This window comes from Cryptomeria japonica, chromosome 1 (assembly GCF_030272615.1).
Source record: "Cryptomeria japonica chromosome 1, Sugi_1.0, whole genome shotgun sequence".
Lineage (NCBI taxonomy): Eukaryota > Viridiplantae > Streptophyta > Pinopsida > Cupressales > Cupressaceae > Cryptomeria > Cryptomeria japonica.
In genome coordinates this window covers 540,176,744-540,248,832 of record NC_081405.1, presented here as the reverse complement: position 1 = coordinate 540,248,832, position 72,089 = coordinate 540,176,744, and the positions used below count along the sequence as shown (strand labels likewise).

At 35.3% G+C, this 72,089-nt stretch overlaps 1 protein-coding gene across 1 annotated transcript; it reads left to right on the top strand.

Annotated features, from left to right (window-relative positions):
• The first annotated feature begins 32,756 nt into the window (after window positions 1-32,756).
• On the top strand, window positions 32,757-49,197 carry LOC131044924 (KH domain-containing protein At5g56140). Its single transcript, XM_057978404.2, has 7 exons — window positions 32,757-33,042; window positions 35,609-35,694; window positions 46,311-46,453; window positions 47,844-47,963; window positions 48,076-48,192; window positions 48,293-48,436; window positions 48,569-49,197. The coding sequence occupies exons 1-7, from the start codon at window positions 32,945-32,947 to the stop codon at window positions 48,719-48,721; spliced, it is 861 nt and encodes a 286-aa protein (XP_057834387.1). The 5' UTR covers window positions 32,757-32,944; the 3' UTR covers window positions 48,722-49,197.
• The last annotated feature ends 22,892 nt before the right edge of the window (window positions 49,198-72,089 follow it).

Here is a 72,089-nt window from a genome sequence, read left to right as displayed (position 1 = left end):
GATAATATTTCCTATTTATTATTTGGACCACTATTTTGGAGTCTCTTTATCTCTCCTATTTGCTAAAACCCGTGAGATATGCCAACTTAATTCCAGCTAATAGAGGTACATGTTTAGCTACATTATTGGTTTTCTACTATGGTGTTTTAAACTAACCACCAACAAATCTTCACATGAGTTGCAATTAATAAATTCATCCCAAATACCCCCTCAAGTTACCTTTAAACACACCATCAAAACTTATTTTTCAATTTCATATGACAGTCTTCATTTGGCCTCTCTATTGTGTTTAATAGTTATTGACTTGTGAATAGGAAATATTTTTTTACCAAGACTTAGATAAAATACACGATTACAATAAATGTAAATTTTAATTACTCTTAGGAACATCAAAATTTCATAAATAGATATTTATGTATAAATGACATTGTTGTTGAATGATTTATTCTCTCTATGTTTATTTCTTGTTATTTAATTTTATCCTCTAATTTAACTTACTAGAAAATGAAATAGCTATGAGTCTTAAAAAAATACATTTGGGTTTTTTGAATGGAGACAAAAGTTGTGCTTCAACAACCTATTCATGTGATTAGTTACATGTATAATTTAGACTGAGAGTTAGTTTTAGAATATCGGAATTCAATTGATGGAAAGAAATATAGTAGAAGAATTGTAATATGCAATTTCATATATCCCTGTAAAATTGGCATAGATTATATTATTTATGTCTATTTTTGTTATATTTTGGGTAAGATGTTACATCATTGTCAAAGTGTAAAACATTTGGACCTCGTGTTTGGTTTTAAATTAAGTCCGCATAAGAAAGAGATGACAATATTTGTAGGATTTCCCATTTCATAAACACTTTCATCTACATATAAAACTAAATATAATATTTTTTTTAATATTTCTTGACACATTTACCTCACCATAATTGGGTCACACATTATTCCAAATCCATGAAATTTAGATAATCTTTTAACCACAATACCAGACTTGATACTATTTGAAACAAATATATAATATAGGTTACTAAACATGATGTCTTTATCTTGGTGATAAACACAAGAATTCATTCCACATATAATAATGCATTCCCACTCCTATGAAAATAACATAATTACATAATACGACTTAGACAAGGTACAACAATGATAAATTATATTCATATTAAAAATTTAATTATAGAATAAAAAATATCTAGTAATGTTGAATTACCCAATTCAACCCATGTGCATACATTGTTCTTAATATACACACTTAACTAGTAAAAACACCATAAAAGGAAGAGTGCTTATATTTTACCCAATTATTTGATGACTTCACATCCTCCATGGACTCCTACGCCTTTGTTATTGTCGGTCCAATGTCTAACTATGAAAGGGGGCTTAACAAACTCACTCATAAATATGTAGTTACATGTTTTATTATATAATATATGAAATTTAATTCTTATAAATGATGCAATACAATGAAAGGGATGCAATTTTGAAGGTAAAAAAATCAACAATCCACAAGATAAGTGCAATCATTTCTTGTTCTTTTGTACATTATGAGATATCCAATGTGTCTGGGGAAATTTATATGCTACCTTCTACATCTCTATTGTGCTTATATTACTCTATGTAATATGTAATATTTGACTATGAAGGTAGCCACCCAAGATCTAGAGGCCTAATGGAAAGCAAAATAACGAGAAAGAATCAATACGTCAAGAATAAACTATATTATTATCAAGAATGCAATTGCATAGATGAAAGTACATAGGAGATCCTTTGGTTAAATAGGCCAAGGTGAAACATAGGAGGCATAATATTATGACAAGTGTCATGACATGATATGAAAAGTGATAACTTATAACCCACCTAAGGTGGAAAAGTGATAACATGATAAAATCACAAAAGGTGGAAATTCTACATAAGGTGGGGAGTGATAAAATGATAAGTTCACTAAAGGTGGAAATGTCCTATGTGGTCCCTAAGTAAACTTATGTAAAAGGTGTAATTGGAACCTAGGTGAAGAACTAACAAGGTACAACACCTTAATTAAACCAACAGCTCCCCTTAAGTGCAACTTAGGGAGAATTTACACAAAGACAAATAATTCAAGATGGGTCCTAACAACTAGGCCATGTTTGGTACCCATGTATAGATATAATGGAATCTCTCACAAATGGAGAAAAAGGAGAAAACCTAGTGGGAAAAAATTCCTCCCCAAAAGAGACATGAAAACACAAAATACTCTCAAAGAAGAATGAAAGAGACAAAACCCCATGTGAGGGAAAAGTCTCCCCATAAGAGAGAAGAAGAGAGATGAAGTAGTCCCCTCCCTCAATGTAGAATGTACACCATTTATAAAATCTCCAAGCAAGATGTGGAAGATGGTCCACAATCATCAAACAACATTCCCCCCCTCCAGAAGAAACAAAACCAAAGGTGTATCAATGAAGTCTTCCCATTATTGAAAGGAATACGTAGGAAGAAAACTCAAGATGTCTAGAATCTCTAAAAACTAATCAAGTGTCCTCATGTTGATACTGAAAGTAGCCTACTCTAAATCAAGTGCAGTAGGCCACACTGTTGAAAAGGGCAATTCAAGATCTAGTGAAGATGAATGTAGAACATGATCCAAAGAATCAAGTCTCTCCTCTAAACATAAGTGGACTTCCTCCAAATATTTTACATAAGTATCCACACTCATATCAAATTGTGAAGAATGATCATGTAGAAAATGAACAAGAGGGTCAGGTATTCCCTTAAAAAAATTAAAGAAGGGTCATCTCCATCAAAGAGAAGATGAATTATCATCAACGGTGTCTCCCAAATCTACAAGATGGAACTCCACAAACAACCCTATAGTGTATGTCAAGTAGTCATCCCAAGGCACTATATCTAGAAGACAATGCATGTCTTGTTGGACTGAATCACAAGAAGCCAAAATTGTAGCAACATAAGCCTCATTAGGAGCAATAGTAGATGTGATCTTAATAAGAGGAAAATAAATGAAAGGCTCAAGAACTCAAGTGATCATATGTGAGAATACTTGATTTCTAGCTAATGTAGTGGTATTGTCCTGATGATGGGTGGATTTTAGATCAACTATCTTTCCAAATGATCCAAGTATGATGACCTTTTATTTTTAATTGGACATGTTTAATTCTTTGGCACAAAAATTAAGAAAAAATGACTAATTGGAACTCAATTAGCTTGGATTTGAGAATAAATCAATATTTTGAAGAGGGTTAAATATTGCGATGATGAAAAATATTAGGGCTTCATCCAATGATGTAATAAAATAACTAATATTTTGCGTAGAGACCACCACATTAAAGTGGGGTGAACCCACTAGATCTAGCCTCAAATCAACAAGGATATGGCTAAGAATTTCTATTGGATTCACTGGATTAAGGATTGATACCCTCTTTTGAGTTGAATTGTGAAAATTTTGAAATTAGGGTAAATGTGCTAACATTGAAGTAAAAATGCATAAATAGTGAGCTACAATCATTGGATCGAGCCACAAACCAAGATTTGAGAAATATGAAAGTACTTGGATTTGTTTCCAAAAGGTTGTCCTGATTTTATAGGACCAGAATGCCTATCGCTCTGGTCCTTGGCACTTTTTTCTGTCTAAAGGGGAACCTATTCGTCTCTATGAATAAAGACAATCCTAAAAATCATAGCTATGTACCTATTCCTATGCACAAGAGAGAAGGGAAAATGGTTGAGATTAGCGGTTTACCTTAGGTCAAACCTCAGTTTTGGAATTAACCATGAAATAGATATAGAAATGTAATTGGATTGTTGTAATGAAAATGATTTCCTTTTGAGTGAAATGCTAAGTAATGTCTAAAACACTAACGTTATACCTTTTTATGGAGTTTTGCTTGTCTCCACGAGGAATTAGGGTTTCATGAAGTCTTCATGAACATAGAACATGAATGTCAACTCTAATGCTTGAATCTTGACCTTACTTCAGTTCCAATGCTTGAAAGAAGACTAATTGCTTGCTCACCTGAATTTGAATGAATGCTTGCTTGATTGATTGATCTCATGTATTCATGTATATCCAAATTGAGAGTGATAGGCCTCCTTGTATACATGCTAGTTGGAAAACAAATTAATTTTCCAACACGATCCAACACAAGATCTAAGTTCCTACTCAAATTGAATGATTGTTAAGGGGCCCAAAATAGGTCCTGATTGGGAGGACCAGAGCATTGGGCACTCTGGTCCCAACCAATTAGGGACATGGTAAATGGGCTAAGAAAGTGTGCATGTTGAAAAAAATGAGTTATTTGCATGGTGTGAGCAGAATCGAGGCTCCGATCGGGCCTCGGGACACAAACACCAAAGTGAGGGCCCAAAAGAAGACAAAATTGTAAGGGAGTACAATTTAGGATGCTACATTTAGCCCCCACTTTAGTGGGAGTATGAGACTAAGAATACTCTTGGTAAAGTACAAAGGTTTACATTGAAAACTTTCATCAAGACATCAAAGAGACAAGACACGCTAAGCCCCTAGTGGACTTTAGGATCTTACTACTTCAACATCAAAATAAAAGGGACATTATAAGAGAAGAAAGAGAGAGAGAGAGAATATGGTGGACTTGAAAAGTACTTGGAGGGGAAGTGAATCAATGATACCAAAAATAAAACTACTTCAAACACTAACTGGTAGATGGACTTAACAAGACTTTTAAACACAATGCATGTAATCCAAAATGATATAACAACATCCACAATAAGTAAAACATCCACCATAACATAAGCGTTTGTACGTGGAAAACCCAAATAGGAAAAAACCATGGTGAGATGGGACTCACAAGTTAACTATCTGCAGTAATAGATAACTGACCAGTTAGGGTCTACAAAGTGCTCTACTAGGAGCGAATCTTGTTAGAGATCCCAAAGCTTGATTAGAAGCTTATACCTCGTGAAAGGTAGTACCCTGTTAGGAGTAACCTCGGTGGAGGATTTCTGAATCCAAACTAATGGATCACCCTGTTAGAGGATTTGAACATTGAAGCTTGTTAGAGCTTACCCGGTTAGGGGATTTGAATTCTACTGTGATTGTTAGAAAACAACAGGATTGGTTTGATCTATCTGAGTAGCACAATACTTGCTTGATCAGATCCTTCTAAACATATTCAACACTACTCTTTTGCATACTTTGCAACTTAACTCTTTTGTCTTTCACACACAACACATCACTTTCACTCATATGAAATAATTCATTGTGATGTCAATATATAAACATTTAGATTTCATGTCAGCCCAAAGAAATCATAACATAATTTCCTAAGTGCAGTGTATCTGGTCAAGTGATCACAACTCATCACAAAAATACCACCAAAAATTGTCGGTGGGATAACTCATCACACAATCAACGAATACTGGTTGGAAAAATCAATACCAATTGGAGTTAAACATATGAACCGTTATCCTTGAATCTCCTGATATAATCTCTTCTTGATCTTCATGTTGATGTTGATTAATGTGTATCCACTGGTTGTTTTCTATGCATATACCGGTTAGAGATAAACCTCTTAGTATAACCTATAGCATACCAGTTGTAGTGTAAACAACTTGAAGTTGTATACACCTAAAAATGGTCCAAAGATAATTAATTAAATAAGCAATTATTTAATTAATCCCCCTTCCTAATTTAATTGAATTCATTAGGCAGTTTGATTAAATTCTCCCTTTCATCTACTTATTAATAAATCTAAGGATTTATTCATTAAGTTCATTCCATGGTCTCCTTTGATTAATTAATTCAAATTAATTAATCTCCCCCCCCCCATTTCAATCAATTCTTCTAATCCCCTATATAATTAAAACAAATCAATTTATGAGTTGTTGAAAATTAATTAGTCTTTTCCTATTATTTGAATTTTTTAAATTTAAATTACCCACGTGCCTCCTAACTTCTAACCACCTAACCTAACCATCCCTCTAACCCAACCCATTCCACCTAACCTTGGGTTTAACCAACCCTATCCTATCTTGCACATTCTAACCTCCTTATCCTAACCTCCTATGGTGTGGATATTCTCTCCCTAAGACACATGACACTTTGGCCACATGTCTCCTCTCTTGGACACTTGCCCTTTTATGAGCAAGGCTCCTTGAAACTTGTCACCACAGAGATGACAAGTGTCCCTTCCTCCAACCTCTTCTCCAACCTCCTCCAATTTTACCCTTGATATCTTCAGACTCAATCTTGACCATTGATTCCTGCCACCTCACCCCTGGCCTTGGAAATCTTATAAATATCCCCCATTTTGGAGCACAAAGGATCCCATCTCATTATCAATTTAGGCATTGTTACTATAGGCATATTCATTTGAGCATTATTATTATAGGTAATTGCACCTTAGATTTAGTTTAATTTGATCATTTTCTAGTATAATTGTTGGATCATGTAGCTTAATCAATCTCTTTTCTAGCTTAATTGCATCATCATCATAGCTTAATCATGCATATTATTAGCTTGATTATTCTCTTGGATCAATCTAGCTTAATCAATCTCATATTTGCATATCATTATCATTTCGAATCCTCCATCTAGGTGTAGCCAAGTCACTGGGATTGCTTATCCAAATCTGAGAGAAAATCCACACTCGCATCTCTTAGGAGGAGATAGGTCACTTTGTCATGGTTCATCTTTCATTTGCTTTAGGTGTATATAGAAGTTATACCGGTAGACAATATAAACATATGTGTGTGTATGTGTTTCATCAATGACAACATATGATGAATTCATTACAATCATCATCGAGCCAACATAATTATGATTACTAGCCTAGTAAGGTTCGCTTGCTATGAGTCATGAAAAAGAAAAATACCAAAATTACAAAGAATATGGTTCAATTTGCAAAGTAACTTGAGTATCAAGATATGTGATAGTGTGTGCAAAAAGTGAAACATTGAGTGAAGTGTATGGCCCCATGTTAAAGCGATTGCATATGCCTCAACATGAGCAAATTCTTTAAGGTATCATAAATGCATCCAAAGGACAACTACATTACCACAATGATATGCCCCCAAGAAAGGACAAATCAAAGGATGATGGTCACAAAACACATAACACATAAATGTTCTACTAACTTTGGGGTTAGTATTCTCTTATGATAAATAATGTATATTGAAATGTATTTTCATTGCATTGACCTAGTCCCCCAAAGGAAGTAGAACCACAATGGAAGAAGGGAACGTGTGTCTTTTGAGTCAACATGGAAGAGGCCAAAAGAGATCTCAATGCTTTGCATTGTCCTTGAGTAGACAACACCAGGGGCAACCAATAGAAGAATTGAGAAACAAATAGAGGAATGTTACGAACGAGAGAGAGAGAGAGAGAGAGAGAGAGAGAGAGAGAGAGAGGGGGGGGGGGGGGGGAATCACCCACCTCCCAATCTTGTTGAACATTGTTTTGGGAAGGTGGACAATATTCAAGAGGAGCAACTTTGAGCATAGTAGATGAAGCTACTGCAAGCTCCAAACAAGGACCATGCTCTAATGATGAGTCCCTTTGTCTGCTATTAGAAGTTAGGATTAATGCTTTTGAAAATTGTTTAGATAAGTCATTGTCAACCTCAACAAGCTCATATTCATCATTATAGTCATTAGAATCAACATTGTTAGCATGAACGTCATTTTCATCCATTTCTTCATCAAGATTAATAAAAATAGGATCTTTAACATGAATAGAACATGAACCATCATCTTTCTTAAGCATTTTTAATCTTAGTGATTTAGGTTGAACTTCCTCCCTAGGGTTAGGCAAAGGCTGTACAAATGTGATCATGTCAACATTTGGGATCTTAGAGGAAGAAATAGGTTGAGAAGCAAGTTCACGAGCCTTAGCACGATGTCTCCATCGATGTTCTCTTGCACAATGATTTCTTTTAGTTTTAGTCAAGGGTTGTGAAGGTTTAGGATCAATAGCCATAGGCTTCTTCTCTTCCTTCAAAGGAGGGGGAATATGATAAGGTCCACTAGGTTGAAAGATAGGAGATGTTGGATGCTTTCCTTTGTAAGATGTAGGAGGCGAGATTGCAACATATAAAGAAGGAACAAAAGGAGCGGGAAGAAGATTGGGTCTATCACAAGGAGGAGGAATAGGTCTAGGATATCTAGGGTTACTCAAAGATAAGGTCATCTCATTCTTCCACTTTTGATAAGATTGAAAAAGATCATCACTTTGAGGCTTAAGAGGTCCAAATTGTTTAGGCCAAAAGTAATCAAGGTTGATGTTTCCATGCCTCACCATGGGTTAATAGATGTTATGATTGACAGTTGCAATTTTGTCACTGTGAGGAAAGTTAAGACATTTATGAATAGTAGAAGGAATCACTTTTATGGAAGAGAGCCAAGGATGTCCCAATGTCACACGAAAAATGATTTGATGTAGGAATGATAGCAAAAATGACATCTAAGCACTTAGTAACAACCTCAACAGTAAGAGTAGTTGAACTAATAAATTAGGGCAAGAGAAACCATCATACACCTTAACCACTACATCAAATTTATCACATGTTACTTGATGCAATTGTAAAGTATAAAGATATTCTTCAGTTATCATATTCACCATACATGTTGGATCAATGAGCACTCCTCATGACAATTTGTCTTTGATCTTCACAGTGGCACACCCCACTATGAGGCCAAGAGAACTTAAACAACAAAACAATAAAAATGCGAATTTTTTTTTTGAAGGATAACATTACATATGCAAGAGAGATACATCCATCAAGATAAAAAAAATTGATACACAATTAACAACTTGCAATTGACCTCAAGGCCCCATAATGATGTAACTCATGGTTGAACATCATCTAATAAACCCAACAAAGAATTGCTAAACAAATTAAAACACTGATCATAAGTACAAGATACACATTTCATTGCTAAAGATTATACATATGAACATAAAATACTATACAATGGATCCTCGAGATACAAATCTCTAAGAGTCCCATGATGGGATGAATACATAAATTTGGTGCAATAATAACAATCTTCAATTTGTCATGAGCCTCCTCGAACATGCAGTTGAAGGAGCCAAAACCCAATGGGTGTGAATAGCACTCCACCCAACCGTGTGGTACCAATAGGTCCACCCCTCGTGCTAGGAGGTATCAGCCAGACCCACAAGGCGGAAGCAAAACATACAAGGGTACCAATCAAGAACCACAATAGAATCCACAAAACTATACTCACAAGAGAATCAAGCATACAAATTACACAAAAGACTCACAACAGTAACATCACTGGAGTCAAAAAAGATGATAACCAACTTTCAGAGGCCCAAATTAATCCATAGAAGGATAAACCAACATAAGTCAACCAACCACTTTTGGATTTCCAAAAACAATCCACGAAAGGAATCAAAAGATGCAAGTTACCACTAGGAAGCAATAGGGAAGAGTATCATCACTAGGTTGTCATGAGTTACCCCGGTGACCTCTCCCGACCCTCGACCCCCATACATACACTAGTGGACCACACCAACCTTTCAAAGGGACAAGATTGGTGGAAGCCATTCCAAGCCCTTCTCTACTTATCTCATCCCTGAGCGTAAGAGAGGCAACAAGAATTAATCTTTACTAATGTTATCTAGCTACCCACCCAAGTTCATTATTTATGTTTTTACTTCATTACAAAACTCCCATTGAGTTACCCTAGCGACCACTTTGGGTCCCGACCCCCAATGAAAGTCACTCCCCCTTGACTTGCACCTAGGAATAAACAAATATAAATCACAAGGCCATGACACCCAAAACACAAGGTGACAAGGATTTCAACCATAGCAAGGCTCAGTCCACTTACTAAAAAATATATTCAAAAGAAGCAACAACAATAGGCTAGGAATGACCATCTAGCACACAAAAATCCACTGATCCAAAATATCAGGAGAAGCAGTATTACAATGTCCAGCAAAGAAGGCTAAACTACCAAGAAAGTCATATAAGATGCCAATCTCATGACATTCAAGGATAACGAAAAAACTTGCACAAGAGGAACTCCAACACTGTCCTAGCCTTTGGAAGTGAAAAGTATTTAAACAACAAACCCGAGCACCCACAATGATAGGCAAAGAACAAACCAAAACCATGGTCCCATTAACCAAACAAAAGGAGTATGAAGTACCATAATACCAAGGAGCTTCAAACAACATCTATACTTCATTAATTTAAACTTAATTCTAAGTTTTCAATATCCCAAAATCAAAACGTTAAGAATTCATTCATTCATCTACGTCAACATATTACATTAATACAAATATATATATGCATATTCACAATTATCAATTTAGAAAATAAGGACTTATACTGAGCAACGAAACACCAAGACATGATATACAAGAATAAACACACACACACACACACACACACACATATCGGGATACAAAATTCTATAACATCAATATCATATCCAAAATTAAAATTTGAAGATCCAGAAAACCCCAAATTTCCCCTCATAAACAAACAAACCCATTTCGTTTTCCCATTTCCATAAAAGCAAACAAATTGATTTTTATTTACTAACAACGAAATTTAACATGCAAAAGTTGAAAGGAATCAAAACCCACCTTTTAACGCTATTAGGGAAGGAGAACAAAGAGAGAAGTGATTGTAGAGTATCAGTCTAATGAGCTCCAATCCAGTATATTCAAACAAAATCCTCCAAATTTGTTTTCCCTAGACCATAATTTTTTTCTCCCAATTTCCTTGAAAACCCCCATAACCAAAGAAGTGCAATTTGCAAGATGAAAGAAATTCACAACAAAACTCCCCCTCACCAAAAAGCCCCCAATAATCATAAAATACCCCATTCAATAGTAACTCCCAACACATCATTTGCATGCCAAGATTCCCCACATTTAATTCCACAAATTAATTTATTTTGTAACCCCCACATGCACATGCAAGAAATTAATTAAAATAATATTATTTTTCCTATTTGAATTAATTTCCAAAGGCACAAAATAACTCAAAAGACTAATTTCCCTCTTCAATAGTTATTTTCTAAACAATAAGTAATAATTGTATTTTAATAACTAATAACACGAGTAATGAAAAAACTAAATTAAATATTTAAATTTTTTTATTTAATTAATCCTTCTAAATTAGATAATTAATTTAAGCCTATAGCTTCTCAATTAAATGAGTAAAATAAGGCAATTATAATAAATTTATTAATTAAATAATCATAACTGGTCTTTTTGTATCTGGACTTAATGTCCTGGGCAAGGCCAAAGGTTTTCTCCTCTCCACTCTTTCCTATTGGTGCTCGCACTGAGCAAAGAATGTAATGTAATGTTGTGAATTTTTAATCAAATAGAATTTTATGACTTTGGCCTTTTACCGATAAAAAATATATTAATAAATTAATCTTAAAACACATAAATAGAAGTTATTATTAATTCCCTTAATAAATACTCTTTTCAAATGAATAAAATTAATTTAAATCCTTAAGTTCCACAATTTCAACTTATTAATAATCAAACAACGACACCCAAATCTCATTAAAATATAATACTAATCTTTTTCACAACATATTAGATAATTATCATACTACACACATGAGCAACAAAATACAACAAATCAACACACGGAGGACTAACCGAGCTAACGACTAACATGACTAGACAAACACTTTACAAGGATACCTGACATGGAACTTGTTCCATAGGAACGGTGATACCACAACGTCTGATTGATATCTCCCTTTTTCCACTTTACCATTGGGTTATAGAGTACGCTCAGACCTGAAGATTCAGGTGGAGTCGATGCTCGGTACCTGCAGTGCTACATCACAAAGAAACATACATACATCTAACATATACAGAAACATCAGTGGAGGAGAATCATGACAGTCTGTGTCCCTCTGAAGTGGGTGACGGAAGATCATCTCCTCGCACCCCATACAGACTCATACCCATACAAGAAGACAAACACAAGAAATATTTCATACATGAAGAAGATATGTCAGTCCAAGGTTAGTACTTAATCATATAATCTAACATCTAAGCATCCATAGAGATAAAATGCATAACCAACAACATATCCTAGAATCACGATAAAAGTCATTACATTAAAGAGTATCACCTAGTCTCATAAACAACAAGAGAAGTCAACCAAAGTCAAACTAGGTTAAATAGAGTTTGATTGAGGGAGGGGCATTACACGCAGTGATATATGGTGGTCCATTAGGTGCATCAATAGTCTCACTCTAGGATCAACGATAATGCATAGGTCCTTAGGAGGTGTAGGTTTATCAATAAGATTCACCACATTGTTAGACTCAAGGCCAAGATCATTGGGAGAAAAATCAAGATGCTTCGACTCAACCACATTAGTAGAATGGGAAGGCAAAGGATCAGTAAAGATTTAAACATTTTGATTAAGAGGAGCTATAGATTTGTTTCATTTGTCATTCACACCAGCTATGGATATGGTATTCTTACCAATAAAGTCTTGAATTCTACTCCTTAAGGAATAACACTTTTCAGTGTCATGATCAGGTTGATGAAGATATTGGCAAAAGGCTTTGGGATCATGATAAGGAGGCAAATGTTTGGAAGTATCAATTGGTTTGATGGGAGGAAGTTTCAACACCTTTTTATTCAACAATTGTGTCATAATTCTATACAAAGACTCAAAAAGAGGTGCAAAATCTTTTCTAAAGTATTTGGATAAAGGAGGCACACTTGATGTTGCAGTTGCTACTTGGGTATTGATATTTTCATTGAACTTGATGTATCCCTTATTCATTTTAAACTTCACAAAATATTGTTGAGCACTTTCATTCTTATCAACCAGATCCATTGAAGGAGATGATTCAAATTGACTCACTTGAAGTTGATAATTATGAAGCACTGTGCACGACTACATAAAGGAAGTAAACTTAGAAAAGAGAAACTTATCCCTAATGTCTTTTTGTAAATTAGAAATAAAAATTCATTGCACATCTTGATCAGGCATAGGATAAGCAATTTGAGAATACAAATGTTTGTATCTACTAATAAAATCAATCACTTTTTCTTTAACACCTTGCTTGCAATGAATTAAATCAATCAAAGTAATCTTAGGACCGATATTATTGTGAAATCTTTGAATACAAGCATTAGTTAATTATTGAAATGATGTGATAAAACAAGGAGGCAAATAACAATACCATTGAAAAGCTTTGTACATAAAAGTTTGAGTAAACAATTTAGCCAAAAGTCTTTGATCATGAGCAGAATCACTACACAAAGTTTGAAATGTTTTCAGATGAATTAAGGGATCACCTTTTCCATTATAAAGCTCCAAACGAGGGATTTCCACATGTTTAGGAGGGTCAACAAGAACAATGTCATCGGATAATGGGCTCACTACATCAAATGTGGACACATTAAACGAATTGGGTAATGGAAGCTAGTTGTTGTTGCAAGGATGAAACAGTTTGGGCTAGGTTGTTGATGGTTGCTTCAATGGATGGATTGAAATTGGACATATAGGATTGGGATGAAGGAGTAACATTATTGTATGTAGGTTGAGGTTGAGAGTAAAGAGGTGGAACACTATTATATGTAGGTATGGGAGATGATTGGGTCATAAATGGAAGACTCATGGAGGGATGTATAAAATAATTTTGATTAACAAAATTTCCCCCTTGACTAACATGAGTAGGATTAACATTTTGTGTGGAAGTAGTCATGATAGAAGATTTGAAGGGAAGCACACTAGGCAAGGATGTAGGCATAGGAATAGAATGATTGACTTGATGAAGTGCTTGAGTGTAACCAAGGACTTCGACAAAACTTTTTATAGGTATGATATTAGTGTAAACAACATGAGCAAGACCATGCAACAAATCAACACCAATTTTATCACTTTGAGCCATTCTTTTTAATCCTTCAATCGATGTGATTGCCTCACTTTCCAGGTATCGTTGACTCATCCATTGTTGAAGATTTTCAAATTCATTGTCAATCTTTTCCAATTGATCAACAAAAACCCTAGCTAGTGACTCATCCACATCATGAGAATCAGGAAAATAATAAGGATAAATGATATCATTTGTTGGATTAGAGGAACTGCCAACATTCTCGTGAAATAAGTTATCCAAATTAGGCTCCATATCCTTAGTAATTAAACCTTTGGATGCCTTAATTCTACAACTTCCTCTCACGAGAATATTGTAAGTAGGACTAATGGTAGTAAAAATCATGCACAAAGGAGGGAAATTTGAATTTGAAATTTAAAAATATGATTAAACAATGCAAAATTTTATAAAAAATGATTGATTAACCAATTAATCAAGCAATTTGATTTGTGAATTTGAAAGATAAATGCATCTAGATCATAGCATAGCATATCATAAAAACCAGATCCTAAAATTAATTTAAAAATTTATGCAACCCACATGTAAAATTTAGAATTATAAATTAGGATTTTTGTAAATTCAACCACTAAATTTAAGTAATTCATTTTGAAAATGAGATCTAGAGGGAAAATTTGAATTTTAAATTGAATGAATAATTAGATCTAAAATAATTAATCCAAATTTGATAACCGAGAAACTCAATTTTAGAATTTAAAATTAGGGTTTTTGTGTATTTAACCTCTAAATTTTATAAATTGAATTGAAAAATAAACTTGTAAATGTAAATTTGAATTTGAAATGCATAAAAACTTAGATTTGCAAACATAAATTAGAAAATGAAAGTGTAAGGAGTCAGGTTCATCAAAATGTGATGGCGAAAAATATTAGGGTTTCACCCAATGATATAGTAAAACTACTAATATTTCGCTTAGAGACCACCACATTAAAGAGGGGTGAACCCACTAGATCTAGCCTCAAATCAACAAGGATAGAGATGATAATTTATATTTGATTCACTGAATAAAGGATTGATACCCTCTTTTAAATTGAATTGTGAAAATATTGAAATTAGGGTAAAGGTGTTGAAATTGAAGTAAAAATGCATAACTAGTGAGCTACAATTGTCAAATCAAGCCACAAATGTGGATTTGAGTAATATGAGAGTGCTAAGATCTGTTCCCAGAAGGTCATCTTTATTTTTTGGGATCATAATTCCCATTGCTCTGGTTCTCTACACTTTTCGACGTCCAAAGGGAAACCTATTTGTCTTTATGAATAAAGCCAATCCTAAAAATTGCAGCTCCGTAACCATTCATATTCATAATAGATAAGGTAAAATGGTTGGGACTAGGGGTTTGCCTTAGGTCAAAGCCCGATTTTTGAATTAACCATGAAATAGAAATGAAATGTGATTTAATTGTTGTAATAAAAATGATTTCCTTTTGAGGGGAATGCTTAATAATGTCTGAAACACTAATGTTATACCTTTTTATGCAGTTTTGTTTGTCTCCACAAGGAATTAGGGTTTCATGAAGTCTTTGTGAATATAGAACATGAATGTCAACTCCAATGCTTGAATCTTGACCTTACTTCTACTCCAATGCTTGAAAGAAGACTAATTGCTTGCTGATTTGAATTTGAATGAATGCTTGCTTAATTGATTGATCTCAAGTATTTGTGTATATCCAAAATGAGAGGGGTAGACCTTCTTTTATACATGCTAGTCGAAAAACAAATTAATTTTCCAACATGAGTTGACACGAGATCTAGGTTCCTGCTCAAATTGAATGATCATTAAGGGGCCCCAAAATAGGTCATGATTGGGAGGACCAATGCGCCAACGCCTTGGTCTTGACCAATCAAGGACATAGGAAATGGGGTAAGAAAGTGTGCATGTTAGAAAAAAATGAGTTGTTTCCATGGTGTGAGCAAAATCAGGGCTCTGATTAGGCCTTGAGACACAAATGCCAAGGTGAGGGCCCAAATGAGGACAAAATTGTAAGGGACTAGAATTTAGGACGCTAGAAATATATGTTGTAGAAATTTGATATATGAATAGAAACTAATAATTTAAGAGATGATAAATGTCTAATGAGGTGTTATGCTTTTTTTCTTAGAGTCAATTTAGAAATTTAGGGTAATGTGGATGCCAACTCAATCAAAATCACGCACCAAGACTGAGTACTTAGGACTACTATAGACAGCGTAGCTTGAAATGCATGGTAAAAATGTAAGGTGTACAATATTTCATTATTGTGAAGAGGAATGCAACACTTTAATTCACATATTTAGGCCACTTTTACATGCATACATGTAGAGGAGAATGCCACATATTTCATTATTTAATAGATTTTCATGACATGAAAAAATAGTACAAGAAACATTTAATAAAATAAATAAATTCATTTAACTACCTATGAATTTTTTTAATCATATAATTTTTTTGCACTTGTATTAATTCTACAATAGTCGTAATCATAAAGTAAAAAAAAAAATGGTATTATATGTTTAAAAATATTTACCAACAAAAAAAAGGTAAAAAGAAAATCAAAACGGATGCTAGTAGTCCCAAAAGCAAGGACCTTAAGAAGAGAACTGGTAAGAATTCTACAATGGCTAGAAAGTTATATCATCTTGTTGCTTATCAACCAAGACCAGATTCTGACAATTCTTCAATCAAGGTCAATCTCATGGATTCGATTGACATCGAGGATGATTTATATGTGTCCTCAGGCATCGATAACTCACTTAAAAAATTTAATGATGACTCGTAAAATAATAGACACTCCTTTATTCATAGTAGAATGAGTACTAAGAATAACTCATTTGCCATTGTTAAGGAGAGGGATATGAGGATCAAATAAAATAGGTCCAATATTAAGGCGAAGCACCGACTTTAGAAGCATGATAAGGAGGATAAACATGCCCCATATAAAAGGGACGATAATGAAACCACTGATGCAGATAAACACAATAGAAGTAACATGTTTGGTAGATAGTAGGAGCAACATATTTGGTAAAATGAACAACAAATATTATGCCTAAATTATATATTATTTCAACCACAAATCGATAAATATTCTACAAAAAAAAAAAAAAAAGGTCTCACGAAAAAGGAATTCTAAGAGCTAGAGTGTTCAATTACCAATGTCATACATTTGAGAAAACAATGCTTAGATTACAATACCTTGAGTGCAAAGATCCTTGAAGAGGGGTTGTATAGGGTCAAATAAAAAAATAAGGACATTATCATTTGTGAGTCTAGTCGTGATACTAATTCCTTCAAAGGATGTTATGCATAAAATTTTAAAAGAATGGGAAGAAACTCTTATTCTTCATCTGGGTTTGAGTTGTTCTCACTTTAGTTAGCTCACATGTTCATGGCGTTGCTGGCTAGTGTTGGTTTTGTGTGTTGTGTTGCACGGTAATTTATGTGATATTAATGTTTTTTGTAGTTTTATTGTTTGTCTATTTAATGGATACTTTTTTTGGAATCCTTGTTGTGTTTTTTTTTGCCTCAATTATATGGCTCCTTATAAGGGTGAGATGCCCTATTTTCCCCTTTACTTAATCAAAAACAAAAGGAGAGACACAAAAGAAGAGAGAATTCCATAGCAACAATTTTTTGATAAACAAGACCTAAAAAGGGGGGTTTCAAAATGGGCCTAACCATTTTACAGGTTATGAAGATAATAGTAAATCATGTTGGAAAAATAACATCAAAAGTGCAATAAAACTACCAAAAAAGACATAGACATGGGCATAGGAAACAAGTCCGCATGAAAGTTTCAATAAAACAAAATAAGAAACCTAGAAACTATAGTTGATTAAGGGCCATCACGACTTCCCATTCTTCCGAAGGAAATTCAAGATGCTCATCAACAAAATCAAAGTGCTCCATTGTAATAGTTCTTATGTCTTTAGTCCTTTGTCTTTCAATACAAGTACCTTAGTGCCAACCTTCGTTATAGAGGAGTGGGATTTCAAATTTTCTCAAAGTATCATGATACTATCAAAGCTATTTTTTATTATTGTCTTAGTCATATTCACAACCCTCCTAAGATCTTTTTTTTAATATCTTAGATGTCTATCTCCAACAAGGTTAGCTTTTCTTCAAACTTTGTTCTCGGCCTTGAGCTTGCTTATTTCCTCCATGACTTCTCAGTACTTATGATTAAGCTTCTCCTCTTAACAGTAATTACACATTGTTCTTTTCCTGTTAAGAAATACTCAAAACAAAAAAAACATTGATTAGAAATAAAAGGAGGGAGAACCTTTTGTCATGAGAATTTGTATATCATCTTAGAAATACCCACAATTTAATAAAGCTAAATACATATTCCAACACATCCCTGTTTTCATTCTATTATAGAACTACAATATTTACATCTTATATTTTCTTATATTAAAAAACACAAATTTATAATATATTAAAGCCATGAAAATTTGTAGTCCATAAAATGAGAGATTTTTGAAAAACAATGTAAAAGATTTTTTCTGTATCCACAAAGGATGAAAGTGCATATACCCTTACACTTTCTCCACACTCATTTCATGCCAATTTGCATAGATGTATTTAATGCATGATCTTAGCATTTAATTATTCTATTTTGACGCACTTGCTTACCCTAAACTTAAATCTGACACTCTATTATGCCATATTTATTCTATTCTACGTTTTCCTAAAACATTGGTCATCATGGACTGTATTGGCTTGTGATTTTGTTCTTTGGACTAGACCTTGACCACAGCCTTGTTCCTTTGTTTTTAAGTCAAATGTAATTATTTCTCGTGTTGACTCTTCCAAAATATGACTTTTATAGATTGAGATATCTTAATGTTGTGTCTAACATTCCCCACTAATGCTCCAAATATTTATATAAATCCTAAACTGTCACTCAATATCTTCATAATAATTGATAAGATTAGGGTTAGGGATGAAGGAAAATGTTGGTGGATGACTTAGCCAAAGTACATAGAGTTATGATACCATTTGACATTACATAATAAATTGTAAGTCTAATACTAGTTGACGTTCACATGAAAGATGATTTAAGGGTAAGTGCAAGTACTAAGGGAAATTTTGACAAGGCTTAACTAAAGTAGAGATAAGCTTAAGGTGACTAGACATTAAATAATGAGAGATAAAGCTCAATTTCAGTAACTTATAGCTTAGCTTGTTGATATACTCAACCTAAATTATCTAGATTCAGGTGTAAATTCCACTAACCACACACATAGACTACAAAACCAATTAGTCAAAAAATAAATGAAGGAATTTGTAAGTTGGTTGATATCCTTTATCAATAAAGTGTTGAAAGGATCTCTCCCTATTGTTCAAGTGCATAAAAGTCATCTCCCCATTGGTTGATTACTTGAAGGCCCTTCCCCTCCTCTATTGAGGGAGTTCCTTAATGATTGTTCGAGTATCTAAATGCTCTCCCCTCCTTATCCTTCTTGTTTTATTCCTAAAGGTTCATATTAAGATAATTACCTAAAAGTCAAAGTCGTCCCTTGTCTATTGTGGTCTTCATAAAAGGGAGGGACACAAAAACCTTAAAAAATTTCCTAGTTAACAACCGATACTAATTATTATCCCCCATAAATATATCTTTGTATGCTACTCACCCGGTTACTATTGATGATACAACTTACATGTATCAAACATATCACCCATGTTTATCCAAAACTGAAATTAAAATCTTGATTAAATATTGAATTATATTATTTATTACTTAATGTTCATGGATAAAGCCTACTCAAAAATATCTATCACCTATAACATTAAAACAAATTTTGATGAATCTACTTAACCATAAATGTTCAATTTATTTAGGATAATATTTCTTTACCTTTGAATTTTATTATATCAAGTAAATAAAAAAACGTTTTCTACCTTGTTCAAGTATGGAAAGGTGGTGCCACCCATTTGGATGCTACCCTTTTTGCCATTGGAAAGGGGTCATTTTTCTTCATACCAATCATGATGATGGTGGTGGAGGTGTTATTTTGGGCCTAGCTCTTGGTTATCTAAAAAGGTTGTAGATACAAGATATGATCCTAATAGTCAGTATGTTCGGGCCACTGTTATCATTAATGATACACGTTGGATTTTATTCCATTTATGCCTCTAATCCTCCCATTGGAAGAATTTAATTGTGGGAATGGATTCATCTTTACCTTCCTAATTCTTAATGGATCTTGGGGGGTGACTTCAACATGGTTGAACATCCATCTGATCACAATTGGAACAACTATTATTGCTTATCCACATAATTCCCTTGGAGTTCATGATCCCCTTTTAGGTAAAGCCAACATTCATATGCCTCGTTGGTATTTTTGGAGCAATTATCTTGAAATTTTTTGAGAAAATTGAATAGGTTGGACCATTTCTATACCTCTCCCAATTTCCCAATTTTATCCCGTGACGGTCACCTTGTTTGCCTTGACCTCTTGATCACTCTTTCAAAGCATCTTCACAATTTTAGCATGATCGATTTGTCCAACCACACTTGCCTCTTCAATGATATGCCTTTTAAATTATATCTCCCATTTCAAGAATTAGGACTGTATTGATGGTTTAATTACTAATTAGAACTCCAAGCCAAAACCTCAACAAGATAGGTGGATCGATTGGTGGGAAAGAACCATTGTTGGATGTACTTCCTTCATGAATATGTGAGATGAGCTGCTGCTAGGTGCCACAGACTTGAAAACCCCCTCAAAAGACAGATTGGACATCGTCGATCTCTCCTAGCTTTAGGTCCACTGAACATTTTTTGTGCAGAAAATAGTTACCAATACTGAGAATTCTCTTTGTAAAGTGATTGATTACAAAGGTGAAGGTGCCCAAGTATGAGCTCATTTCCAATGGATTAAAGAGGGGGGTCGTGGAATTAAGTTTTCCTTTCAATATCTATAAAACAAACATAAAAAAGAATATATGTTTGCCATTAAATTTGTTGATGGCTCCATCCAAACTAGCCATGATTCCATTTTAAAAACTTTTTATGAACACTTCAAAAATATTTTCACAAATGATTTTGTTGGTGATTACCTTCTTCCCATCATTAAGGATTGTGTGGTTGGGTGCATACCTCAAAAAATAAACATTGAATATAGCAAGTTCCTTGATCAACTTCTTTCCATAGAAGATATTGATGGAGCCCTTATGTGCACGGTGAAGAAGAAAGTCCTAGAATTGACGGTCTACTAGTTGAGTTTTATCAAACTCCTTGGCCACATATTTTTGATGACTTTTGTAATGTGTATCTTGGAGGAATTGAAATTGGATCCTTTGGCCCTATTATTAATCAAGGCTCAATCAAACTAATTCCCAAGGGTAAGGATGGAGATACTATTGACAGATGATAACCAATTACCCTCCCCAACACTTCATATAAAATTATCACTAAAACACTTGCTCGGAGAATTAAACAAGTCATTGAAGATATTTTTTGTCCTAAAAAAATTAGCTCATTGGGAGGGATATTCATCCTCGATAATCTGGTTCTTACTTGGGAAACTTTTGAATGGGCACAACAAACTACCCAAGATGCTCTTATTATTAAACTTGATTTTGATAAAGCCTTTAATCATATTTGCTGACTATTCATCCTCAAAATGCTAAAGTGTCTTGGCTTTGGCCCCAAATTTTATGAGCAAGTCAACATGTTGTTTGTTGATGCTAATGCAAAAGTGGTTGTTAATGGAACCCTCTCCCTACAATTCCCTTTGCAAAATTTCATCTGCCAAGGCTGCCCTCTTGCTCCGTATTTGTTTGTCCTTGTAGTTGATGCTATTGGTTATCTTTTTGAACACGCTCTCTCTAATGAACTTATTCATGACATCTCACTTTCAAATACTATCAAAGCCCTTAACTCTTACTTTGTTGATGATACCATGCATTTTATCACGAATTCAACTAAAGAAGTGAGTCACACACTAGACATACTGGAACTCCTTTGTTCTATTTCTAGTTTTAGGTTGGCCATGCATAAGACTGAATTTGTTACAACATATCCTAGCCCTCGTCCTCCTTGGATCCCTAATGTTTGGCATGTAATCAAACATGGCTCTATCACTAGACACCTTGGGGTTTCCTTTGGCATTGGAGTCTCCCTTAAGGACACATGGACATGGTTCATGAGTAAAATCAAGAAGTTCATGTATTGTACTAATCAATTTTGTTGTCATTGATTTCAGCATGGCCTAAATCGTGAGGCAACCCTATGAAACTGGTTTATTTCATACCTCACATCCTCCGGGAAAGGCTAATCGACTCCGTTGGTTAGTCTTCTAACTTGCATATCGGACTTTCAGAAGTAGCATACAACAAAGTTTCTTTCTTTAGTTGTGTATTCCTTTAATTTCCCACTTTTACATATATCTGCATGGGATGTTTTTCAGGTGAAGCATTCATGCTACCAAGGTATCCTTAGGATAAAGTTGTCCTCATGGAATTATGTCGACAATTGATTCATGTGCATGAGAGGCAAACGCAAGCTCATAAAACTGGCCTCAAATTTCTAGAGTCCATCGACCGATATTCAGTGTTGACTAACCCAAAGGCCAAAAATATGGAAGATGAAATGCAATGGGTCACTATGAGGAGTTACAAAGCCTATGATAATTTTGATTTTTGTGGGATGAAAAATAAAATCAAAAGGAGCTATACACATGTATACCGACTTGAAGATGCCTAGGCAAATTGTGAAGATGTGAGAAGGATGGATTTCAGTTGTCTCACTTTGGAACAGATTGAGAACTTAAATTTGGCCAACATCCTAGACACAATGGAAGATATTGATGACATAGTGGACCCAACCTACTTTGAAAGAAAGATTGTTGGTTCTCCCTTGCCACTCATCCAATGGTCCAGGAAGGAAAGTAAGCCTATTACTCAAAGAATTGCTCCTATTTTGGCTAATAATAATGCATGGTTGTTGAAAAAGGGGATTAAGCAACTCCCTTCCAATTCTGGTGATGATGATGATAGTGATGGTCATGTCGGCAAAACATCTGAATTAAGGACAGAGAACAAAGAAGATGTGCAGGTCCTGCTGACAATCCCTTCACTAAAATCTAAGGAAAAAGGGTCAAAGTTAAATTCATGATCAAAGGTTCAAAGAAAGGTGAACCTTCATCAGTCCCATAAGCAACATCTAAGGATTCTGAACAACCAACTGTGAATGAACTGGAAAAAGAACGAGAAGAAGGAGAAATTCCTCATGAAGAGGAAATGCAAGAAGAAGAAGAATCGACTCAACAAGAGGAAAGTGCTACCCCCACCACTTCATAGGTATAAACCCCCACACAAGTTGTTATTCATTCTATTAAATTAGATTCAGATCAAGAGATAGAAGAATTTGATGATGAGGGGTTGAATATAGAATTACCACAAGGGGAGGGGGATTAGGAATATGTTGCATTGTCTAGTCTCCCAAGTTTTGATGATGTTCGTGCGTCCATTATTGAATCTTCAATTCTGGATTTTACTGAATCTTTGAAGCAAATGGATGTAGAGCAACAATCAATAACCCTACCTTATGTAACTATTATGGTTGAAGCACCACCTATTATAAGTATTGTTGTTACTACTGAAATGCCATCAATAGTTGTGACCATAGTTATTTCAGGGGAGGCACCACTAATGACTAATGTTGTTTCGTCAGAACTACCATCCATTACCATGGCTATAGTATAGGTAATTCCATCTTTTGTTGCTGTGTCTTCAAGTCAAAATGAGTCTGAGATGTCGATGACTACTCAGAAGGAGGCCACAACTCCAACCACCAAAGCAGATCTTCTACCATGGATGGATGTTGTGGCACCTAAAAGGAAGAAAAAAGTGATTTAACCAAATGACTTTGATTTCGAGTAGTTAGTCCCATCCAAGAAAAATGGGACTAAAAAGTCGAAGACTGTTTCTCGGGTGTTGGTGGATTCAGCTACAAAAAGAAAATATGTTGAGGTCATGGTGTCGTCTTCAGAGAAAAACAAGGATAATATCCAACCTACAGACTATACTATGTAGACTGTAGAACTTGGTGTGGAGACACATGAGAGTGTCGAGTTAGACTCTCAAACTGCTTTCAATTCTCTTGTGTGTAGGTTTGATCAAGAAAGAGATGAGAAAAATGAATGAAAGCAGAAATGTGAACAACTGACCAGTGTGCTTCTCAAAGTCACACAATCTTCCCAGGAGGTTGAGCCTATTGTTTCCTCAATTGATACCGAGGCTCTCAAAAAGGTGGAATAGGTGGTCATCAAGGGTCGAGTCATAGATGAATGGATTGATTGTTTGAAATCAGAGGGTTCTCTTCTTTTGGATTCAACGGTCAAGTTATTGATGGATTTTGAAATTGTTCAAAGTCAAATGCAAGGTGCCAAAACCACTTTGACCAAAGAAATGGAAGATATTGAAAAGAGTATAACTCTTTGGAGTAAAATGGAAGATTTCGGGATTGATGTTCTTGTATAAAATAAGGTAATAACGACATGAGAGAGATACAGTTGAATTCTATCATTATTATCTCACAAGGGTAAAATAATAAGGTCGGTAATCTCAAAGATAGATCAAGAAAAGAAAGAATGTGATAATGAGATTGAGCAGATTTCAGAAAGGATAGCTGAGATCCCTTGTTGCTTGTATGACGAAAGTCAAAAATTAATATCCAGTGAGAACATCATGCAATAATTTATTTCCCTAATTACTCACTGGGTAGAAAAGGACTTCTTGTTGAATGCATTTGATAAACAACTTGAAATACAGGTTGGTTTTGAAGTTCTTGCCTCGATGCTAAAAGAAGGAAGAAAAAAGTATGTGAAAGTTGGAGATACAGTTTCTAGAGTTCACACCATCACTAGTTCTACCACAATGTTGGACAAAGCCGAGATGGAAGTTGTTTTGGCTCAGTTCGAAGAATTCAAGAAAATCAACAAGGAGGAGAAAGATGAATAAAGTGTCCCCCATTAACACTATCTTTTCATGTAGTTGAATTCCTAGTTACTGCAAATTTTCTTGCAGTTGCATTTTCATTTTATGCAGTAGTTTTAGTCAAGTGGGATTGTGTAGTTGAATTAGTCAACTGTGCCCGCCTTTTTCTCAACTTCTTTTCCTATATAAGGAGGACCTCATTTGTACATATTTATCTTTTATTATGCTTAGCAAAGCTCTGCCGAATTTTTGCCTCAACTAAGACTTTGAGCCTTTGTTGTGAAAATTCAATCAAGTAAATAAAGAGATCAATTCCATTTGATTCCAAACTTTGTGTTGGGTCGAAGATTGTTTCTTATGAGTTCATGTTTCTATGTTCATTGCTTATATATGCTCTTTAATTCCTTGATATTGGTGGCATTATTGTTTATGTGAGTAAGAGAAATTTCCAATTGTGATAAGTAGACTTTGTGTTGTTTGCATATTTGGGAAATCTTCTGATAGTCAATTGATTACATAGTAAGCTTTGTATTGCTATTAGTTGCTCTTAGTTTTTAGGAAAATTAATCATATCTTGGAGACTTTGAGCTACAAGTTGTGATTATAGTTGTAAGTGTGGAGATTATAGTAAATTGCACTCACGTAAGACTTTGAACTTACATGATTGTCTGGATATTAAGAATCTTTATCAAGAAGTTTTATTTAGTTGTTAAGTCAATTGAGTTATAAGAAATATCACCAAGTGAAGGGAAAATACATTAATTCTGAAAAAAAAAGAATTACATGCGCTAAGCTTACACCCGAATTTTTTTTTGTATAAGTTGTTGAGATACTCAAAATTCCAATAGTGAACCTCCCCTTGATGAGAGGAAAGACTTTGTCTGATCACAGTTGTGTGTGAAATATATATTTTGTCATTGGTACGCTGGTGAAAAAATATTCACCCAATAGTTTTTTATCCATGTCTGGACGAATATAAGTGTCAAACAAAATCCTCCTTGCTAGCCATGTCTACACATCTTCTTGCTGGCTCTCCTCCAAGAGATGCTACAATCAACTGACCCAGCTAATTAGGAGTTTCCTTTGTGCTAAATGGGGCAATAAAATAGGCCTTCCTTCAGCCCATGTAGCCATTACATCCAACTACAAGATAGAGTTGGCTTGTGAATTATTGAGCCATATATCCAAGGCATATGTCTTACTACAAAGTGAACTGTCAAGGCTTTAGATCGAGAGGCTCATTGGAAGTGTTGAGTACAACACTGCATTTAATTTGTTATTGTTGGAAGATCTCAAATTGTTGTTAATTGAAAAGATAAATTGATTCTTGCCCCCTTTTTAAAAACCACTTAGTCCAATAAGACGATAAACCTCTCAGTATCTTTAAAAACCTCAAGGGAAAGCATTTGTTCAAAAAAGGAATTCAAACTTTTAATGACTTGTGGGATCCCACAAATTTTGATTAAATACGTTGGCAACATCTCAAAGCCCAATTCAAGTTGTCTCTTCTGACAAATATCATCTTTTAGAAGTCCAACAACTGGCGACTCCCCAATTTTTTTGTTTGTTGTCTATCCCTTTCCATGACAACTTCCTAAAGGATTGGAAATGCCCTAACATGCGAAGTATCCAATCTTTCTCTCTTAAAATCATTTATAGACAACTCCTTCCAATTATATCCTTCACAACTTGACTCGACTTTAAATGGAACTACAATCTCAGTTGTGCAAAATGGAACAAATTAAGCTATCAAATTTGAAGATCAAAAGTTGATGTTTAGTCTCAATTAACAACATGGAAAGTACTCCACATCAAGATGCCAATTGGTGAGTTCCTCTCCTTCATATTCCTACCCCGAGTCTATCCTTCTTGCTCTAAAAGAGAGTCTATAAAACATGCTTTCTAATTTTATGCTCATGTTCACCAACTATGGTGCTCCCTCTTCATCACCCTCTCAACTCTTTTCCCTCGAGCATGCTCTTGGAAAAATTGCACTTCCTATGTCATCACCCAAACTCTGAGACAAGTCATTATTAACTTCATTTGGAGGTTTAGATGCTTGACTATTTTTTTGTCATTTTTTCCCCTTCAAGTTGAACTCCAAATGGTTTGTTTGAGCTTGTCCCTTCACATTAACATTCTACATAACTTAGTTGGTTGATTCTATACCCAAAATCCTCTTTGAGATCCAAAATCATAATCTTGCTACCGTTCTTTCTAAGGAGGAGATTAGGAGTGTTGTCTTCTCTTTTGATGGTAGTAATGCTCTCGGGACCTGATGACTTTCCTATGTTTTTCTTTTAGCACTTTTGGGATGTGGTAGGAGAAGATATCTCTAATGCTGTTAAATTTTTTTTTGGAGCTAGATATTTGTTGAAGGAACTGAATGCTACCTTCATCGTCCTTATTCCTAAGAAGAAAGGGGTTGATCTTTGGATGCTTTTAGGCATATAAGCTTGTGCAACTCTTTCTACAAAATTATTTCCAAGGTGCTTACGTCGAGATTGCTAGGTGTTCTTACTCTTCTGATCTCCCCTCAACAAAATGGCTTTGTGCTAGGGAAACAGATTCTTGACTCCATCATCACAGTTCAAAAAAATATTCATTCTCTTTTGGAGACAAAGTCTCGAGACTTTCTTCTGAAATTGAAAATTGCTAAAGCTTACGACAAGGTTGATTGGTGCTTCTTAAAAAAAGTTCTCCAGGCATTTGGTTTCTCTGGCAAGGTGATTAGTTTGATTCGGCAACTCATTTCTACTACCTCTTCTGTTGTTATTGTCAATGGTTCGTTGTCCCACTTCTTTAGAACTTCAAGGAGTCTTAGGCAAGGTGACCCCATCTCGCCTATTCTTTTCACAATAATGGCAGAAAGTTTGGAAAGATACATTCATAAGAAAGTTATCGATGATTCCTTGAAAGGTCTCAAACCATCCTCTGCCAATTTGATTTGCTCTCATCAACAGTTTTTTGATGATACCATCTTAATGGGTAGCTCCTTTTTTGGAGAATCTAGAGTCATCAAATCTATTCTCAACATCTATGAAAATGCCTCTGGATAGATGGTTAATAGAACTAAAAGTTTTATCTATTTTATCAGCACTCCTGAGCAGTGCCAAATGAAGATTGCTAACATTCTTGGCTACCTAATTGGTAAGCTCCCCTCTACTTACCTGGGTCTCCCTCTAGGAGCTAAACCTTCTGAGTCCTTTTAGCAATCTTTAATTGATCGACTTAATAGGAAGTTGACTGGATGGAAAGGTAACCTTTTGAGTCAGGCTAGTAAAATTTAGCTATTGAAAGCTACTCTTAAGAACCTCCCAGTGTATGCTCTCAGTTTGTTCAATATTCCCTCTATTTGCTGATATTATTGACAAAATTCAAAAAAGATTCCTTTGGTAAGGAGTTGAGGAGAAGAGAAGAATCCCTCTGGTTGCCTATGAGATTGTCTGCAAGCCAAAGAGAGTTGGTGGATTGGGTATTAGAAGCATCAAAATCTTTAATATTGCTCTGCTGTCTAAACATGTTTGGAGGTCCTATGACTGTAGAAGGGAATGGAACACCTTATGGCATAATAAATATCTTTCTAATGTTCATTCTTTGCAGGATTTTTTGAGTTCTTCTCAGATCCACACTGGTTCTCATCTTTGGAGCAATATTCTCAAGGCTAGGGATGTGGCTAGCTGGGGAGCCCACTGGAAGCTTGGGAATGGTAGAAAAATCCAGTTTTGGGATGATTGTTGGATTGGGCATCACTCACTTGCTTCGGATCCTACTCTGGGATCTTTAAAAGATCTTTGTGTGGCTTCTCATGGTCCCATGGTGGCTAACTATTGGAAGGAGGGTAAGTGCGTTAATCTTCTTGCTATTAATCCTTCTTTTACCCAATTGCAAATTCCCCTAAATTCTTTTGGCTTGGAGGAAAGTGTGGAAGATGAACTTATCTGGAAATTCAACCCTAATGGGAAGTTTTATGTGGCTTCTGTGGATGCCTGTAAGGAACCTTATGTGTCCTAGTGTTCTAAAGTTTGGATTAAGAACCTATCTCCCAAGGTCAATATATTTTTCTGGCTCCTCTTTCTTAATAAAATCTCAACTACTGACAATCTTGTTAAGAGGGGCTTTGCTATCCCAAACATATGCTACTTGTGTTTTCAGGCGGTTGAATTGGTGGACCATCTATTCTTATATTTCTCTTACACCTCTGAGATTTGGAGTTTGGTGCTTTAGAAATTGGATCTTCGTTGGACCTTACCGGGTACTGTTAAGGAGTTTGTCCACCAATGGAATCCGCCCTCCAGAAATCCCTTCATAAAGAAGATCTGGCTTTTTGTGTTTCCTCATATGGCATGGGGCTTATGGGAAGAATGTAACAATCCCATCTTCAAGGACACCCATCTCCCTTCTGATATTGTTTTCAAGAAAATTTCTAGAGCCATCTCTGATAACCTCTTGGTTGTTAGCCCAAATGTTCTCTTTCACAGTGGCATCCTTAAGGAGTATGAAGTCAATGTTGTCAAGGGCTGGAATCTTGGTCATCATATAGTTACCCCTAAGGTCAACCTCAAGGACAACATTAGTTGGAACTTTCCTCCCCAAGGTTGGGTCAAAATCAATTTTGATAGCGCAGCTAAAGGGAGCCCGAGTCAAGCTGGTTGTGGTGGAGTAATACGGGATCACAATGGCAACTTCATTTCTACTATTGCTATCCCTCCTGGTAAATAGACTAATAATGTTGCCGAAGCTATAGGGGCATATCATAGTCTTAAACTTGCAAAACAAAACAATTGTAATCTTGTTTGGGTCGAGGGAGATTTTAAGAACATTAACAACTACCTTAAAGGAAATTCTACTTCGACTTGGAATGTCGATATTTGGATGAAAAAAGCCAAAGACATTATTAAAACCTTTGATAAATGTATGTTCGCTCATATTTATAGAAAAGCCAACGTGATTGCTGACTTCCTTGCCAACAGGGGAGTGGCATGTAAGACCTAGCTTTGCTAGACCCATGGTGACAGGTTGGACTCTGAACTTGCGATGTATCTGCTCCATGAGCGAAGTAAGGGGAGTAAAGTTAATGATTATTAGTGCTATTATGACTTTGCGTGTTTTTAGAACTGCCAATACCTTCCATTTTGAGACAGGTGGGCAGAGAGGACATAATAATCGATGCGATTTTATTTTGCATGCTTTGTGGGTGATTTCATACATTTTTTGGAGTATTGCCTTAACTCTGGAAATTCGCTGGAGAGAGAATTACATAGAGCCTGAGAAAATGGGTGGTGCCAGAAAGAGAATTGAGCTGCCTAGTTGTGTGTAGCTTAAGAATGAAAAGAAGCTTTGGCGCATTCTGAAGAAAGGTGGGTTTACTAATTACATTGAGAGGCTTCAAGGGCGAAATAAAGATGTTACCAAGTATTTTGCTTAAAAATGGAAGGATGGCTCAATTATTCTTCATGGTCGGAGGGTCCTAGTAGACGAAGCCCTTATTGCTCAAGTTACTGGATTATCTATGGAAGGCATGAAGTATTATAGAGATAGGGTGTACACAGAGCAAGTTGTGCAGGGTTTCCCTAAGGAGGAGGAGGAACAAGCTAAAATTGTCAAGAAGACAACTAGCTACTATGATATTGCGGTCATCAAACCTTTATGGCAAAAGCTTCTCAAGGTAATTATGAGTTATATTACTTTGGATGGTTGGTATACTAGGGTGTATGGCCACCATTTTGTTATTTTGAATCACTTTCGCCATGGAGTGAAAATGTCTTTCCTGTTCTACCTCATGTCTGCCCTTAGGGCTAATTTCAGTGACCACCGTAAGAACCCTGCTAAGTTTCCCATTGTGCATGAAGGCTTGCTAGTTCTTATTGATGCATATTTTCATGCTCTTCCTCCCCCTAAGGATTTTGTCCATATTTATTCTGAGAATGATGAGACTAGTGCGGGAGACTCTGAGAATGACGATTCTGGGTCTAGGTTTGAGGAGACTACACCTCCCTTGAAAAAAGCTAAAGTGGAAACTCCTTCAATCTCTAAACCTAAATTGAGGAAGGGATCATTTGGTCACAATAAAATTGTCATGTCCTCCTCCTCTACTTCGACTGAGATTGGCTCCCCCTCTTCTTCTGAGAAGGTTGATAAGAACCCTAGTAACCCTAATGTCTCGACTTCTCCTCTTTCCTTTAAGGAGATTGGTAATATGGTGTGGCTGGTATTGCCGGCCTTAATCCTAAAAGTGATGAGCTAAATGATAAGAGGGAGGATTATGAAAATGTGTTGGGTTTAGCTCATGATCATGCAATCGACACCTCCAGTTTGTTCAAGTAGTTATTTCATGAACTCAAAGAGATCTGGATTAACCAAAGAGCTCTAGGTAGCAAAATGGATTCCCTCCCCGTTGGTTCGTCTCTTGGTCTGCACAATGATGGGAATTGGACTGAGGATGAGAAGAATTCAACCATGGACTATATCAAGAAAACAGGGGAAGGGGTTGACCAAATTAAGAAAAATATGGAGGAACGCATCAACCGGGTTGATGATGGCTACAAAAAAATCCAGGACACCCTCAAGACCATTATGGTTAGCAATCATAAAATTGTTAAACAGTTTGCAATGGTTATGAATACCACGACGAAAAGTCTAGACCAACCGGATAAGGCTGTTGTTGTTATTGGTGAGGAAGCTGAGGCGACTCAAAGTGGTGATGGACCCTGCAAAAGGACTAGAGGGAACATGAAGAAGAAGGTGGCCTTTCAGAACTTGGATCACAACGCTATGCAGGCTACTATTGACACCATAAATGCCCTAGAGGTTGAGGTCGCTGAGACCCTAAAAAGCCTAATGTAATTGGGTTGTTTTCTATTGCTAGTTCTTTCTGTGTTTAGGTTTAGTCTTTCTGCTGTCTTTTTGTGCCCGACTAGGCTTTTGCTGTCTCTTTGGTTGCCAATTTCTATGCCTATCCTTTGCAACCCGTTTTGTTTTGGAAGATGCTATCTGATTCTAATCCTCTTAGAATCATTTTGTAAAGGGTTTCGGGGCCCCTTCAAAACCTGTTTTTGCTTTAATCCAAAACATTCTACATAACTTTCCTCTGTTAAACTCAAATTGTATTGAAATACTACACAATATTCAAGTTTAAATTAAGCAGTTTCAAGATAATTGTAGGAATTCGTATCCAAATAGAATTCACATTCTAGGTTTGGTGGCAACAACATGTGTGTATATGGAGAAAGACAATCCCCGTCAAGTGGACATGATTGATTATGTTGGGGAGCTGATCATTTATGCTACGATTAGATGTTGCTTCTAGTTATTTCATGGAACTTGTCCTAGGCAACTCTATCTCAACTTGATTGGTCTTTTATTTGACACATTTTACTTTGTTAGAGACTTGGAATTGGTTTGTGACTTTGTAAAGATTGATTTTCAATCTTTTTGAGTTGTTGCTATGATATACTCTTGTGAGCTATTCCTTATATTGTACTTCATCTGAACCAATCTATTTTTGATTTATGTTGTTTTGATTTAAACTCATTGTAATCTTTTTTAATCCAATAAAAATAAAATTATTGAAGTAAAAAGAAAAAAAAAAAAAAGGACTGAAATCTATATATCTTATTGTTTATTTTTTTTGATTTTTTAATGTCGAACATTCATTGCACCTAGGTTATAGCCAGCTCCCTTCCTTTACATGAACACCCCACCAAACCTCAAATATAAATCCAAGAAATCCACCACCCCCCCTTACCGGCATGTCTTCCACATGCGACGGCCTATTCCCGGTCATCCAACCTTGCCAGGTGATTAACCAGCCGGTCGCCACCCGTAAGCCTTCCGCCTGAATAATTCACCGCCGACAGCCTGTAACTAGACGAGAACGACCTTCCGAGCCGGTATAAGTCCTGTGAAATCCCTCATATATTATTTTTCAAGTTAAGCCTGTAAAACCCTTTGTATATAGTCTAGGGTCTCCCAATAAAAAAAATAAAAGAGGAAACCAGAAAGCTTATCTTATAGCTTTCTGGAGCTTGAATCCTTTCAAGTAGTAATAATATCACATACCCAAATTTAGCAGAAGTATTGTTCTGCCAGATTTAGCAGTTATCGTGTTAAATCTATTGGAGAAGAAATGTCGGCCAGATACATGAACTTCTCGCCTTCAGCAACACATTCCCCGCAGCTTGCTGGCATGCGCTCATCCTCTGTGGCCCTTGCCGAACATGAAAAGTGAGTACCCATTTTTATTTATTTTTTTGAAAAAAATGCGAAGTAAATTTGAACTGTGTTTCCTGCTTCTTGTTGAATTGAAATCCATGGAGGTTTGAGTAGTGGGAGGTTTAATGGCATTTGATTTGGGTTGCATTGGATCTATCACTAGGGTTTTGTGAAAATCATCCAAAACCCTACAGATTTTTTGATGTTGTGATATGGTTTTCGTTTATTTTTAATAAACCCTAATTTTTAGGGCGGGAAAATTATTGGATTTCTTAATGCATTGTGTTTAAGGGGTATCTTTTTTATTTTCTTTATCTGGTAAAATATTTGGTGAGTATTTGTTTTTCGAGGCTTTCTGTTTTTGGTGCGGGTCGTTTGAATTTATTTTTGGATTTTGTAAGCCTTGCCCTCTCGAAGGGTTTGATTTTAATTATCGGAGAAATAAATGTAATGCTCTTGATAAATGGGATTCTAATTTGTATTTGTGAGGTATTACGGTTCTCTGGTTTTGAATTTATTATTTGTTTCTTTATTTGTTGGACGTTCTTTGTTTTGCTTCCTTTGGTTGGCAATCAAGGTCGGGGGTAATCTATTAGGTTCGAATGCCCCTTATGATATTTTAGCTCAATGCTAACATCAAGAATTGAACTTTGCTGGATTTTTAGCCAAGCTCCTGCGCCAGTTGAATTGCGAGAACTTTACAGTTTGCTCCTTTTTTTTGGAGGATGTTATAGATCTTTTATTACATATGCAGTAGGTTGAGGTTCCACTTTTTGCTTTCCTTTAAGTAAATCGTTTTTTATCCTTTCCGATTTATTACGTGAGACCAATCTGTGGGAATCACTTTTTGATTCACAAGCCCGTTTTAGTTTTTATGATTTATTGTGCTACTGTAAATCGAATGTATATTAACTAGCTTAATTCAAAAACTGGTTTTTTGTCTATTGTATTTTGGAGTTTGTTATGCATTGAACTTTGAATGACGGACCAGACATTTGTTTGTTAAATTGAACTTTTGCGTACGATCCATGTGATCTATTGCTTTGCCTAGGGTCTAGTGGAATGAATAGAATTCAAATTTTACTTCTTATTATCTATATCGAAAGTGATCAACACTATTAAAACACTTGATGATCCAGAAATTTTATTAAGGCTGCTTGATGATTATTGTATTTTGGAGTTTGTTATGCATTTGATTTTTTGAAGGACGGATCAGACATTTGTTTGTTAAATGGAACTTTTGCGTATGAGCCATCCGATCTATTCCGTCTAGTGGAATGAACTAATTCTACTTCCTATTTTCCAAATCGAAGATGGAGAATACTAGTAAGGAACTTGATAATCCAGAAATCTTATTAAGGCTGCTTGAATATTATTTATGGTGATCTGGCCAGATGCCGTAGAACACTCGAGTGATACAAAAGCACGCACCTTTATGACGAAAATTGTAAATGCAGTCAAAATTGCAAATTGTTGGGGTTAGCCATTAAATCCAAGTAGTACTATAATAGCAACAAACTGTAGGTATATCTCATCGTTGATTATTTAGAGGTGAGCAGGTGGGTAAAAATATAATATTGGATATTTTGCAGTCTGCCTTTTTAAGAAGCGAGATTACCCTGTAACCAGGTATTGTAATTATTTGCCTGCATTACATTGCATCCTGTTGCAAATCTATATTGGACCAGTGAATGTCAAAAAAAATCATCCTACTTCAATACAGTCTCATAGTTTTTAATGCTTAAAAGAAGATACAGATAACTCAAAGTTCTCCATCCAGAACTGACAGTTATACGTAGACTCTAGAGTGAAGAGTCTTTAGATGAAATTAATGAGTAGTCCACCTGTGAAATTTGCACTAAGATGCACTATACTCTTCCTGTAAGATTTCTTATGACAATCCAGAAATCAAGCTGTTTGCTGGAGAGATCTCATGGAATCAAATGGCCATCTGTTCTTCTTGAAATGCCTACTTTTGCTTTGTTTGTTCCGCTTAACCAGCTTTCAGTATTAAGACGAATTGTAGAAGTTTTGCAGTGTATTTTAAGAGGATTTGTGTGAAAACATCTGATCAGCACGAGGTATCTTGAGTGTAATGATTTTACTCATCTGCTAGTTCTTAGCCAAAAGGATGCTTTTTTTAATAAAGGGGCTAACTACTGTGCAGTGCAATTTTTTTTATTGTGTGCACAAGGGGTAAAGATGCAGCACATTTTGTAAAAACCAACTCACAAAGCAAGATGCTGAAATAAGTATTTGCCTGTGATTTACCCTCTAGCTGAATCTGTGGAGTGCAATATTCTATTTGTTTTAATTTTTAATTTTGTTGATGGAAGATATTTTTGCACTTGTAATGATCTATTCACCATTTTAGATTTTCATTCATATGTTCAAAGACTTTCATTGTCGAGTTTAGTGGATTCATAAGCATTAAAACAAGTGCCTCATGGCTTCCAGTTTGTTTGGAAATTACCTTGCACACCTACAACTCTGATTTCCAAATTAAAGTTTGCTTCCAAGGATAGGTAACTGGTTGAACTTATATAATAATGTACATGGTGTTTGATTTTTTAAGCAGGTATCTCACTGAGTTGCTAGCTGAACGGCAAAAACTTGGTCCCTTTGTGCAAGTCTTGCCAATGTGCTATCGACTTTTGGGACAGGGTAAGTTGCTATTTGTGTTTAACTTCTGTATTGTGAAAAGCATGCCAATATAAGACACAATGTGACCACTTTTGTGACAAACTAGTTTTTCTGGCACATTTGAAAAAAAATGTTACTATACTGGATATTGGGGTGCATTGCTGCTCTGTATTAACATACTGATACTGTGGTACTTTTGGAGTCTTTTGTGAAGATTATATTTGCATGATGAAAAATTGTGATTCAGACTAGCTCAGGTCAGGTTCTGACAATATTAGGAAAGGTGAATTGCAGATCAAGTATTGAGTAAGGTATTTGGATGTTATAATTGTTATGTTTACAACCTGGATTTGATTGAAGATTCATGCTATGATTTTTTTTCATGTATTAGATTTTAAGGGTATTGCATGTTTTATTTGTCTTCTGTAATAGTGTGAAAGGAATTGAAATTAAATTTCTACAGATCTTGATTATGACTGTCATTTATCGTCAATTTTTGAAAAGTATGCCACACAACATTAAGATATCGCTATCTAGATCAAGGCTCCCAAAGTGTCAGTTTAATGGTTCATTCTATAGCTGTCAATGACTACCGACTTATTAACATGGGACATCTTGGTCAGTAAATAGCGAAGTCTTGGATGCTTGACTCTGCACGAGGGAGATGGTTTGTAGATTGTCTTTTGCAAGAGGCTTTAATCTATTTCATTGTTCCTTTGGCCGCACAATGTTCTTCTGGGAAAGCTTCAAAGTCACAAACCATTCTTTTGAAATGACAGTTAACTGCAGTCATCTGGCACAAAGGATTTGGGTATTTCATAATGAAGCATGTGGAGTGCAGACTTTGGCAAGAAGACATGATTGTTAATCAGGGCAACATTACTTATTGGTTGACATGCACTGGAATAAGATAGTTGTGGTAGTACTAATTTTTTCTTCTGAAAAATTTGACTGCATCTTGTACAAATCTAGAGCACGACTAACAAGGCTCCTGCATTTTTTGGAATGATGTCAGTGGAGGTGTCAAAGTCTCTAAGATGTACACTATATATGATAGGGAGGCTGTGCCTCAATTAATTTCTGGTTTCTTAGATTTAGCACAAACATAATTTGTGCAGGGCATCATTGAAGCTGTTTGCTCTTGGAATCTTCTTACTTTTGAGGATGCTAGTCTGAACATTTTTGTATGGTTTCAACTGTTGAATTGTCACAGTCGTATTAATGGGATATGAGTATTAAATGGAAATTCCTTCCTAACATGAAAAGTTCTGCATTGATCAATATCCCTTAAGGATTGGTGCCAGGACACACCTTTCCTCTTGTTCTGGTATTTAATCAAGAGATGACCAACCAAGTAAATCCGAAAGAGTTTTTTAAATTGCCTTAAAAAGTCAGTGTGATGTGTTACAAAAGTATCAAGTATCTCTTCGGAAGTATATTATTGCAACTTAAAAGCATTTTAACTAGAATATGCAAGCGTACTGGCACTAGTACATGGATTGGAATGTCAAGCAAATCAGGGCAAGTCAATAAATAAGGACACACCCATATTATATGTAAATCTAGTTACCACGAATTTTGGGTAAGTGATGGCCACATGGTTTATGTTCTTGCAATAAAATTTTCTGGCAAATATGCTTTCAAAATTTGGCATTTTTTATTCTGATAGCACAGGTAGCTTAGTTGAAATATTTGGCAGATTCTCTGGGTTCTTGGATAGTTCCATATGCAGAATGATTTTATTCTTGAAAACATGGAGGTGCAAAACATATTGGCATAAAGAAGCTAAGCTTTTCAGACAAGGAAAAGAAGAGAAGTAAGTGATGGAAAAGATGGACATCCAAAACTTACTGAAATAAAGAAGCAAATAATTAATGATAAACAGATTAAATGGGGTAAATTTTTCTCTTAGCGCAACCAAGAGAGCAGAAGCAAGTTGTGTTGTGGAAGGTGGAGGTAAATTTTTATGCTTTCAGGAAATCAGCTGAGCTAAAACTTACATACTGTACAAGAAATTCTGATGCCATGAACATGCTATTATAAGTTCTGTTTGTGAAGCACGTGCAGGAGAAAATAATGTGTAAATGCAACTTACACAGTTGCTGTCAGAACTTTAGTATATCTTAATCAGGTAACCCGCATTTAGATAAGCTAGCTAGATATTGCTTGTTTCTGAGGAGAAAAGCAGATTTAGTTTTACAAGATTTCCAGTCCCGTCAATTTCATAGCATATTTATGGCCCTTCACTTTATTTGTTTCACACTTTCTTTTACTGTTTGAATTTAGATAATATAGGGTCTAAGTTGCTGACTTGGGTATGTCAACAGGTTTGTGGGTATGGTACACCATGTTGACAGTTTTTGTTGGGGTTGGGCATGTCCACAAAAGAAAATATAAAAAATATAAACATATATTTGCAGCTCAAAATTAAGAATTAAGCTCAGAATATTACATATCATGCATATGCTAAAAACATGCCGAGTATAATGCAACTAAAAGCTTGTTGTTAATAAACTTATTACTGTACAAAAATGTTTTGTATCTTAAGTCCATTCTAATCAGTTGCTAAATTTGATTAAGCCGTTGAATCCTTATGAAGCATGTGGAGTAAGTTGAAGAAATAAATTATTAAAAAACACAAATTAACTCCATTTAGAGAGAAAAAAATAGAAGAGAAAATAAGAGAACAAACACACTTGGGGAGTCTCGTGACCCTAATTAGGGGAACTTTAAATAAAAGAGAATGCAACAAATAATGACAAACAAAGGTGGTTTTCCCTAGTAATTGCAGCCACATCCAACAACTTATGGAAAAATAAACCAGAATATAAAGGATGATAGTAGGTGATAATGATCCCACTCAAAAAAATGGTTTTGCTACTCCGGTGGTCTGTATACTCCAAAAAGAAATAAAAACTTGGAAGAAAAAACAATGCAGCTAGCAGTTAGTAGTTACTTACAAAACATTGACTTAACAAAACTATAGAATATAATTTTCATTTATGGATGGCTGTGTTAGAGCACCTAGTATCCTTTGTTAATTTTGTTATTAGCTGATCTCCTTATGCTCATACTGCCTGGTTGCAATTTTTCTTGTTGCTTTGCTGTTGCATCATGGCTGTCCAAGGGAGCTGAAGTGTAAATCTCTGCCCACCACCGGTGCTGGTAGTGCCACTAGTGGCATCACCAGCTCTCGCCTTTGAGTCCTTTCTAGGATTTTGTGATTATTCAATGGGAATTTTAACATTTTGTAGCTTCTTTGGGCTTTCCCTGTTTGTTTCTGCTCTTTTTGTCTGCTGTTGCTGTGATTCCAACACATGAAGTGCCTTTTTTGATTTTTTCTTCACGTAACTCTCACAGAATGCCTTTTTTGGTTTTACTTGTTGCCGCAAGACTTAACACAAAAAATGCAAAATGTTATGCTGGTCATTTAGTGTTGATGATGGTTGTCTAGGCTTTTTGACAACCAAAAAGAAAAAGAAAAAAACATACCTTAAAAAATTTCCGGTATTTTGGAATTGTTCCAGAATTGGGTTGGAACTTGGAATCACCATGCCAATATTGGAATCACCTGGCTATGCCCTGTACTGTTTCTACATGATCCTGATAACTCAAATTTGAATTCCTCCAATTCCAGAGGTGGTTTAGATATGTACCCATTTCTGTTATGACTTTTACCCGGAAATATTGTATCTTCTAGGTAATCCAGTAATGTAGTGTTCAAATTCTGTTCCTCATTGTGCTGCAGTTGCTGCCATGTTTCATGTTTATTGTTTCTGGTAATATATCTTCAAACTGAAAATTCCGAGAATTGAAAAGGTAGTTAAGCTCAGATCTCTTTGTAGTTTACTTCCTACTCCCAGGGAAAAAATAGCTAATTTCTAGTAGACACTTCTGAAAGAGCACAAAAAATAGTAGCTTCAAACTGAAAATTCCAAGAATTGAAAAGGTAGTTAAGCTTAGATCTCTTTGTAGTTTAATTCCCACTCCCAGGGAAAAAATAGCAAAAAAAATTGGGAAACTAAAAATTGTGTGATAGTCGAAAAAAGAGTGATTTTAATTTCACATCAAATATAGCGTGTAGAGATAAAATAAACCTAATACATTAGCAAATACCAAATCACTAAAAAGTGGACAAGGCTGAGAGGAAGAAGAGGGTTGGTGTAGAAATTAGAAGTGACTGCATAAAAATGGTTGGTCATGCCATCATGGAGTATAGTCTATTATCTAAGGGCAATCCTGTGTATTCAAATTAAACCAACTTTATGTTATAAAAAAAAGAAGAAAAACCTTCAATAGAGTTTAAAATTAAACTCTGTAAATAAAGTCTATTTAAAGCAAAACTTGAAAGAAAATTTAAAATGTTCAAACCCTAAATTATCTGTGCTCAATATTTTGCTGCAAGCATAAATGAGCCAATGAGAGTTATTTATTGAAAAAATCAGAATTATTTAAAAAGAAATTGTGAAAAAGTGGCAGATTCGATTACTTGGGATTGATGTTGAGTTTTTTGAGTGTAATACTGCTATGACTGAAGCAAGTGTACTAGTAGTGTCTTCTGAGGAAGAAGATAACGTTGTCAAGTTTCTTCCTCCAAGTATTGTTAATGCAAATGCAGATGTTTTTGGAAAACATCATATTTTTCCTCCACTTAAACCATTCAAAATACAAAATTAATTTGATTCTATGTTCTTTACTACATGGTTTTCTTGTATATAGAACAGTTGCAAATATTTATTCGTGTTGGGAATTTCCTAGCACCTCTTCCTTTCTCCCATTTCTAACTGTGCCTAGGAGAAAACAAAATGAATGAACAGTTTGTACTTCTCATAAAGCATCAAACAAGATAACATTTAGATACACAGAACCTTTTGATGTTTTCTAAACAAAAGTGGGGTCAAATGTTGTATGTAATTGGGTATGCATGGGCTTCAAACTTTCAGAAGTTTGGTAAACCAAAAAGAAGTGTTATGGGTAGCTGTTCTTGCATTTTGGTGTTGCTAATGTTTAAACAGTATCAATGAGAGTAATCAATTCTTATGTATCTGTGAACATCCTTGGTATGCTTAGATGACATATTTATCTATTGTGTTACCATGGGAATACCATGTACCATGGTCTGAATGTATGGATTGCTTTAGACCTTTTGGTGCAACATAAAAGCATGGCTAAAATGAAGTCATCTTTGGGAAAAATATTCGTTCAGTATATTGGGTTTTGTCATAAATTGCAATGTACAAGATTCTCAAAGGTAAATGGTAAGGATTGGCCATTTACATCCAACACTAGAAACCTGAAATGTTTCCTTGGTACATGACATTTCTTACATTGGTAGACTACCTCAACAACAATACAATCAGAATCTCTTTTCATGATGCAAATGTTGGCTTTTTAGGTCACCAACAATTAGGTTCCTATTTTGTATCTTAGAAACCGGCTTCCTTGTGGAAGGCACAAGGTTTCCAGCTGTATATATTGTTCACATTGGCTACATACCATACTCACCCCCCTATTTAAATCTGTACCTTTTCTACGAGGTATGCAGGCTTTCAACATTAGACTCGCTGAGGCTGTACATAATTTAATGTTGAAACTGTCCGGCTGTTTTTACATATGTAATAATTATGTTCTATCTACTTTATATATGCTGATTGCTGCTCAACAGTGCCTTTTATTTTAGTGCCGGGTTTCAATCAGCCTTCAGAGAGACTATTGCATCCAATAAGGCCATAGGCACTGTTCTTAAATGATTAGAGCACGATTTTGCAGGCCACTTAATAACACTTTACACAGCAAAAGGCTGCAAAATAAAACCACATAATGTATGATGAAGGATTTAATATGTTGGTTCAAGTACTCCAGCAGTGGAGGCATAATATCCTTGGCAAGAAAAAAATCCTTCATTCCTTCAGTCTTGAATTCACAAACAAGGTTTTGTGAACAAAGACATTTTAAATGAGCATTTTTTTCCAGCATTTCTATCTTATTATCAACAATGACATTGAAATTACTAAGATATATAGAATAAATCTTTCAATGTGTCATATTCTCAAGATCAGCTCTTTGGTGCATAATATATTTGGAGTCGTATTTTCTTCAAATCCACACTTCTGGTTGACTTCTTTTTCTTGATTTTACTTCCATTTATATGATCTCTGACTTCAAGAGGGCTCAGATTGCCTTACATTTATTAGAGGCATACTTATCATTTGGTTAGTCTTTTTGGTGTATATAAGGTTTTGCAGCAATCAACAATTTTTTTTGCCTTTAAAGGAATCATGTTGGAACTATTATTAGAGTATTTTCACTTGAGTCATTCTTAATTTTTAATTGAAATCTTAGTTTTTACCAACGGCTTTTTTGAGCGAATCATCAACTACAGTTAGGAAGTGTGATTATTTCTTAGTTTATTCTTCACAGACGCTTTAGAGTCCCATTGGGAAAATGTAGTGGAATCTTTTAGTTGCTTTTACTGTTAACCACAATCAATAGTCAAAAGAGATATTCAACCTCTCCTTGTTTTATACTCATTACATTTAAATGGAGTCTTGACAAATCGAATAAGCAATGGTGTACCTATCTTCGTGTGCTGCGGCATAGCTATAAGAGATCTATCCATGTTTCTACACAAGGCTTCATTTGTTGTTTCCATGGGTTTCATTTACGTTTCTACATGATCTCCTTCATCTGAGATTTCCTATGGGTTTGTTTTCAAATTTCAACCCCATGCTACCAATGAGATTTTGGAAGCTCTTCTTACAACATTTTGATCGCATCGAATAAGACACACAAGCTATGACCAACTTTGCCAAATTCCATGTACAGGTTTATGATGCATTGTTGAAGACTCATCCAAATAATAAGTGCTCAATGATTAAGCAAGGTCTCACATTTTAGAACTGGCTAATTTGTATGTCTAAATAAACATGTTAAAAGATCAAAATTACTTGGCGCCTGACTTGTAACATTTTAAACTTGCTTGGAGAAAATGCTTTTATGTTGGACATTCCTTCTTAGCCTGTAATCCAGAGTGTTGATATGTGTCACCAAATTTGGAGCCTCTGTTTGTCAACTCTCATCATAAGGACAATGCTACAGAGATCCATACATAACATGCACACCCACACATTAAGACACAAATCCCCTACCGTGTATTAGGTTGTAAAGGATCGTTAATAACTTAGGCACAAATTCTACATATGAAAAAAATTAGGGATGATTTTTTTCTTATATTTTATTCGTTGATGAGTTGAGGTCAGAAGAGTTATTTTTATTTTACTGAATGATAAGACAGTCTTGTGAACCTTTGTATTTTAGTAAAAAATAATATATAGTTATACAAGCATTTGCTTTTATTACATATGATGTATTACATAATATATAGTTATACAAGCATTTTCTTTTATTACATATGATGTATTACTTACATCTTAGTGTACTTTCTTTAAAAGCTGTTTTTTAAATCCTATGTACTTTTCATAGACATAATACAAATTGAAATAATTGCATAGCATGTGCAATTGCAATTACACTCTCAACAACCTCTTCATCAAACAATGAGGTACTCAGATCACATTCCATAAAAAACATCTATCGGCCGTAGACTTTGTTTCTGCATCTTTAAGATTAGAGTTTTGAATGTTGTTGGTAAATGAGCTGGGTTTTCACAGGAGTTCCTCAATTTAGTAGTAGAGTTGCTTTGATAACAAGAGGTTAAACTATGAATCACATGTGGTTGTAAAGACATCATATAACCTGCCTTCTATGGTGACACTTGTTGCCCCCAATGCTTGTGCATTGCTTGTTATGCCTTGCATGACATTGGAAGAGGCCCATGACATTGGAAGTCCCACAGATTCTATTGAATTGAAAATAAATTTTGACATCACTGGATGTTCTGCTCTTGGCTGATAGGATCAATATGGATCCACAGATGATGTCATATTCAAGTTGATTTAATATTCTATTGTCTGTATGTGTTCACACATCTAGAGTGAATAATTGTGGTGCTGGTTCCAATCTCTTAAGTAGAAGCTTTTCTTTTACTGGGAGGGTGCTGCACCTGTTTAAGATAAATGGTCCAGACCACAAGTGGGAGCTTCGTTAGCACCTTAGATCACAACATTTCAACATACAATGGACTTAGTTAGTTTCACTTACTTGAATATTAAACAATGTACCTGGAGATATGCCATCTAATCTCATGATATTCCTCAAATATTAGGTGAAAGCTCTTGGACATTATCCTCATGGCCAAGAATTCTTGGTTTTGCTTATCTTATTTTATTCTTGCTTGATAAATCCAAAAGTAGCCAACTGAAGTAACAGGGCTCTCACTGAAGAATAAAAAGTCTAAGTGTTGTTCATCACCCTCAAAACTCTTGTTACCTCTGTTGTGCAGGTTCTGTTTGGCTTTCCCAACCAAAGAAAATGAGGTCATGATGCTGATGACTGAAAAAGGACTTCCTCTCCCTAAAGTATCTGTGAATTATATTTTTTGTTTGTGGCAAATATAGATTTTTTTCACTCTGTTCGCCAGTGAACCGCAAGTTACAAAAATTGAAGCATATACATGTAGAAAAGCTCGTCACTTAAAAACCAATTGTTTATTTGCTTCAAGCCCTGGTGTTGGTCTACTCATGTGAAAGAATGGGATTTCTTTCTTTCTTTTCAGTTGGAGCCATTAGGTTTGAGAGGTTGATGTCTCATGCTGCTCCATTCCATTTTTATTTTCTAATGATACAAGATAAAGACTACTATCTCTAATCGCAGTTAATAATTAGAAACTTGCTCTACAATGCAGAAAACTGAAAAGTTTCTTTGAAGTATTTGATTTGCAATTTTTTTCTGCACACTGGTTGTAATGTGAATTGCTGCTTTGACTTGGTGATGATTCCCATATAGAGAATATAGGTTGTGGGTGAGGTATGACAATGGGCAATCGAATAAATAATTTTATACTGAAATTAGACTGATGCAATTTGAAGGCTTATTAGACATTAATATAAATCAAACATTTTCGGATATGGATAAATGTTGGATGTTTCTTTCAATCTGATTTGAACAGTTTTGACAGACCTAAAATATCATGCTCTTTTCAATATGCCCTAATGATGTTTCTGCAGTGTGTCAATATGGTTTTGATCATCTTTATAAATAATTTAATCTTTAGGGATTATTTTTTAATATTTAGGGAAATATGACAAATTTTTATAATGTTTAAGCTTTGTGCTCTAAGAACAATCATACAGAAAAGCCAAGCCACTTTTATGTCATTTATAGATTTTCTAAAATAAGGCAGTACTTCCTTGTTGGAAACATATTTTTTTGTTCACTAATCATGATTGGAATAAACTGACATCATATTATATATTTAGAAGTTTTCATCTAAATTTTTAAATGCATCTCACTATTATGTTCTGTTTTGTTACTTTGAAAAGATCATAAGATATTTTCAGTGTTTCACTTCATGTCTGTGTTTAGGTTTGCTACTATCTTGGCTATTTAGGGACTTCTTCCATTACCTTGGAATTATGGATTAGAAATTGAATAGTTGTTTAAGCTCAGATATGGCTTTCTTGGCTAAATTTGGATTGGGTATCAGTATGAGTTTATGGATTGTCGTTAAGATTATTAGAGATCTGATGACATGTAGATATGTATTGTTCGTATGACATTGGTTATCTGTATAATATATAGTCTTTGTTAGGATCAAAAAATTATTGGTGGAGATTCACTCAGGAGATGAGTAATAACCTGTGATAAGAAAAGCCTTGAGAATCAAACACTAACTAAAATTGCTGTGCACTAATGATTATGGAATATATGATACTTCCCATTGGATAGGTGGTGATTCAACAAATATAAACTTGCAAGATGGAATGACATAATGAGTAGCTAGTAGTTTTGAATCAAGAATGCATTTAGAGGTCATCTGATACAACAACCAATGAATTTGAAACTTGGATAGTGTTTCAAAGATATGCAACTATTGTCTGGTATGTGCTGAAGAATTGTAATTGAAAACCCATGTCTGTTCTGTCTGATAGAGAGTTAACATGCGTATATGGAGGCTTTACTAAAAGTTTTTTTTTTCTGCTATGGCTAGCACATGGTTCATTAGTCCAAGTGATCTGACCTATACAATGCAGGGGATGCTTTGTACCCTCTGGATTGTGATTCTATTCATCTGTGGTCTGCATATCACTAATCTTTAACCATTTGACTCTTGTGAGAACAATTTTGCTTTGGTTGTCCATATTATTCAAGAACGATAACTGGACATTAATTCAGCATACGACATTTGTATTTTAGGGTCAATTGTTATTGTCTTCTTATATGTTTAAAGTTTAAACCTTTGTTTGCAATTTCTGTAGCTGGTTATACATATCAAATACCTTTGTAATGAGGAGGATTCTAAAGTAATCTACTTGGGGACTTCCGTTGTGTAAACTTGTAAAGCACTACAGTGCTTGGACCATAACATTACCTTGATTTATATACGTCAAAGCTCATGTCCTCTTGGCATGGATATCCAATCTGTTATCCATTTTAGACTAACAAATTTCTTAGTGAATGCTCCAGCATCTGATTTAACAGGTACACATTCTTATTTTTGAAGATGGATTGTGAAACAGAAATAGCGCGTGTAACTACGTTGTTGGGGAATTCATCGTTTTTAGATCACAATGGGCCTGAGCATGGTAGCCCTTTGACTCATGGAGGACTACTTACAAATGGAGGATTGGACATGAGTGGATGGACTGCTTACCAATCAGAAGTACGGATACTAACCATTAACATAATTTTTTTTAATTTGTGACTTGCTTGATCTGGAACACTAATGCTGACTTAATTGTGTCTATCTCATAAATTTGGAATGACTGATAGGAGTACGACTATTGTATTGCAAAAGTATTCTAACAAAAAGATTTTGTTCTTCTAAAATATGTATTTTTAGTTTTTCTGTTTTGAACTCCCATTTACTGCCTTAGTAGAGAGTACTCGAGCTATAACTCCATGGTCCAAAGTTGATAGTTGTCTTCTCATTTCAACAATCTTGAAGTATATTGGTTTGTGGGCTAAATTGTGTCCTTTCAAGTATAGGTAATGTGATGGTTTGTGGGCTAAATTGTGTCCTTTCAAGTATAGGTAATGTGATGCTGTGGTGCTTGCAGTTACTGTTCTCATGGTGCTTAAGATGCAACCTAGCATTTTCAGTTATGAGTTAACTTCCAAGCTTTTAAATCTGTTGCTTATTGCAACTAGCATTGGGTGGACTTTACTGCAGTTTCTCATGTCTAATTGTTGTTCTCCATGACAGACTTTTGCATACTGGGAGCAGACAGTTTTAATTCCTTGGTTGTTAGATGTCGTCTCATTTTTTATACAGACCTGAAAATAGAAATATAAAAGTTTTAGACTAATTTGTCTATCCTTCACAAGTGAGGCAATGTTATCCTGTGATACTTGCGGTTAATGTTTTCATGGTGCTCTAATTATAATCTAGCATATTTGGCATTGGGTTAACTTCCAAACTGTTAAATTTGTTGCCAAAAGCAACTCGAATTGCATGGACTTGACTGTGCAGTTCTCATGTCTAATGAATGTGCTACATGACAGACTTTTACATACTGGGAACTGACAGTTGCTAGTCTCTTGGTATTGCTTAGACACTGGAAAGTATATCCTGTCCTGCTAGTATTTTGTATTTGCTCAGTAACATTTTGTAAATAATATCCTTTCAAGGATTGATATTTTGTTTTGCCTAGCAATGATTTTGTTTGAATGTAGATGTGTGGATCAGAGACGTGGCATAAATGCCTGCACATCTCAGTCAACTATATCAGTTAAATTCTCATGCAGCCTTTTCTACAATCAAGTTGTTATGTCTTTTGCATGCAGTCCACTTAAACAATGTAATTGTTAAACTCTATTTTCATACAGTTTATGGTTCCCATAAAATCTACTTTGATATAGTTCACTGTATCTTGTCAGGTCAGTCTGGAACTTTATGATTAGGTAATAGTGTGTTTGTTTTGTCACAGTTTTTTCTGCTGATATATGGTTGTCTTTTGCTTGAAGTAGAAACTGGTATGCAAAAGTTTGGTTCTGTGGTCAGAATGCAATTTTTATCACTTCTGTACTGATTAAGTTTCCCTTTCATGCAGAGGATGAGCATGCTACAGCCTTCTCCTCATGCATGGCATGGATCAACAGGTGGAGGGTCTACTGGACTTATTGTGAAGAAAACCATGAGAGTTGATGTTCCAGCTGACAAATATCCTAATGTAAAATGCCGCTTCCTTGAAATAATCTAAATTGGCCATACAATGTGTTTGAAATTTTCATGTGATACTTTCTCCATCTGATCTGAATGACTGTCTGTATGCTGCATTGCAGTTTAACTTTGTGGGACGTCTACTTGGGCCTAGAGGCAACTCATTGAAGAGAGTTGAACATAGTACTGATTGTAGAGTTCTAATCAGAGGGCGTGGCTCGATCAAAGATCCTGCAAGAGTAATATCAATATCCTAAATTATCATAATTTTTTTTTTTATGTAGTGCATGAATGCTCATGGATTGTGCTTCTGACTGCATTTGCATCTGATTATCTCAGGAGGAGATGATGAGGGACAAACCAGGGTATGAACATCTCAATGAGCAGCTGCATATTCTTGTAGAGGCAGAGTTGCCTGCACATATCATAGATTCTCGCTTGATTCAAGCACGAGAGATACTGGAGGAATTGCTGAAGCCTGTAGTATGTATTTTTGTGGCATAGAAGTTTTTGCATTGCGCTTTCAATTTCATCTAGTAGATCTGTTTTCATAGAATTTTCTATGGTAGATTTGCAATTTATCAGCGTGCCTTGTAATCTTTTTATAATGTGCAGGATGAGTCACAAGATTATTTTAAGAAGCAGCAATTAAGGGAGCTGGCCATTTTGAATGGGACATTGAGAGAGGACGGTTCCTCAATGGCTGGTTCCGTGTCTCCTTTCAACAGTAACAATATGGCAATGAAAAGGGCTAAAACAAGGGGGTAGTCAAACTCAGTGGCTTATGCTGTGGTCAAACTCATTGGTTTATGCTGTGCTTATTTTTTCATAACTTTGAGTTGTCAGAAGAACTCCATTATTTTGGTGTTAGTTCTCATGAAAGTGGCACAATAGTGCAAGTGGCTCGGTAGTATAGTGTAGTGTAGTGTAGTGTAGTGAGTATCCTGGTAGTGTTAATGTGTACGTGATACAAACATGTATTCTGCTGGTAGCGCCTGCTAGGTTGAGGGGGGGTTTTAGGACTGCTTTTTGAGGTGTGGGTTTTGCTTTTTCCTCATATAAAGCAAATGTGTAATATTTATTACTCTTGTATTATTACATCATAAAGGCAAGAGTGCAACAATTTTTTGTGATGGCTGCCGGACAGCTGCAATCGTTGAATGTACAAAACGTTGGGATCACAATTTTACACAAAGCAGATGGTGAACTTCTAATACTATAATTAATGCTATGCATTCTGATTACAGATGTGTTACATTCTTCTGCAATATCAACGTTCTATACTTAAATGACTTAGTATATTTCGGAAAACTACAGTTCAATTTTTTTTAGAGGATTAGTGATAAAACTCCCTTTTTGGGAAACTATTACAGTTGAATATGATAATTGCACAAAATTTGAATCAAGAAATCCAGTGTAATCAAGTTTGTATCAAGCAGGTTTTTATCTATACTTGCTTTGTTGTTTTATGTGAATTACCTAAGTATCTTGTATTTTGATTTAAGTCGTAGTGAAGCAAGCAGTGACGCATTTGTTAGTATTCAATGGAGTGTAAGTAATTAAATTGTTGTATGAAAGGATATTTTTTGACAGGGGGTGCTTCCATTGATAAAGTGTGAGACCAGTCTTCTTAATTTGTTGATGACTTTTTTTCAACATGCTCTTTTCATTTTGGTACCATTTAGCAAGAGGGTGCCAGCATGCACATACGGCGAAGGTTTTTATTTTTTGATATGCATCATTTGCTGGTTTCTTTTTTAATGGATTTGCTTGCTACTGATTAGATTCAGATTGGGCAAGTGGGCGATTATTTTGAATGTTAACCTGTGTCACTCGAAGCAAACAAACATTCATTCGAAATAGACAATTTCAACGATGCGACTAGAAAGAATGGTTTGGTGCCTTTGAAGTAGTTTGTTTGGTTCCAATCTTTCTGTTAGTTTCAGTGATGTCTTTTAACACTTGAGTTTTAAGTGATCATGTAGACTCTGGATGATCTTGCCGATTCTATCGATTCACTTAAATGAAAATAAAACCTGCAGATTTGAAGTGAATGGTGCAGTACGGGTCTACATGTGTTGAAAGATAATCACTGAGAATTCACACGCATTTGCCTGGAACTCCATATAACATGCAAGGATAACGTAGGATGTAAAGGACGAAATGCAAGATATGTTGAATTCTACTAGTTTGATTCATCTTTCCTAATGTACCACGGCTGTTTATGGGCTTGCTGGGCTTGCCGTGAAAGATAGATCTAAGGTTTATAGTCGGATGTTCAATGTCTACATGCAGGTTTGATATGAAGATCGATCCAACGAAGATGCTTTAATTTGTTAATAGAGCCAAGAAAGTAAATAATAATATGATAAGATCCGTTTAGGATTCTCTATCCTAATGTTCCATGTCCACGTACACGTGTGCCATAAATATAATCCAAAGAAGGTTTAATATTTTGTCAAAGGAGTCTAATATGAATATAAAACATGCATTTGAGAGGATCATTTGGATGCAAGCAAGTACAATTTTATGTGTGGGTGATGCAGGATTTGTGACAGTTAAAAGCTGTCGATTTTGTTAAATGATTCTTGGTTGTATGTTTGATCATTTTGAGTTCATATTGTTAATATTGATGGTTTTTTTGGTGGTTGATGGGGTATCTGGAAAATTACTCAATTGTAACATGAAGCTTTTAGATGTTTGGGCATATATTAGCTGTTAATCTATAACTGATGAAAATTCAGACCCCTTGTAAACAGTTGCGTTCATTAAAAGACATACGTTTTGCTTACTTGTATATGGTTAGAAATGTGGGCAATAAGATTCAGATGTAACGTTGAAGTCTACAATTGCCGAAGGATTATTAAAAACAATATTGAACTTTAAATATTATGAAAATATCAGAGGATGCGTCACACTTTGCGATCAAGAATTTTTCGTGTGGCTATTCTGTGCAAGTGATGTATGAGAATTTCAGAATTTTTATATGAAATTTGAAGTGCATAGTGGAACGAAACAGTATATAATTTTAGATGATTCAGTCAAAAGCGACAATATTTCAATGCATTTTCAGAAGTTTACTGTTCAAGTGGGGAACAAGCAGCATGGCAACATCTGTGGGTTTAATACAAGTTAAGTTAAGATACTATTTATTAGGGAACAAACAGCATGGCAACATCTGTGGGTTTAATTCAAGTTAAGTTAAGATACTATTTATTAGGAGATCAAAATGATCTAGTAGTTATAGAATTTGTTGATTTAATGTCCAATATTTTTAATATTAAAGCATTAATAGTTGAGACTTAAATTGTTTTTGATTATATAAATAGGAAGATGCTTTGATCTCTTAAACAAGATAACAGTCCAGAACATTAACCAAAAATTTAATATTAAAGCATTAATAGTTGAGACTTAAATTGTTATTTATATAATTTTGATTATATAAATAGGAAGATGCTTTGATCTCTTAAACAAAATAACAGTCCAGAACATTTAACCAAAAGTAAAAGTCAAACAACTAAAAAAAACTGCACTATAAAAAAAAACACCTTCAGAACCCTCCCTTTTACAATCAAAACTGACAGTATAATCGACCAAAACTTTTAACTTCAGATTAGAACTGTATTTTCTCCTCGCTTATTCCAATAGTCTTCTTCAACTGTATTTTTATCTTAGTGTAGCTTGACATAGTTACCATCATCCCCTTGAGCATTAAGCCATAGGTAATAATATCTAGGAATTTAAGAAGGATCATTTTATCAATTATGAAATGTGGGAGTTTGTAAGGATCACCCTTATACCCTCCAATGTGAATATTGGTGAAATAACTTCTTATAATGTTGGGAAAACAGGGAGTTTGTAAGGATCACCCTTGTACCCTCCAATGTGAATGTTGGTGAAATAACTTCTTATAATGTTGGGAAAACAGGGTATACACATGCAAACTAGGAATCAAACACAATCCCACCAATTACATTGGAGAATCAACCAACTAATCAAACACAATCCCACCAATGACATTGGAGAATCAACCAACTAGGCACAACTTCAACCCCTTAGAAGAACTAAGCACAAGCGAAGACAACTTGTTGCTTGATGCTCCTTATATTTAGATTTGCTTTTGAATGAAGAGTAATTGCTCTTTGAATGAAAACTTGTGTGTATGAGATGAATTAGGAATGATGTCTTATATAGGGTTCTCAAAGTATTTTCACTTTTAGGCTAAATTATAAAGGTCATATCCCAATTTTGGGACCAGATCCATTAATGTTAAGGCTAATGCCTTACTCTCCCAAAATTTTAGCAAAAAACATTAGGCTATGTGACTAAGCCACAATCCTAACAAAATAGGCCTTGATTATTAGGGAAGTGAGATAATAGGGCCCTAATATTAAATCTGAAATTTATATTAGGACTGATGACATTTAAGTTGGAAATGAAGTGAATTGAAATTTAAAATAGGATAGAATCTCAAATAAGCTTGAAATGACATAGGAGAAAACATACTAAAGCAAAGGGTTCACAGAGGAGTGTGACATTGTAAGGGGTTACAATTTATGGCATTACATTTAGCTCTCACTTTAGCGAAAGTATGAACTTACACTCACCCTCACGATAAAGCAGAGATGGAAGATATATTGAATCTAAGAGCAAGACAAGCTAGGGATAAGATGACACTAAGTTTGAGGGATGATCAATCCCCCAATCATAGGATCCTATCAATCCATGTAGATAACCTTCAAATATACATAAAGCAAACAACATTAGTATTAAAGCAAACAAAAAGTTCCAAGTCAACTAGTTGAATAGATCTTGATGTAAAAAATGTCTTAATAACTAATATCATTTTAACACATTATTTCAAGAGCACAAGTAGACTTATAGAAAGAACAAGGATGTACACCAATTGATGAAAGGAGAATGCGTGAATTCCACCGGCCAACAAGGTGTGTTATGTTGGGTGATTTATGTAGTGCAACAAAACTATCGCACTAGCAAGACATGCTATACTAGGCAATCAATGCCTGCTGAGACATAAACGAGATAACCAACACTTGCGTAGGCATGGACAACAATGATCACACTAGAAAGCTACACTATACTAGGTGACCAAGAACAAAGGCCTAAAGATTGATAACCACACCTTAGGGGGCACTATGCAACACAATACCACCACTTTGAGGGCATATTAATGAATGACTACAAGCAAAAAGGAGGCCTCATATGCCCCCCTTAAGGTGTAAACATATTGTCATATTAATATCTTAAGGAAAATAGAGATCAAGGATAAACACCTTAAACACTAAGGAGATACCTTATACTAAAAAATACATTCATTTTAAACTTGGAAGAAAGGTCCTTGTAAAGGGTGTGATCTTTAAGCAAGGAAGATATAGTTGTAAAATATATATTTTGAAACATGTGTAAAGTGATCCTTTTCAAGGATACATGACTATCAAAGGGGGAAAAAATATCTTTTCCTAAAGATATCTACCTCAAGAAAAGGGAGATTTCTAATAAAGACGACATCTTCAACTAAAGGGGAAGGAAATGAAGGATTGCATACTTTCAATCACCAAGGAGAGATTATTTATAAAATACATACACTTTCAAACAAGGAAGAGGATCTAATCAAGGATACACATCTTCAAGCAAGGATAAAATCCTCATGAAGGACAAACAATTCTATTCAAGAAAGGATATCAAGTCATAAAAGATGAAACTCAACAAAGGGAAAGTGGATCCTTAAGGAAGAATAATTTGAAAACTATTGTTGCTCCCAATGCAGAGACAAGAAATACTAGGCTATTATGTTGCTCATCAAGTATGATTGCACATAAAATTTTACCACCATGAATGACAGGAGCCCCCAAAAGGTAAGCTACCAATGTCACATAGTGAGGAGCAACATAATAGGAACTCAAATGTTACTTAGAAGGGATAAGATGAGGGTGCAACTCATTATCACTTGTTATTTGAATGATACTAGTTACAATAAGTTGTTGAATTTTACACCCCAAATCATGACATTCATTGGTGGAATGGCCATGGATTTGATGATATTTGTAGAAAGAAGGATTGTCATGATTTTGTTTATAATTTTTCTTTGATTTTTCAAAGGGAGAGTAATCAAGTTGGTTTTAAGAAGCTTGAACAAAATACTCTCTTGTTGTGACAAGAAGTTAGGAGAATAAGACGTAGATGCATTAGAGAACGGTGGAGAGAATATCCACAAAGGAGGTTGAAAACCTAAACCTTCTTAATGTCCACAAAGGAGGTTGAAAACCTAAACCTTCTTTAGAAAAGTGTGATGCATGTTTCTCACAAGCCTTGATGCTTTGTTGTACACGTACTAAACCATGTCCATTGTATCCATGTTTAGAAAGGATTTTAAAACCAACTCCATATTTTTTTTCAAAATCAATTGTAGGAGTTTTATTGGTTGTTGAAATGTCAGGAGAAGAGGGTTGAATCTTAGTTTTATTGGGTTGAAGCCTAATGAGCCACAATCATCATCATGACATATGTTAGAAGACGGAGTCAGAATGGGTTTAGAAGAAGACTAAATAAAAGATACACTAGGCCCCTTTGAGGCTTTATTTTTAAATTTAGGATCCTTACATTCTTTGCAAAAGGAGGCTGTAAAGTCTTATGAACCCTATAGACACTAAAAATTTGTATCACCCGCGTTCTCCATTTTTAACCCAACCACACATATGGTCTTTATTATTTGCGCAATTTCATCTTGTTTCATCTTTTCCATTTTTTGTCTATATCTTTCCATTTTCTTCCCATTTCAGGTTTGGGGTTACATTTTACCCTTAAATTCATCCCTCTTATGTTAGATATTTCCCTTGTCGCTTTTACAATGACGTTTTGCCTAATTGCATCCCGATTAGTGTTTTTTGATTTTGATTTGATCCTCCTGTTTTGCCTTTTCCATTTTCTATCCAAATCTTTCCATTTTCTTCCCATTTCAAGTTTATGGTTAAATTTTGACCTCTCCTTTAGCCCCTTTGTGCTAGATCATTCCCCGCTCATCCTAGTGATGCCAATTTTCAACCTAAACCCCTGTCTCGATTTTAGGGTTTTTCTACCTTCTTTTAAGATCCTATCGCTTCCCACTTTCCATTTTCAGTCCCATTGGCTTCATTTTTTCCCTATTCCTGTTTTGAGGTTATATTTTGACCTCTTCTCCAGCCCCATGGTGTCACATTCATCCCCTTTCTCTCCATTGATCCGCTTTGACCTGGTTTACTCGTAGTTGCTCGATTTTACCCAATTTGCCCTAATTTCCCGATTTTTGCTTGAATCTTCCCTTTTTTTGTTTGAGCCTTTTCAATTATTTCCAATTTCATCTATTTTGATTAAACTTGGACGTCAGTTTGACTAATTTGCCCTTTTAGGTTTAATTAATTCTAATTAATTAAGCTTCCCTTTTTACTAATTATTCTTCTTTAATCATTTTATCAACCCCTCCCCTTTCTAATATTAATTAAGTAATATTGAATTATTTAATGAATTTTAATTTATCCCCTTTATTAAATAATCTTAATTATTTAATTAAAGGTTCATTTCTATTAACCTATAGTTGAATAATTTATTTAAATTATTCAATTAGCTAATTATGTCATCAAAATTAAATAAATATCTTTATTTATTTAATTTTACAAGTATCTTCTCATATGAGGATAATATTTGCTTTTATTTAATTTTTAATTGTCCAATATCCTCTTGATTTTTGATAATGGCAATATTATCTTGGGATTCTAAAATCTTGCTTTTTAGAAATATCTCATTATATTTCAATTTTAAATTAAAAAAATGAGGTATACATCCTCGAAAGATTTGCTTTTTGCTTTTTCTCTGCTTTTTGCTTTATCTTCTCCATCCTTCCTTGAATGACAACTTTGTCGTGCATTTAATTTGGTCCATCCACCGATCAAAAATCTTTTCAATCTCGCCCATTCATCATGTCTCCGATTTTCTATAAATTGGGACCTCTCCTTCAATCAAATCATCTAATTTTCGAGTAATTTCATTTTGTCCAATTGTGTAGTGATCTAATCTCATAGCAATTTCATTTTGTCACATTTTTGAGTAATCATATAGCTTAGATAATGTCATTCTCTTGAATCAATCACTAGCATTTAGCGATTAGCAATCATTTTAATGACACATTCCTAGTAAATCTCGAATATCATCCCTTTGCTTTCATCTATTTCATGCACCTGGCATAATGAGAGCGACATATTATCATTAGAGATGAAAGGAAGAGCAACACAGTTTAATTGAAGAAGCACAAATGGATGGTTTGCATTTGTTTTATGTTTTGTTTCAGTTATTTTGTTGGTAAGATTAGGAAAGTTAGAATATAATTCAAGTTTTGTGGTCGCTTAGATTCAATTGCATGTGTTTTGGTTTTTGAACTAATTAATCCTCTTTTTCCTCGATCTACAAACCCCAATCATCCTCTAAGAGTACCTCTTCAGGTGAAGGCATGTCTTTAGTAGGAGATGATGCATTTGTTTGTATTGGAGAAAGAATTAAATAAATTAAAGGAGATTTAGATCTTGTTTCCAATTTCAAACTACTTTGTAAGTTCTTATCACCTATAGGTATACATCTTTATGTTGTAGATTTACTTGAAATTACGATGAAGAGTAGAAGGGATTGCTTGCATAGCATAGCATGAATCCAACGTCTACCCAAAATAAGGTTATATGTGATAGAACTAGGCATGACATGGATAGTTGTGGATAGGATTACAAGACCTAATTTAATAGGCAATGCAATTGTACCCAATGACTATTTACCAATATTATAAAAGCCACAAATATAGATAGAATTTGGTTGAATAAGGGAGGTATCCATCTTCATTTCCTACAACAAATTTATGTTACAAACATTAAGACCTGAGGAATTATCAACTAGGGTATGTATTATGGCAATACCTTTGATGAGCACAATAGTCATGACGGGGTCATATTGATTTTGAACTTCCAAAGGAGGTAGCTCATCCAATTGGAACATAATATCTATCTTTGTTTCATGCATACAATTGAGAAAGGATGCTACATCATTTTTTCTAGGAAAAGGTGATACAATACCTTCTATAAGGATTCTTGGAGCATCCCATGGTATGTGGGTAGAGTTTGAATCAAATCTCAAAGGGAGATCTTAGTTTGGGTAGCACGAAGTTTCTCAAAAAGATCATACTTTTACCATGTTGTGAAAGACGAGGGGGTGGAGGAAGGAAAGGTTAGGAAGTAGGAAGAACATTTGAATCTCACTTGTTGTTTCAATTTTTATATGTGTGAGGTATTGCATTATAATTGGGTTGTTTAGTAGCTTTTAGAAGAAGCACAATTTTGTTTTGAGGTTGAGGGGCATCTTGAAAAAGGTGGACAACAATTTTAGTCTTCACATGACTAGGAATATGAATAACATTGACCTGATTCGGTTCTTTATCTATTGTAGCTTCATCTTTAGGAGAGAGAGAGCATTGAAAACATTGTTAGTGACATCCTCCTCATGTACTAAAATATGATCAATTTTGGGAGAGAAACAAGCATTATTAATCAATACTTCATCTCTAGAAGGGATGCCATTAAAGTGAATGAAAGGAAAAGTGTCATGAGGGTAAGTCTTAATAGTATTGCTCTCTTGCTCCAAGGCATCCTCACAAGAAAGACAAACTTTAGGAGGGGGACAAACATAACTCACTAATACTTCATCTTTAGAGGGAAGGTCATTAAAATGAAAAGTAGCCATGATATCATCCTCTTGCACTAAATTATCTTCATGAGGGAGGTACATTTTAGGAGAATCATCAATATCATTCCTCAAAGACTCATTCCTAGGACGAAGATTTTTGAAATAAGTGTTGATAGACTCTTCTTGCACCAAAATATCATCGAGAATGGGACAAAATTTTGGAGAGGCAAAATCATAGCTATGGATAAAAGGAAGAGTTAAGTTATCATCATATGCATAAAAAGGAACATCATAAACATCTTGGATAAAATTTGAAATTGAACTAACAAAAGAAGATAACAAATCTATTTAATCAAATGTACTATGATTAAATAATATACTTATATGCCATATTAATCAACAATGATGTAACCAAAGCAGTGGTTAACCAATATATGCTATGAATTTCTAAAAATTTCATACAAAAATCAAATTTAAAATTACAAGATATGCAAATGTAGGATAAGTTGAGTTCACCAAAATGTAATGTTGGGAAAATGGGGTGCACTATTCTAAACATGCAAACTAGGAATCAAACCTAATCCCACCAATTACATTCGAGAATCAGCCAACTAGGCCCAAATTCAACCCCTTAGAAGTATTAAGAACATGTGATTGATTGTTCTCTTTTGATTTGATTAATTAGATATAATTAAAAATTGAAAATGCAAGAAGCTTGCTAAATAGTGCAAAAGTGACAATAATTAGCACAAACAAACAAATTTAGGTTTGAGAGTCAATTGAGATGTATGAAATTGGAAAGGGGATGCTGAGAGGAACCTATGTCTAAAATATGAGCTCAAATTTGTTGGATATAGTGGCTAGGCACCCTAGTCTTGACATGTGTCCATGTGTAGAATAGGGGTCAAATTGGTCTTAGTAGTTTCCAAATTGGCTTTTGGTCAAGTGGAAGGTCAAAACACCTAGACTATGGCGCTAGGAATTCTAGTCCTTGTCTTTTCTAATGAATTTTACATGTTGCCTCTGTATTTGTCTACACTATCCTCCTGTACCTTCAAACTAAGTTTATAACTTGTTTATGAGCCTACGATTGCACACACGAAGAGGAGAATGGTGTTGGGTCCTATAGGGGCTTGCCTAAGCCAAACCCTTGGTTGGAATTAACCCTACATCAATGATGATGAAAAAGAGAGCTTAGTCTTGGCAAGGTAGAGGCTAAAATTGAAATAAATGCTGAATTCAACTACAAAAATGACATGATTATATCTTCGATTGATGATGCAATGCTCTTAGGACAAGTCATCCAAGTGTTGATGCAATAGCATGATAAATAATCACAAAATCTATCATGAAAACATAATTGAAGACAACTTGCTATCGCTTGATGGTCCTTATGTTGGTGTAACAACCTAGGAACAACAATTTGCAAACACAACCACCTTTCCAATGCAAGAGAGAAGCAACGAGTCTATTTCACCAATAAGCAAATAACTGTATTCAGATGCTAAAACATGTATATTCACCTTGTACAATAGCAAAGGTATGATGAGGTAGAGTCATACCAACTTGTAACTGCTAGTTACAAATATTAAATGTACTATGCAACTACTAACTAATAAAGTATTATGTTAGCTACCTAAGTAAAACTTAAGCCTATGTAAATGAGATAAAACCACATTTACTCCAACACCCCCCTTAAGTGCAATTTATGGTGAATATTATTATGCAATATGAGATGTGATATGTGTCTCAACTATACAACCATTTTAGGTATCCATGTATAATACAGATGCAATGCAATCTCTCACAAATAGAGAAAAAAGAGAAAAACCCGTGGGAATAAAAATCCTCTACAAAAGAGAGAAAAGAAACAAATAAGATGGTGCACCGAGGAATAAATGATACCCTTAGAGACTACATGCATTATGTATATATAATCAAGTATCCCCCGTAGGAATGAAAAATAGAGACATGATATCCCCCTCATAATGGATAGTCCTTGTAGCGTCCTAAAATTGCGACACTTGCAATTTTGACTGCATTTGGGTCTTCACGATGGCGACGCAACACTTAACCTGAATGGAGACCCCGAAACCTGATTATGACACCAAAAATTGCATTTTCTTGCACCCTGGCCTGAACCTCCTTTGCACCCTGCTGTCCCGGGAGGTGGGACCAGAGTGCCCAGCGCCCTGGTCCCCAGGACCATGGCGCCCAGCGCCCTGGTCCCTGGGTCCTATTTTGGGCCCGGTCTCTTTTGGACTTCGGGTCTTTATGTTTGCAAATTGGAAAATTATCTTTCCTGGTCGGCCTAAGGTCGGGAAAATCAGTCTATCAGCCCTAAATGACAAGTATATAAACTCCATTTTTCTCTCCCATTTGGGTAGAGGAAATAAAAGAAGGACATATGTGTACAAGCGTGGAAACTATACTCAAGCATTCAAGCATTCAAGCATTCCTTCAAGTAATTGATCATTTCAAGTCTCCATTCAAGGCTAAGTGTTGCATTCAAGACAAGGATTCAACCATTGAAGAGGAGATCACTTACAACACATTACATGCTACAACATACAACATACAACAAACAACAACATCTATACCTTCGCATATAAGGATACAAACATCCTTACAACAAGGTATTAGTACTTGTTTTACATTACATTTACAACAATTTCTCATTTCTTGGTTAATTCCAAAATCGGGGTTTGACCTAAAGGCAAACCCCTAATCCCTAACCCCCCAATCGTCTTCGCTTTTCTGTGTGTAGGTTGCAGGTACGCGGCTAAAATTGAAGATCTGGAATCCTTGTGCAGAGACGAACAGATCCCCCTTCGTTTCGCGGATTTTTCGGAGGACCGTGTGCACGCTGGGCACCATCGTCCCGTCAACTTTTGCTCAAATTTGCAGGACAACACCGTCTCGACATTTTACTGCTAATTCCAGGTCCACAACTTCATCCTATATCCCTAACTCAGTTTATAAGCGGATCTTTCTCACTTTCTATGCATTCCTAGCTTAATTCTTCTATCAACATTCTTTACAAAAGAGGGTAGCCTTGCTGTCTTAACCCTTGAAACTCATTTAGCATCCAATCTTGCATTGTGTGGGATTGGATCTTGTGGATTTCAACCCCTCTTTTGAATGTAAAGTCTCCCAAGTGAAAACCATCAACCCTAGTGACTCTCCCTTCTCTCTCTTCGGAGTTGGGGAGGGGAGAACGACTAGGGTTCGATTATTTTCCGCTTTACATTTTGGTGAACCCAATGTGAACATCCTTTCTGATTATTCATAGTTAGATCTGAAAATTGGATTCCTTGATTACATTTCCATGTTTGATCTTTTGCAAAATTTTAGAGGTTAATTGCATAAAAACCCTAAATTTTCTTTTTAAGTAATTAAACTTGTGAAATGTTTAATTGTTGATGCTTGTTTCAGATCTGCCCTTCTATTACAAATTATCAATTCATATTTGTGCTTTAATTTTGAAAATTAAGTGGTTAAGTGTCAAAACCCTAATTTTTGAAACCCTCTTGATTCAACCTTTGTCCGACAATTTCACTGATCAAAACATTTCCAAATCAGCTGTAACTTTGGATTCCGCAATAAAATCATAATATCTTTCATCCCTGAAAATTTGGAAAAAAGTTGCGAGGACCGTGTGCACTCTGAGCGCCATCGTCCCCGACATTTTTTCCGAAATTTCGGGAGCTAGATCTTACTGTATTTTTCTGCTAAAATCCAGAATTTTGGCCGATTTTATCAATTATAACACCTTCAAAATTACAGTCAAAGTTGGTCTAGCGATTGCTTGGAAAGAGGCTTCTAATCATTCAAAAATTGTTGAAATTGAAATTTGTGTCAAAATTGTGTTTCTTACTGTCCTAAATCTGAAAAGTGTGTTAGCATTCATTCGAAATTTCAATAATGCTTTATTCAAATTTTTGCAATTTGTGACTTTTGAAATTAAGTGCTTAATTACAACAACTTTGATTTCCGCTTTCAAAATTGAATTTTGCGTGAAATTGAGTCAACCTTCAAATTTCAAAACTTGCATTGCTTTTGGTATTCCCTCTAAAATCATAAAATTCAAAATTTCAGTTTCCCTCTCTTTTTCAAAATTCAAATTTTGCATTTTTCGACAATCTTGGTAGGGTTCAATTTTGAAATTGCAACTTTAATTTGGCCTATCTACAGATCGTAAAATCACTCAATTTTTTCAGGTTAGCTGTAAAATCATCATAACTTTCATCCCTGCAAATTTCGAAAAAAGTTGCGAGGACCGTGTGCACCCCGAGCGCCACGGTCCCGGACATTTTTTCCGAAATTTTGGGAGATTGTCCTGATTGTATTTAACAGCTTAAATCTAGAAGATTGGCTGGTTTTACTGAAATTTGCTACCTCTAAAAATTCAAAATCTTCTCTCTCTCTAGTGCATGAGTTTTACAACAATAAGCCCTACTTACACTATTCCCGTTAGACGAAGCCTGAGAATTAAGTCCTTCCAAGGTTTAATTACTGAGGAGATGGAACCTAATTTGAATGGTCTTTTTAACGAGGACATGGGTAATTCCTCTAATCCTCTTAATGATGAAGAAGCTCTCCATGAGGTTTCTGTAGAACAACTTTCAAAATTGGATAACCAATTTGATGATTTTCGACAATGGATGTCTCAAGAATACCCTGATACTCAAGCTCTTCCTTTAATAGAGGGTCTAAAACGTATGCTTCAAAGTGATAAGAATGGAATTGATATTTTGCGTGGTATTGCACACATTGTGGATTCAAATGTGATGCCTATGAAAAGTTGTGCCGAAACCTGAGGTTATACACAACCTCCTACTCAAGACAATCATTCTATTCCTTTGACGACTCCTATTGCTAGTATACCTACTTTTACATCAAGCATAATGACTACTTCAACACAAGACATTCCTCCTATGATCACCAGTCATGGGGGCAATCCCTCTTCTTCAATTAACCCTCTTCCTTCATTCAATCCAACTTCTTCATTCATTCCTTCAATGAGTGTTCCTATTATATCACCACAAATGAACATGACGCAAGGGGGCAACTCGTTTAATCATTCCATTCCTCCTTGTAGTGTTCCTCCTGTCCAATCATCTCCTATAACTAACTATCATAGTGTCCCACCACCTTACTCTCTACCTTCTTTCAATAACATAACACATCCATCACAATCTAACACGTCTAATATGAACTCTTCGACTGAAGCGACCATTAACAATCTTGCACAAACTGTCTCCTCTTTACAGCAACAAATTGCCTCTATGAATCAATCCAAGTTTAGTGTGCCCACATTTGATGTTGCGAGCCCACTTTCTCTTGATATTGTTCGAGCTATTCCCCCTAAACATGTTGAAATTCCACATTTGGAGCTTTATAATGGTAAGGGTGATCCTCTAACACATGTTAAGACCTTTCAAACAATATGTACTGATTTTGCTTATGACCAAAGGTTGCTTGCAAAATTGTTTACTAGAACATTAAGAGACAAAGCCCTACAATGGTATTGCTCATTGCCTTCTTATTCTATTACTTCTTTTGAACAACTTGCAAATGCTTTCATTCAACAATTTCAAAACAATATAAGTCCTAAAGTTACTTTGATTGATTTAATGTATTGCAAACAAGGTGTTAAAGAAAAAGTGACTGATTTCATTGGTAGATATAAGCATTTGTATGCTCAAATTTCCTTTCCAGTGCCTGACAATGATATTCAAAGAATCTTTATTTCTAATTTACAAAAAGATATTCGAGACAAACTCCTGTTTTTTGAGTTTACTTCTTTCCAACAGTTGTGCGCAACTCTTCACAATTATCAACTGACTGTGAGTCAAATGGAACAATCACATCCTATGGCTCCGAGTGATAAGGGTGATAGCAGTCAACAACCATTTGGGAAGTTTAAACCGAACAGAGAGTCCATTAAATTCAATGAACACATCATCAACAACAATGTGAATGCAGCATCAGGTGTGCCTCCTATTTCTAAGTTTTTCAAGAAAGAAAGAAAGTATACTCCTTTGAATGAATCATTGCATAGTATTATGAATAAGTTATTGGAACAAAATGTGCTTACTCTTCCTCCTATAAGGCAAATAGATCCTGCAAAAATTAATTCACCCTATTTTGATAACAAATCTTTTTGTCAATTTCATCGTCAACCTGGGCATGATACTGAAAAATGTTTTGCTTTAAAGGGTAAAATTCAAGATTTGATTGATAATAATACTATCTCTGTTTCTGGTGTGAATGATAAAGGCAATACATCTGTAGCTCCTCCTAACCAAAATCTTCAGATTTTCACTGATCCATTGCCTTCTCATACCTCTAATGCGATTGATACTACTGATTCCTCTGTCTCACCTGATGATCTCGTGTCTATGACTCTGAATGTGATTAACTTTGTAGAGCAGCAAAAAATCCTAAAGAACCTTCCATCACATTTGATTCCAGTGAAACTATCAGGGCACTTGATGGTCCTTTATATATAGTTGCAAAAGTCAAGAATACACCTTGCCGTGGAGTGCTTATTGATCCTTCTTGTATGGTTAATGTCATTACTGAAGAATTTCTTTTTACTTTGCAATTGAATCAAGTGATCTATGATGAAACAAATGTGGTTGTGAAATTATTTGATGCATTTTCTTCTCCTGCAATTGGTTCTATTACATTACCTATAGAGGTCCATAACAAATCCCTTGATGTGAACTTTGCTATTATTCCATCTTCCGAACAATTTCGTGTGAAGCTTGGCTATCCTTGGCTATCTTCCATGAAAGCTATTGCTTCTCCTATTCATAAGTGCTTGAAATTTCCCCATAATGGTGAAGTTGTTACTATCAATCATAGTCTCTTTAAACCAGCTGAAAGAACCTCTAGCGTTCCTCTTGATTATTTTTGGCCTAAACAATTCCAATCTCTTCCTCCGCGAAGTGATCATCTTTTCAAATCTTATCAAAAGTGGAAAACATATATGATCCTATCTCTAAGTGAACCTAGAACACCCAAACTTGACATTCCTATCATTCTTGAGAAGGAAGTTCTTCCTTTGAAAGACAAAACTAATGTCTTTCCTCAAGAAGATTCCCAATCCATCCCTATGGATGTGACTATGCCTATATCTAATAAACTTCCCAAAAGTAGACCTATCCCTCCTCGTCATGATGGACTTGGTCTCCTTCCTAAACCAAATATTCCTCCCTTATATGGAGCAGTTCCTCCTCCTTGCTCTTATGGAGAGAAGAGACCTGCCTCTTCTCCTATTATTCAACCTAAGAGACCACAACCTAAACACCCAAGTGATAAGGATGAGAACATTCCTCCTCTTCAATCTTCTCAACTTCCTACTAAGACTAGACGAAATCGTTCTGCACGTGAATGCCGACGAAAGCGTCGTCTTAGAGCTCAGGTAGCTGCTTCTCAAATTTTGCAATCCCCAAAAACACCTTCAACAAGCATTATTCCATTTTGTCCTCAGCCGACGATTGAGCCGAAATCTCCTAAACATAAGATGCATGATGGTCTTGATCCTGTGCGAGTTAAAGATCCTATTTTTATAAATCTTGATGATGATATAGATGAAAATGTTATTCATGATGAAAATGCTACTCCTCCTGTTCATTCTGATAGTGAATATGAACTTGTTGATATTGATAACCATTTATCTAACAAATTTTCTAAAGCACTTATCCTAGCTCCTAGACAAGAACACCGCGGCTTGGGACATGAACATAGCCCTTGTTTGGATCTTGTGATAGCTCCATTTGCTGTGTTGGATGTTCCTCCTCTAGCGTGTTCCCTACCTTCCCGAAACATTGATCAGGAAGATCGGGGGGTAGATGATGTGCTAGACTAGTTCATTAGCATAGCAGACTCTCTCCTCCTCTCTTTTGTCACTTCTTCTATGTGTTATTCTCATTCTTCTATTTGTTGTCCTTAGTGTTGTCTACTTGAGGACGATGCAAAGCATTGAGATCTCTCGATTTCTCTCATGTTGACTCAAAAGACACATGTGTTCCCTTCTTCTAGGTGACCTTCCTTGATTGGGGAATGAAGAACAATTATGCATACATACATATGATATACATGAATTATCATATAGCATACTGACCCCGAGGAAAGCGAAGTCACCTTGTGCTTTGTGTTTTGTGTCTATTATCCTTGGGCTTATCTCACACTTGGGGGCTAAATCCTTGCGATAACGTGCTCCTTTCCCTTCTCATTTCTTATATGTATCACTACCTTAAAGCAATCACCCCCGGTGAGGCGTGTGCGATCGCTTTAACGTAGGGGGGCATACATCCCGTTCATATCTTTTCAAGATACTTGAAAATTTCTTGACAAATTTAGCTTTGCCTTGAAAATTTTTGATATCTTTCTTGCATGACTCATAGTGAGGGAACCTTGCTATTGACAGTCATGGTTCTCCCTCATGATCTTCCCTTTTACTTTGTCAATCGAAGTCATAAGATCCTTAGTCCACTGGGGGCTTGGTGTATCTTGCCTCCTTGACGTGGTGAAAGTCTTTCAATGTTGTTTCCTTGTACTTTACCGGAAGTATGAGCATACGCCTATACTCCCGCTAAAGTGGGGGCTAAATGTAGCGTCCTAAAATTGCGACACTTGCAATTTCGACTACATTTGGGTCTTCATGATGGCGACGCAACACTAAACTTGAATGGAGACCCCGAAACTTGATTATGACACCAAAAATTGCATTTTCTTGCACCCTGGCCTGAACCTCCTTTGCACCCTGCTGTCCCGGGAGGTGGGACCAGAGCGCCCAGCGCCCTGGTCCCCCAGGACCATGGCGCCCAGCGCCCTGGTCCCTGGGTCCTATTTTGGGCCCGGTCTCTTTTGGACTTCGGGTCTTTATGTTTGCAAATTGGAAAATTATCTTTCCTGGTCGGCCTAAGGTCGGGAAAATCAGTCTATCAGCCCTAAATGACAAGTATATAAACTCCATTTTTCTCTCCCATTTGGGTAGAGGAAATAAAAGAAGGACATATGTGTACAAGCGTGGAAACTATACTCAAGCATTCAAGCATTCAAGCATTGCTTCAAGTAATTGATCATTTCAAGTCTCCATTCAAGGCTAAGTGTTGCATTCAAGACAAGGATTCAACCATTGAAGAGGAGATCACTTACAACACATTACATGCTACAACATACAACATACAACAAACAACAACATCTATACCTTCGCATATAAGGATACAAACATCCTTACAACAAGGTATTAGTACTTGTTTTACATTACATTTACAACAATTTCTCATTTCTTGGTTAATTCCAAAACCGGGGTTTGACCTAAAGGCAAACCCCTAATCCCTAACCCCCCAATCGTCTTCGCTTTTCTGTGTGTAGGTTGCAGGTACGCGGCTGAAATTGAAGATCTGGAATCCTTGTGCAGAGACGAACAGATCCCCCTTCGTTTCGCGGATTTTTCGGAGGACCGTGTGCACGCCAGGCGCCATTGTCCCGTCAACTTTTGCTCAAATTTGCAGGACAGTGCCGTCTCGACATTTTATTGCTAATTCCAGGTCCGTAGCTTCATCCTATATCCCTAACTCAGTTTATAAGCGAATTTTTCTCACTTTCTATGCATTCCTAGCTTAATTCTTCTATCAACATTCTTTACAAAAGAGGGTAGCCTTGCTGTCTTAACCCTTGAAACTCATTTAGCATCCAATCTTGCATTGTGTGGGATTGGATCTTGTGGATTTCAACCCCTCTTTTGAATGTAAAGTCTCCCAAGTGAAAACCATCAACCCTAGTGACTCTACCTTCTCTCTCTTCGGAGTTGGGGAGGGGAGAACGACTAGGGTTCAATTATTTTCTGCTTTACAGTCCTACAGAAATGGTGATTGCTTGAAGACAAAACATAGTCCAATGCCTACAAACAATATTTCTTCTCTTGAGAAGAAGATAAACCAAGTACAAATGAAGGAAGGGTTCCCATTCTAGACAAGAACTGGGAGGAAGTAGAATCCAGATGTATGATGATGATGTCTATGAAATCTACTCATATGTATCCAGGTCCTTGGATGATGAAGATGCCACAAACCAATCAGGTTTATGCCTAATGACAATAGAAGATGACAAGCAAGAAACCGATGGAAATTGATTTGGAACAAGCTCCAAGACCAAGATGAAGGGACAATAATTTTGTTATGATTGTCATCAAATAAGAGAGATAAACCTTCAAATGTGTCTCCCAAATTTGAAATGTGAGACTACACACAAAAGCAATGTTTGTCAAATAGGAATCTGAATAAGAAAGACAAATAGATACCTGTTCCAATGGATCACTTCTAATACTCAATGAATCACCAATTAAAAATGAATACGTGATCTCAACTAGAAAAGTAGGAGCTACAAGAGGAGTATCTGAATTGTCCTAACTCTCAAGTACTATTTCATATTCAAACTCCTCTAATGTACCATCATCAAAGGGAATATTGTGAACACCATCAAGTGGAAATAGGCAATATGAAGTAGGATCATTTGAAAAAGGAGCACATGGATCTGCAAAAATCTCCCAATAATAGTCCAAATTGTGCATGGGCATTGAATACCTCTAAACTTGGGGTAGATGTCATAGATGAAGCTCTTATGGATATTGCAACCAATCAACCTTATGATATGATAATTCTTATTACCCAAATTGATTACTTCAATTTTGTGTTTGGCTTAGAAATGAGTCCATAAAGATGAGGCAAGATATTAAGCTAGCAACAATGTGTTATAATGCCCTTTTTCCCCTGACACACAATTGTCCTTAGTCAAAGTAATAACAAAAGGATGTGTTGCATAACCCATGATTAAATCAATGATACACTTCTTCCATCACAAATAGAGATCACAACAAAACCACTAAAAAATACATGTACCGCTGCAAATTAACTTCAATAGGTAAAAGATAGCTTAAAATAACAAAACCACTAAAAATACTTGTACCACTACAAAGTTGATGTAGTAATCTTTTTATCGATATCTGGTTTGTGGACATTGGCCTGCTTTGCAAAAATTATCCAAAAAAGAAAAGACCTATATTAGCCACTTTTGAAGCACCGGGGAGCTTAACTATCATTATCTCTCAATCCTCCATATGTCCATGTTTTATCTTGATGGCAAAAACATTATCCCTTCGGGCAAAGATGATCCCGATATTCAAGATTATGGTTGGTTTCCAACACCACACAAAGTCTCCTCTATCCTCCACATGGACCAAGCCATGGGCCATACAAAACATGACATGTGGAAGGAATGCAACTAGTCATAAAGACCAAAGAACCGAGCTTCACATACAACATGGGAGTAAAATCCCAATGCCCTAGCTCAAACTCTGTGCACAATGACCCACTAGCGAATTCACAACATAAAATATATAACCCTAAAATGAAAATATTTTGCAAAGACTTTATTTTCTTTTCTCAATCAATAGTATATCGACCAATGAGAAGTCATGGCTATATAAATGAGTTCGAATGGAGAGATTGTACATGAACTAGACGTCGAACCTAATGATGCACCATGAAAAGGAGTGAGCTAACAATCAGGAAAAAAAGCACAACCCTTCACAGTGAATGCCCCTACCAAAATGACTGCAAATAATCTTTTTCGACCAACAAATGGTAATAGAGCTTGCGAAAATTCTAAACTGTCAACCAAGTAGGGACACAAGCTAATAGAAAGGCCAATCTCTAAGCATTAAGGAGCCAACCTGTCAAAAGACCAAACACCGAAGCACTACGAACCATAAATGATGCACTATGTTGAACATCATATTTGATCATTAAATAGCCAAGTCACACGGGCCAATAAGAAAGGATGAATTTATCGAGATGTCACACACACTAAGCTTTGACTTCTAGGTTTAGAAGTGTTAAACACTCAGATATGAATGACATTCTCTAGACTTAATATGTTGTTTAGTGTGTGCGGTTTAATACTGGCTATAGAGAGAACACAAATAATGAAGAATCTTGACTACACACAAGTACAAGCCTGGAATATTAAATTCTTGTCTAGCAAGATAGGTTGATCTACCTAGTACGGGTTTGCAAATAATATTTAGTACCACAGACAAGAACAAATAACATGCACTATAGACAAATATAATCGATGCTTTGTGTGCCAATGAGATGACACTCACAAAGAAAATAAATTGAATATCAACTTACATATAAGAATAGTGGGATCTCACAAACACTCATGAAAACTCTCAACATGAAATGGGATGCAAATTGGTTGCTCTGATACCATGTTGGTATAACCACCTAGGAAAAATAATTTGCAAACAAAACTACCCTCATAATGTAGGAGAGAAGCAGTGAGTCTATTTCACCAATAAGAAAATAATTTTCATTGAGATGCTAAAACATGTACACACCCTATATAAATAGCAGAGTTCTGATGAGGTAGAGACAAATTGATGTGTAACTACTGGTTACAAATATTAAATGGTATATGCAATTATTAAATACTATGCAACTAATATCTAATAAGTATTATGTCAGCTACCTAAGTAAATCTTAAGCCTATGTAAATGAGATAAAACTACATTTACTTCAAAAAGTTATACTTAGATCTTCTCTTGAATGAAGAATAATTTCTCTTGGAATGAAAACTTGTGTATGAGATGAATTAGGAATGATGCCTTCTTTAGGATTCTCAAGGTATTTTCAATTTTAAGCCAAATTACATTGACCATATCCCAATTTCAAGACTAGATCCAATAGTTTTAAGGCCAAGACATTACTCTCCCAAAAGTTTAGCCAAAAAGTGTCAGACTATTCCAACTTTTAGGGAAGTGTGATAATAGGGCCTAATTTTAAATATAGAATTTATATTAGCATTGATGACATTTAAATGAGAAATAAAATGCATTAAAAATTAAAATAGGATAGAATCCCCAATAAGCTTAAAATGGCATAGTAGAAAGCACACTAAAGCAAGGGGCCCAAAGAGGAGTGTAAATTTGTAAAGGGTTACAATTTATGACACTAAACTTCCATATTTATTTATTAGGTCCATTACTTCAGTTAAAATTTGGATACTAGCATCATCCCCTAATTTTGTGTATGGTGAATGTCTCATTCACTCTAAAAAACATACTTCTCTCTTCCAAAATCAATTGAGGATAATAATCATATATTTGAATCATTTCATCAAATAAATCTTGGGTCCTAAAACCATGCCACACTTTGGAGCTTTCTATTGGATAAAATAAATTATAAAATATAAAGTTATTGGGTTCCTTTGAGATTCACTTGTTGTTCATGTAAATTTCCACTAATTATGTCTTGATGGATATGTTGTTGACCTTGGCATGTGACATTGATGATATACATGTCCAATAATAGAAAGTTTTTTTTTTTCATTTTGGCCCATAATACTATATAGGAGTGTGATTAGATTGGATAGTTCTTTATGAAAGAAAGACATATATGTTCTTGGGAAGCTTTGATGGCCCCTTTTTCTTCTATCTGAGTCATTTATAAGAAATTACCATCCCACATTCATCTTTTTCTCCTTTTTAATACTCTTTCACTATTTTTTGGCAGCCTTATCATATTCTTCTTTCGGGAGTGTATATGGTGAAATCGAGAACTCAAATAATTTTAAAACTCAGTAAGGCTCAACCACATCAAACCCTAGTTCCACATTGAAATACACAAATACACCAATGAAGAACCTAAAAACATGCAAGCTTATACCATTCACATGATTATTAGGGTTTGATCTCCATTGTTTCCTATCTTCATTGACCTTGCTTTGCTATTATGGTTGCTCTCAGATTTTATGTGTGCACAAGAGATCAATAAAGAATGGATTGTGGTTGTGTAGATGCTTGAGTGATTGATCGCTTATTAGGTCATTTGGGATTAGGGATGGATAAAAAGAAAGGATCCTTTTTTATAAAGAGTACCCTAGAAATGGAGGGTCAGGATTAAGAGGTGGAGGGATAAATGGTCGACTCAAATTAGAGGGTAGGTATAGAAATTAAGAAAATATTAGAGGTGGTTAAAGATAAATTAAGAGATGAATGACAAGTGTCATGGAGGAAAAAAGCTAATGAATTAATCTAATAAATACAGATTTATTTAATTAATAGAAGAGGCGGGGCCAATTAAACAAATAAAATATTTATTTAATTTAGGAAAAAGATAATTTAAATAAATAAAAATATTTATTTAAAAGGGGAATGACTAGAAAAGCATTAGTGAATTAATTAAATAAATAAAAATCATTCTAGGATAAAATAATTAAATAAATAAAATATTTATTTAATTAGGCTAGGACAATTTTAGGTATCTACATTTTGCCTCTCTTTGTGACAATGCAACTTGTTGCATTGTTTCAAAGAAAAATAAAACACAGGTATGATAAT

Coding starts and splice junctions, on each gene's coding strand:
- LOC131044924 (XM_057978404.2), top strand. CDS start 32,945: ATGTCGGCCAGATACATGAACTTCTCGCCTTCAGCAACACATTCCCCG. Junction 35,695..46,310: donor CTATCGACTTTTGGGACAGG/GTAAGTTGCTAT, acceptor ATTGTGAAACAG/AAATAGCGCGTGTAACTACG. Junction 46,454..47,843: donor GGACTGCTTACCAATCAGAA/GTACGGATACTA, acceptor CCTTTCATGCAG/AGGATGAGCATGCTACAGCC.